Source organism: Rattus rattus, chromosome 10 (assembly GCF_011064425.1).
Source record: "Rattus rattus isolate New Zealand chromosome 10, Rrattus_CSIRO_v1, whole genome shotgun sequence".
Taxonomy (NCBI): Eukaryota; Metazoa; Chordata; class Mammalia; order Rodentia; family Muridae; genus Rattus; species Rattus rattus.
The window spans coordinates 4127830-4198828 of NC_046163.1; the positions used below are offsets into that span (position 1 = coordinate 4127830).

The 70999-nt window shown below is 47.2% G+C and overlaps 2 protein-coding genes across 4 annotated transcripts; both read right to left on the reverse strand.

Annotated features, from left to right (window-relative positions):
• Positions 1 to 2265: 2265 nt before the first annotated feature.
• Positions 2266 to 28686, reverse strand: Rab7b (RAB7B, member RAS oncogene family). 3 transcript variants are annotated; one of them, XM_032915605.1, is made up of 6 exons: positions 28564 to 28686; positions 19948 to 20006; positions 19124 to 19250; positions 18418 to 18633; positions 10368 to 10493; positions 2266 to 4146 (listed from the first exon to the last, which is right to left on the reverse strand). In XM_032915605.1, exons 2-6 carry the CDS (start codon positions 19998 to 20000, stop codon positions 4069 to 4071), a joined length of 600 nt encoding a protein of 199 aa, XP_032771496.1. In that variant the 5' UTR covers positions 20001 to 20006; positions 28564 to 28686; the 3' UTR covers positions 2266 to 4068. The 3 variants fall into 3 exon arrangements, with proteins under 3 accessions (XP_032771496.1, XP_032771498.1, XP_032771497.1); XM_032915606.1 differs by lacking the exon at positions 28564 to 28686 and adding an exon at positions 20292 to 20399 and having other exon boundaries at positions 3588 to 4146; XM_032915607.1 differs by lacking the exons at positions 10368 to 10493; positions 28564 to 28686 and adding an exon at positions 20292 to 20399 and having other exon boundaries at positions 3287 to 4146.
• A 6254-nt stretch (positions 28687 to 34940) lies between these two features.
• Positions 34941 to 57767, reverse strand: Ctse (cathepsin E). The gene is made up of 10 exons (XM_032915527.1): positions 57513 to 57767; positions 45712 to 45905; positions 45036 to 45192; positions 44385 to 44502; positions 43373 to 43491; positions 39696 to 39895; positions 39474 to 39596; positions 37879 to 38020; positions 37682 to 37780; positions 34941 to 35648 (listed from the first exon to the last, which is right to left on the reverse strand). Exons 2-10 carry the CDS (start codon positions 45783 to 45785, stop codon positions 35484 to 35486), a joined length of 1197 nt encoding a protein of 398 aa, XP_032771418.1. The 5' UTR covers positions 45786 to 45905; positions 57513 to 57767; the 3' UTR covers positions 34941 to 35483.
• Positions 57768 to 70999: the final 13232 nt, after the last annotated feature.

A 70999-nucleotide genomic window follows, 5' to 3' on the forward strand; every position in this document is an offset into this window, starting at 1 on the left:
TGGGGAGAGGAGGAGTCAGTTTTCTCCAGGGATGCAGCATCCAGAGAGGTTGCCTAGGCTCCAGTAGATGCGTCTGTACTCAGACATATACAGGCAGCCCTAGATAGACACAAGGGGGTTTAAAGGGAGAACACATTAAGTTACAAGGGAAAAGTAGGGGTGGGACATGGGGAAGGTGTGGGAAGCCAGAGACTTGGATTTCATCAAAACACATTATATGGGCACATGGCATTCTCAAAAGAACAGAAATGGCGAGGAAAGGCGATGAGGTTTTGGTCTTAATAGAATCCATTTATGTAGATACTTAAAAAAAATAGATGTGTAGTAGTCCATTGTCTCCCACTCATATTCATTTATCCCCTACTGTCCAGCAGTCTATAAAGCTGAGGGCTAAGGGGAGGGTTTTGGTTGGTGACTCCCAACATGTCCACCCTAGCGATTGGGAGCCTGAGGCAGAAGAATATCAAGTTCAAGGCTGCGGATCAGTAACTACAACACAAGACAAAACCGTCAGACCCTCACAGATCAACGAGAAGCACCCCTTCCCTCAAAACAAAAATAAAAGCAGGCCCTGCCTTCCAGGAGAGGAAGCAGAGCAAGCAGTAGTAAGTGCTACTCCTTCCGGAGAGCCAATGGCTCCTCCACATTGGGGGGTGTGGGGGGTGGGGAGCGAGGGAGTGGGGGTGGAGTGGGAGGGGTTGCGGGAGCGAGCGCGCGCGGGGGGGGGGGCGTACATTAAAGCCACAGAAGTCCCCTTCTGGCTCTCCTGTCCCAGCAGAGCTGATGCTGGTCACTGTGATGTGAGAGAGCAGGGAGGCTGCAGGCCTCCGCCAGACTTTGGCTACACACAAGGCTGCTTTTGGGTGCCAGAGGCTGGGGTGGGACTGCAAGCAGAGTCTGAGAAGCTGTTTGAGGACGAGGGATAGACGGCCCACCAACTGGGCGCAGTAGGAAGGCTCCGTTGTGTGGGAGCAAACAGCAGGAGAAACGGGCATTTTCCCAAGTCCCTGGAAATAGAGGGCGGACAGGGCCTAGTGTCCAAGCCTGGTTTGTTTGGTGATAAGATTTGGCTTTGATTTTTACCCAGGCCTCAAGGATACATTGCCACAGGAGTCCTGGGCTGAGTTCTCACCCTTGAGCAGCGGCCCAGGGTACTCCCCTTGAACAGGCTGTGGAGAGCAGGATCAACAGATCCTGTTGACACAGGTCTTTTTCTTGAAATGATGGCTATGAGGAGAGCCTAGGATATGCTGCCACCACCCCCAACTTGGGCCTCCAGTGGGAACTGCTATGGTGGGCTGAAGTTCCTGTACCTGCTGGCATGGGCCAGTGTCCGACTCAGGGTCGTGGTCGGGCTGCAATGGCTGACCCGGACCCTTATTGTCAACTCAGTTCACTCAGCCCTGCGGATTGGCCAGCACATCTCCCGGTTATAACAGGATATTTGTGAGTCTCCAGGCCCACGGGTCCCTGCTCCCATTTGGAATATTTAGTCTGTGCAGAGCCTTTCCTTCAAGCTGCAGCATGTCCAGCAGGGCGAGGCCAGAGCTCCGTCTAGCTGAGAGCTCATTGCTTTCTCAGGAGCACCTGGTGAGGAGATGAGTCCTCAGGAGGGCTCGCCTCTAATGTCGGATGCTGTTGTTGCTGTCTTGAAATCTTAATTTTTGAACAATCTCATTTCATTACAGGATCCTGGAAATGATGCAGCTTTTATTACCTGCGACACTGTTGACATGTCAGAATATGCTGATACGTTTTGTTAAATTAAAATGCAAGCACCACAGTCTCTCCTTATCCAAGGAAACACTCCTGGACATCCCCCTCCCCCAGTTGATGCCTGAAGTCACATAGTACTAATCCCCTCCCAGGTGCTATGCTACCTCCTATCCACAAGCCTATGACCAAGTTTTGTGAATAAATTAGGTACAGCACGAGATGGACAGTAATATGATGATAGATGACTATGGGTCTGTACAAGCAATAAAAGGGTATAAATGCATATTTCAAAACTACTGTACTGTTCTCAGCCTTATCCTCTTGTGACAACATGGGCTGATGGCATATCTGGGCAATGAGATAGTGACAAGGGCACTGTGGCATAACTTTAGGTTGCTATTAATAGAGGGTTTGGAATGATGGCGGTTGATACATCTGAGACGGCTACAAAGTAACTGCTGGGTTAGATGTGCCGCATAGAGGGGGAGGAGTGACTGGCCTGGTAGGATGGCTTAGGAGCTCACCACACTACTTCAAGTGACACACACGTTGAAAGTTATAAGTTATTTATTTCTGGGATTTGCTACTTAATATTTTTGGTCCACAGTTGACCCACGGGTAATTGAGACTGGCATCACAGACCAAGGGGGACTATTGTCCCACAAAGGATTAAAAACAGGAAACACTATTTGTTATGTACCTTTAAATATGGTTCTTGTGTTCATTGTGGTGCTGAACTCTCCCCCCTCCCCCATACCACACATCCCTCCACCGACTGACTTCCGGGAGAGCCACACCTGTGTATGACAGGGATAAATCATTCATCTCTGAGGGACACAGGGCTCACTGTTCCTGTGACCACTGCCCATGGGGAGTTGCTTTATCCTTCAGAGCTAGGTGGGAACAGACAGGGACCCCAGGACCCCCGCTTGGTGCCCCCTGACCACCTGTCTCTCAGTGAGATCTTTGGGGTCAGTTGCTTCCTAGAGATGAACACCTCTGATCTGCTCAGAACTCAGAAAAGAAGACTTCGGAGGAGACAGGAATGTCTGGTAGGCATGAGGTATGAACTTGACCATTGTAGATCCTGAAAGTTCATCCCGTCCACCTCTTTTAGAATGGGCCAACCTATCTGTGCTGTGTGAAGCCAGAAGAAAAAAACAAACCAAGTTCTAGCTTTGAAATGTACAGGACACAGACTCCATATCTCTCTACGTACCTTGCTCTGGGATCTGTTACTGATTTTGATTTGTTCCCTGAATCAAGTATCCTGAAGTTTTTACCCAGGACTTTTTATTTATTTATTTATTTTTCTACCCAACTAGCCCAGGTCTGACATTCCTACAGCCTGGGAACAAGTTTCAGCCATTTTCTTGACAGAAACACCAGCTTTTCAAGTATCCCCAGAACTCCCTGGCCTGGAAGTAGAGGACACTTCTGCCCCCTAGTGGCCAGTCATCAAATGCTCAAGGTACGTTCTGGGAACAGGGTATCACTGGCCTTTTTTCTCTAAGGCAGCAGCTTTGAGTCCTCAGGGAAAGAGCTTCCACATGGAAAGTAGCACGCTGTCTATTGCCTCGGGGCCTTGGCCTTGCTGCTCCCTCTCCTGACTCCTGTAGCTTGCACTGTAACTGTCAGCCCAACTGTCACATCACAGGGAAGCCTGCTTGGCCCCTTTGTTTAAAATAGCACCTCATTGCTGTCCTCTGTCCTGATGGTGTCTGCTGTCTGTCCCTCTGTCTCCAGGTGTGCCTCTGGGAGGCCAGGACTCCTGCCTGTTTTGTGTGTTTCCAGACATCAACGCATCGTACATAGAAGGCATCAAAATGCTTGCCGAAGGAGTAAACGTGTGTGGCCACACCAGTGAGTGGGATTTAAATGGAGTTTATGGTCCTCAACTCACATTGGGATATGGGGAACCTGGGGAGCTCTCATTTGGCAGAGGGCACACGGAGGCCTGGTCAGTTATGGAAGCCGTTTGAACACCCAGGAAGCAGGAACAACTGGTTTTATCTTGCTCCCTCAGCTCTCCCTGGAAGAAGCCGTGGGAAGTCTCAGGCCTGTAGGCTTCTGCCTGTCAGGAGCGGTCCGTGTCCTGGCTGCTGAGGGAGTCAGAGGTGCATTTCCATCCAAAGCTCCTCAGTGCTCAAGGGAGAGGCTTGTCTGCAGAGACGCGCAGGATTGTGTTGGAGGAGAGGAGAAAGAAGAGCTTGAGTCATCAAGACTCCCATGATTTCTCTGGAGCCAGGGTTTGCCTTGTGACAGTCTCTCCTGCTGCAGTGGCTCAGCCTCCTTGCTGAGTACCGGCTTGAGGGATTGAGCATCGGGAGTCTGGAAGGAGGGGGTCCAGGATCAGCAGCATTTGCTCCTCGGTTGGCCCGGAGAGAGCTTGATGGAGTCTGCAAGGTGATTCTCGGCGATGCCTTGGTACTGGGGAGGAGACAGGAGTCAGTATTTACAGCCTGAGGTCTAGAGAGCCCTGATAGTCAGTGGGCCGGGTCACTGGACATTCCGTCTTCTCTCTGTGATATTGCTGGGACACTGAGAACCAGACAGGAAATCCTTGCCTTCCTACCTTCTCTCCCTTCCCCTCTCTGCCCTGCCTCTTCCCAGGAGTCCAGAGTATTTCAGAGGAAGGATTTTAGGAGCTTGGGCCTGACTTCCAGCCAGGTCTCATAGCTTCCCACTCCCCAGAAGGGACAACTGAGGTGATACGTGAGCTCGGGCAGAGATGACAGGTAACCTCTCATCCTTGGTAGATGCTTGTCCCACAAACATTTCAATACCCACCATGTTCTCTGTGTTCCAGGCCTTCCCTGCTCTTCTTGCTGGGCGTCTGGGGGAGCCCAGCTGTCACTCTGTCCCCACCAGGTGTAGGGAGACTTGCCCTACCAGTTCAGCATCTCCAAGCCAACTTTCTTCCCCTCCACCAAACGATCCAAGCTCCTATTACTACAAACAGCCAGGGTCGGCCCTCACCATCTAACAAGCCCCTGGGTGCCCACCAGGCTCCCTTCCTAAGAGCCTTTATCCCTTGGCTTCAGGGAAGACCGGGAGTTCTTCAAGATCATGAACTTCCTTTTTTGTTTCTTTTTTTTAAAAGTTAGGATCCCCCCATCATTGGGAATCTCAGCCGCCCTGCCTCTGCCTGGGTATTAGGGTTACAGGTGATAAGGTCATGGGTCCCACAGACAGACAGGTAGCTGCTGCTGCTTCTGAGTTATATTAGGTGTTACGGTGTGAGTCTACCTGTGGGTGTGTGCATAGGAGTAATGGTTCTCAAAGAGGTCAGAGGTCAGAGGTCAGGGGGTGTCAGATCCCCTGGACCTAGCACTGCAGATGCTTGTGACTGGCCTGACATGGGCACTAGGAATCAAACACGGGTCCTCTAGAAGAGCAGAGAGTGCTATAAACCACTGAGCCATCTCTCTACCCGGAAAGGTTTCTTCTTAAAGGTACCAGGTTCTTCCCTGCTGTGGCTACAGTGCGGTGCTCCATCTGCAGCCAGTGCTGTATGTAGTAAGGAGTGTGAGAGCAAGAGTACACCAGCTCTGTGTGTTCACAGCTGGGCGACACTGGTTTGAATACAGACCTCCTGCATGCTAGACAGAACTGTACACGGAAACCTGTCTCAAGTCACCTTTCCATAGATACTCCAGGGACAGGGCCATGCCTCTGGCTTTTATTTTCTCCACAGCACCTAGGTGCAGGTCAGGCTCCTAGCTGGTAATTGTCAGCCAAATGTAACCATGAATGTGACCTCAGAAATTATCAGGTTATTAGGCCTGCCCTGCTGCACTTCAATAATAGTGGTCCCCAAAGACACCCAAGGGGCAATCTTCCTTCCCAAAGCATTTCTCAGGCCCCTCTTATAGGGTCTCAGGGCCAGCAAAGCATCAGCTGCCCTTAGTTACCTCATGTGATGGGCACTGACCATTTCTTGGCAAGTGCATTTGAATTATTAGAATTTTAAATTAGGATGCGTATGTAAATAGGAAGAATCAGCGCTTAGGGTTGTGTGAGGTAGAAGTCTGCCCTCACGGGAGCTCCAGGAATGTCCCCATATCCCAGTTTGATGTCCTTGTTCACTGGTGTCACTTTGTCACCCGGTGAGCCCAACCACTCTGCGGCATTCTGCTCGCCTCCTGAAAACCCCTATGCACGGTTTCTCTCCACAGCAGCCATCTTTAATTAAACGTCTTCTCTGTACAGTGTTATGTAAAATACTCACAAAAAAAAAAAAAACTCATAAGAAAGACATTGTTGATGCTGGTCAGCTAGGGCAGCTTAGAAAGGATACATGAGTTGTGTAAAGTCACACACAGTGAATAGAGGTAGAAGCAGGATTCTGCAGAGCACAACCCTCCCTGCCTCCCCACAGCCCAAGGTTCCCTCCTTCCTGCAATGGCAACTCTCTGTTTACCTCCTCTGAGCTCCAGGGTTGGTGTGAAGGAGCTCACGACCTCTCTAAGAAGGGCCAGGTCTCAGGCAGCATACATGAGTTGTTCTGTGGCCCCTAACACATATACAGCAGAGGACTGCTGGTCTGGCCTCATTGAGAGAAGATGCACCTAACCTCAGTTTGGTGAGGTGGGGGTGTGGGGTGGTGACAGCCTCTTGGAGACAGGGGTGGGGCTGGAGGGGGGAGGAATGGAATGAGGAACAGTCAGAGGGCAGACCTGGAGGGGGATAATGATTGGACTGTAAAAAGATTTAATAAGTAACAACAATAATAATAAGACAAGAAGAAGAAGAAGAAGAAGAAGAAGAAGAAGAAGAAGAAGAAGAGGAGGAGGAGGAGGAGGAGGAGGAGGAGGAGGAGGAGGAGGAGGAGGAGAAGGAGAAGGAGAGGGAGAGGGAGAGGAGAGGAGAAGAAGAAGAAGAAGAAGAAGAAGAAGAAGAAGAAGAAGAAGAAGAAGAAGAAGAAGAAGAAGAAGAAGAAGAAGAAGAAGAAGAAGAAGAAGAAGAAGAAGAAGAAAAAAAGAAGGGCCAGATCGTTGGAGGGAATGTCAAAATATGTTTGCAAACATGTAAAGATGTTTATTAAAATCCATGTGGATCTTACATTCCATCCTATAACATGTTGGTGGGAAATTTCTAATTCTAAGTGCATATACACTGCTGAAAGATGTGCCCTATTGGGCACCAGTGTCCTGGGCACCTGAGTACGATGGACACCCCAGCGCCACCTGCTGGAAGTCCTGGCTCTTCACCTCCTGTGACCCGCCATAGCCTCAGAAGCCTTGCTGGCTTTACCACCCCTATTGTCCCCTGACCTCATCCTCTTCAACACTGCATCTTCTTCTCTCGTAAACTAAACTCATAGCTGACTTCTTGCACGAGCCCCAATGAATTGAAGCCTGGGCCACTGGATCTCTACCCTTCTTTCCTTCTTCCCCACATCTCCAAAGACCTGCCAAATCTACCTGCAAACACTTTCTAAACACGCTGCCTCTGAAACATGGCCACCTTGTTCCCCTTGCCTCCAGCTGCCTCCGAGTCACCCCACCTTCACCACAGTCTCCTGCTTCACTCTGTTGCCCTCCTGTGTCACATTCCTGTGGAGAGAGAATATCTTGTGTGTTGTATGGATGCAACACCTGTCAATTAAAAAGCCGATGGCCTATGGCTTAAGCAGGAAATAGAGGTGGGACATCCGGGAAGCAAAAAGGATTCTGGGATAGAGCCAGGCGGAAGATTCGCTGGGAAGATGCGATGAGATGGACGGGTGGAACCTGAGCACGTGCGGCAGAATGTAGGCTAGAATAAATTGGAAATGTTAAGTTATATCTAGTCAGAGAAGAGCCTAGCTATATGGCCAAGGTATCTGTAAATATATTTTGAGTCTTGAGTCTTATTCTTGGGATCATGGAACAGGGAGGAAGAGCTAGGGCTTGACTTCCACACCCCTGAGCCTGACTGCAATGAGGCCCTATCATGAGCCCTCTCATGGCAGCTCAGGATGTGTTTATGGGATGGGATTGTTTTCATTTTATAGGTAGGGAAACTGAGGCACGGATCAGTCGAATGTTTTGACAGGCATGCATCTGAAGCTACCAGGACAGGACTTTATCGAGATCCATCTGTGTGCAGCCACCGTGCCTGTGACGTCCAGGCCTCAGCTCAGTTTCCTGTACGAGGATCAGGAACTGTGATGAGGTCACCGAGCTCCTTTTATTTGCAGAGAAAGGATTTTAACAGGAACAAGCAGACAGTTGCCACCTGCTAGTGTCCTCAGGTGATTAAAATGGAACAGTAGGAAGGTTGTGCTTTAACTCCTAAATTGGGAGGGACGTATGATAACCACATAAACACACTGGCAGTGGGCTGTGGAAGATTCCATGCCGCCGACTGTTTAGCCATAATTGTACCACACAATCCTGGTAAGTTGTGATAAGCTGTCTTGGCCAATGGTACAGGCACGCTCACCTGCATGTTAGGAGCCAGCGTTCCTGACTGTGTGGCAAAGCCATGCTTGCAGACCTGGCTACTCTCTGCTGTTCCTTCACAGGAAGCAGGGAGGGCCGAAGGCTGACCTGAGGTCCAGGCTGGGCCACGCGAACTGAGAAAGCTCTTAACTTTTCCCCTGTGCGGCTGCTGGAGGCAAAGGCTGCCTGTCTTTACCGACAGGGTCTTGAGGCATTCTCTTCAGGGCAGCACGGGTCATGCAAGTCAGTAGGTCACGCACGGTGAGGGCACCCATTTCCACCTACGGGATGCCTCTAGTCTCCTAAGCACCCTTGTTCTCCATTTAAAATCATTGCTCTGACAATGGTTACCTTTGCTGCCTGGACAGTGTCGGGCACACATGCTGTGCTCTACACAAGCTTTTAAAGCCATCATATTGAAGCACCTAGATCTTCATCTTTCTGATGAGAGGCTGTCAGCAACTCCTATAGGCTGTGGATTCCACTCGACTAAACGAATGCTTGGTCCCAAGAGACTTCTATCCCACCGTGAGGACTGGCCTAGAGATCACTTCTGAAATCTCCACTGAATTAGAATCTCCAGTGTGAGGCACAGGACTGAAGTTCTTAGAGATTCCACAAGGTGTTACTGAAAAGACCTTGTGTAAAAGCACCCTAATGGTTATAGCCTCACATGCACATGCTGTACCCTTCATAACTGTGTCAACGCTAGTATGTCTTTGCTTTTGAAGGTGTATGTATTCTCAGAGCAAGACCAGCAAGCCAGTGAGATCATCGAGACCATGGCAAGACTCACCTGTGATGACACTCGTGTGGAAGCTTGCTGAAAGAATATTAAGGACTCAGCGGATGGTGGAATGATAATTGCTGAGGTCCTAGGAATCGTCGCATTAGCTATCACAGCTAGAGTTCCCCTCATAAAGCAGTTCGAACTGCTGAAGTTGTTAAAGACTGGTGTATGCATTCTTATGAACTTTGGACTCGATAACAAGATAGACAGGGAAACAGTTGATGACAGAGGAGTATTGAGACAAGCTGAAATACTCACTGGAGGTCAATTAGAACTATTAAGGGATCAAGTGACATTGAAAGGGTCAATGACAGCAAGTATGATTGGGAGAAGGTTAAAATGCATTTGTTAGGTCGTCCTAATTCTTCTCAAATGACTTATGATTTGCAGCAAGAAACCGTAGAAGCATTTTCAAAGAAGCTGCCTACTAGAGCAGGGACGAACGTCATAGTATGTCTTGTGGATGGTGTAACTTCATTTCATCCCATGAATCATTTTGCTAAGTTTCTTGCTCTCGTGATTTTTATAATTCTCTTTGTGGTGATAACTTTATTGGCTTTGAAGTGTATTTATTTGCATAGAATGATAGACAACTAGATAGGCAAAGGCCACGTTTACTGTGTAACTCCATCATTCTCCAACAATAATTGTTATCCCTTGCAGATCTGCTTAAAACAAAAAACGCGGGAAGATGGAGTGATGTGTATAGTAAGACCTTTGTGTCTGGCTTTGAGTGAAATGTTTCAGCCAAGCCTTTGCTATGTTTGGGCCAATCAGAAGAGGCTGAGAAGTTGTTATGAGACTATTTGACCCTTGAAAAATGTTCTCTGTCTACAAGGTCTGCACTTGGTGCTACATGAGAGCTTACAGATGCACTAATGTTGATCCTAAGACATCTCTGGCAAACCTGGAGTTCTTACTTTTGATTATGGCCAGCTATGGTCAAAAGGGACCGAGATCCGTGTGGGTTGTCTGCTCACACAGGCAGCAAGGGCAAGACAATGTTGATAGTTGGAACCTTCCCCAGTCCCAATTAACCTTGTACAATGTTTGGATAAAGTAACTGGAGTGAGCTGGCTGGGTGACAGCCTTCTTCAAAAGGCTGTACCCTTTTGCTCCTTTGGAAAAATGAAGGCTTAGCATCTTGGTGAGCGCCTCTCTCTACTGCAGCACCTATGACCAGCATCAATCAATAACAAGGGCTGTGGTAGCTGGCCAGACTGCAAAACCAACTAAGCGCTTACCCCCATGTACTTACACCTCTGGCTTCTGTGGCACCAGAATTGCTAAGCCCATTCAACTACCGAATAATGAAGACAATGAGAACTCCTATCCCCTCCATGCCTTTATCTACGCCCGCATTTTCTCCTTTGGAAGATCCTGAGGATCCCGCCTAGGGCAGTTCTGACGGTTTCCACTCCTGCATCACTCACCCTCAACAGAGCCCGGCTGGCCAGAACCTCAAAGGCCTGCACCACATTGATGTCATTCTTCGCACTCACTTCAAAGTATGGCATGTCCTTCTCTTTACACCATTCACGGGCCACCTCCTGGGGCACCTGAGGGAGAGAAAGGATCACCGTTCTGCATGGCTGTTACCATGGCCACTGTCTTTGTTGCAGCTGTGGCTTCATTGTGGGTTGTTCCCTCCAGAACTCATGTTGAAACTGCTCCACACTGTGATGGCGCTGAGTAAAGGAGGTGAGGCCTCAGAGGGAGATTAGGTCAAGGACGGACATAACACTAGGAAGATAGCTCAGTGGGTACGAGCATTCACTGCCCAAGTATGAGGGCCTGAGTTCAAATCCCCAACACCCGGGTATAGCGGCCCAGTGCTGTGGGCCAGAGAGAGGCGGATCCTGAGAGGTCACTGGCCAGTCAGCCTCACAGACATGGCAACCTTTGGGTGCAATGACAGACTCTGTCTCAAGGGAATAAGGACATTCATGATAGAGAAGGACAGCTGATGGCCACCTTGGCCTCTGCACATCCGTAGGCACATACTCCTTCCTCAACATGCACACATGCACACATGCACACATGCACATATGCCTGAGCCCTACACAGCATATGCATTTTAAGAAGAAAGGATAAAAAGGGGTTGGCGCCCAAGGGAGTAAATCTCTTTTTTGTGGGACTAAGAGTGGTTTGTCAGGAAGTGAGGCCACCCTCAGATTTTGAGCACCCCTCATCCCATTCTCTTCCATTTCCTGTTACCATTGCCCTTGCTTCCTACCATCTCCCCAGCCCCATGATCATACCACATGGCCGCTGCCCCTCTTGATGACTGAGGGCCTTTCCTGTGTCTGTAGCTTCATATTTTATCTTTTCGGATTTTAAAAACGATTTATTTACTTATTATGTATACAGCATGTATGTCTGCATATACATCCCAGTAGGCCAGAAGAAGTCACCAGATCTCATTACAGATGGTTGTGAGCCACCGTGGAGTTGTTGGGAATTGAACTCAGGACCTCTGGAAGAGCAGCCAGTGCTCTTAACCTCTGAGCCATCTCTCCAGCCCTATTTTTTTTTTTTCAGTTCTTAACATGAATCTGTGAGGTGGGTGTTGCCAATGTTATTTTATAGATGAGGGCCTGGGTGGTGGTTCTCAACCTGTAGGTTGTGACCCCTTTGCAGCTGAATGAGCATTTCATAGAGGCCACCTATAATCATTGGAAAATTAGATTTTACATTATGATTCACGACAGTAGCAAAATTATAGTTATGAAGTAGCAATGAAAATAATTTTATGATGGTGGGGTCACTCCAACATGAGGAACTGTATTTAGAGAGTTGCAGCATTAGGAAGGTTGAGAAGCATTGCCCTGGATAATTACCTTTTCCCAGGATACACAGCCAGGGCAGGATCTGGACATGGACTTGGCAGAATTAGATCCTACATAACTCGCTGGCTTCCTAAGACCTGGCTAAAAGCTTCCTCTCAACACTGGCTCCTCCTTCAGTCCCTCTAAAGGAGATGACCCCATCAGACACAGAACAGGCAGGGTGGGAACAGACAGCTTCCTCTCTGCCTCCATGCTGCCTGAGCAGATCCATGCAGGGGGGCTCCAGTCCCCGAATATCGGAAACAGGGTAGAGCCCTGAGCAGTGAGAAGGTTAGCCAGTGGTCAGACTCTGTATTAGGCACTTGATCACATGTCAACTCACCTAAGAGCATCCCTGCCACACACATACTATGAGATGGAAGCTATTGGCTCAACTTTATAGGCAGGAATACTGAGGCTCAGAGAGGTTCAGAAACATGCCCTGGATCACACAGCTCAGGAAAGGGAGAGCATGGATACAGGCCGGGCTTTGCACTCCCCTGGCATCTGAATTGCTGCTGAAGGACTCTATGTAAGAATCTTGTTCTTTGCTGTCACCCCATGAGACTGTAGGTCCCTTCAGCTTGGGCTCGGGACCTTTGACTTCTCAGCCTGTATATGTGAGCCAGCTGAGAGACGGCGTTACTCCCAAGTGCCAACAGCTGGATGCAGTTTGCGGCTACTGGGTATGTTCTGAATTACTCTGAGAGGGTGACCCACACCAGAGTGTGGTTTCTCGTTAGTTATTTTGAGGGGGAGATTACCATGTACTTTATATATGCTGTGGCTGGTACTTTAAAGGTTATTTAAATGTATTTAAGAGAATCAAGCTGTTTCTCTGGGAGAAAGGAGCATTTGCCCCCTTTCCTAGAACACGGGGCAGGTTGGGGAGACCAAAGGCCACCCTTCGTCACAATGTCCCTTTGTCACACTGTCTCCTCATTGCTTGCAGGTTCTGGGAACACCCGTCTGACTGAGATGGGGAGTCCCATTGCCGTCCACTGTCTCTGGTTCTTGCTCTCCTGGTCTCAGCACTGGCAGGAATGCCCACTAGCTCATGTCTTCTTTTCACAGTGCCTCCATTGTCCACCAGCACCACGCTGCCATTGTGAGGCTTGCGACTTAAAGACTGTGCTCAGCTGAGCAAGAATGTCTAGGCCTCAGTGTTGGCCTCTGACGCCTAAGGTTTTCTCCTTCCTTTGGGAAGAGGGACCCCAGTGTTGACGAGGAATGCTTCCTCCTGTAACTGGTAAGCCACGAAGACTCTTCAACCTGAGGGTAAATCCTCGACTGTTTAGAGCAGTGGTTCTGAACCTGTGGGTTATGATCATCTGAAAACACACATTTCGAATGGTCGAAGGAACCTCCAACCATAAATTCATTTTTGTTGCTACCTCATAACTGTAATTTTGCCACCGATCAGTGTCTCAGTTCCTAAGAGCATCAGAAAAACTTGTTTTCCACAGATTGAGAATGGCTAGTTTAGAGGGACACTTGAGATGTCTGTAGTAGTGACACGTAAATAATCACTGGATATTAATACCTTACGCCTGGATGGCATCTTTAAATAGTCATTAGATGCTAACACTGCCAGCATCCTGGGTACTCAAGGCGCTATGAATCTTTCAAAATCTTTGAGGGCAAAGTCTAGACGTGCACTTCCCTATGTCCAGTCCACTCTAGCTCCCACCTCCCCAGACCCTGAGTATCTAACTGCATCTAAGTTATGTAGCACTCATCGGTTACTGTCAGCAGTGGAGTGAGTGTAAAGTTAACCCTTTCTCCAGGCTGCAGTCTGCAGGGGACACTTTTAATGTCAGCCCCAGACTGTGTCAAAGGCTGATTGTTCACTGAGAGAGCGTGGAGGACATGACCTCAGCTGCAGCCGCAGCCACAGCCACAGCCACAGCCACGGACACGGACACGGACACGGACACAGACATGGATACGGCCACGGCCACGGCCACAGACACAGACACAGCCACGGACACGGACACAGCCACGGCCACAGTCCCTTCCCTTGAAGTAGACAGTGACCTCGGCGTCTGCCTGGTGAGACCTGCATTCATCTTATCTGCCACCCTGCTGATTGGTCTCAAAAATGACTGAACAGAATCTTCAGGGCATCGGTTGAGACTGTGCACCAAGCCACTTCTTTCTGGGTCCCCAGCCCCTGTCCCTAGAGAGGGCTGTCTAGGAGAGAAGCCATCAGACAGCACTTTTAGTTTTCTCTGCCAACGGCAGCTGTGAGTTGATGACTTTGAAGATCATCTTATCTTTTATGTTAAGAGTAATAGTTCTTTATAGCATAATAGTTATTTATAACTTAAGCTCAGAGGACTTTAAAAGTAAATCTAAGATGTGGTGCCTGGAGACATAGTGTTACTTTTGGTCACATAACATTTTGGTTCTGCCCGTTTTGACAAAGGCTAGGCTACATTCTAAACATTTGTTTACATTTATTTATTCATTTTACATTGTGTGTGTGCGCACACACACACACACACACACACACACACACATGGACATCAGAGACAAGTTGTAGGAGTTAATGCTCTCTTCCCATCAATGTGTCCCAGGCATGAAATTCCAGGCGTCAGGCTCTGGGCAGGTGTCTTTACTGCTGAACCATCATGCTGACTCCAGTTTGCATAATATTAATTGTGATGCTTTTCCGTCTTACAAATATTGAAAATGATTGCTATATAGATTTAAAATTAGCACGTCTGGGGGCCAGAGAGATGGTTCAGCAGTTCCTCTTGCGGAAGACCTGGGTTTGGTTCCCAGCACCCACAGGGCAGCTCAGTGACTGGACCATAACTCCAGTTCCAGGGCATCCGATGCCTCTTCTGAATACACATGGTGCCCTTACATGCATCTAAGCAAAATATTCCTTATACATAAAATAGAAATGAGTAAAGCTTTCAAAGAATTGGCTTATCTGAAACTACTTAGTGAATCTCCAAGAACAACAGAGACTATTTTAGAAGACGCCATTCTGATCCCAGTTGGTTGTAGGTCAGAACTCACCCCGCGATTGTGGAGCAAAGCATTCACACTCCCGAGAGTGAATCCCTTGCAGCTGAAATGTTACAGCCCCTTTCTCATGAGCTAAGTTTCCCCCACTATCGGTTTCTGCAGGAGGGGATTTTAAACAAAGGTGAGCCAGTAATTTCTTTAAAATCGTTCTGGCTGTAGGCATATGTTGGCATATGTATGCGTGTATTTCTCACAGCAAAATGTACACCACATAAGAGCTAACATTGTAGTCGCATTTACACATACAATTCAGAGCATGATGTACATGCCTGCTCTCGAGTGACCACTTCTGGGGTCCAGAATTTCCTCCTCCCCTAATCTAGCAGTGTATTTTTAAATACGTATATTCCTTTGATTAATAGGAAACACTACTGTCTTTTCCAGGCCTGTCCTTTAGTGGTATTAAGGAGGATACAATTATAACATTTCCCTTATTCTCAAATAGTCTAAGGGAACACATCTTCCAGTTGCCATGGCAGGGAAGAGGTTGGAGTGGACCCAGGGCATGCAGGGAACATGGTGGACCATGGTGACTGGTTCAGCCAGGGTTCTGAAAGGGATTTTGCCCGCCCCTCGGCTCTGTGTCCATGACTGCAGGCTTCCTAGATACCATCATTTGACTAGTCTTCATTTTCCTCATCCCAAACAGGGGTTGATAAACTCTTTGCTAGCTCAGCACCAGAGTGAAGAGAGCTGGGTGCAGGAACTTCCCCGCTCAGTTCTTGGCTTTACAATATCCATGTTGTGTTAAGTCTCTCTTTCCACTTCTTCCTCCTTACTTCCCTGAACTCATTTCATTATTGTTCAGTACATCTGGTTCCTACTAGGCCACCTCCCTCCAAACTTCCTTTATCCAAACCATCTCTTATCCGCCCCATTTGATGGCCATGGCTTTTCCCTGGGTCTCCATCTCCAGTTTACCATCTCCACTGTGGTCATTCCCCCAGATGATGGAGGGGTTTGGCTTGCCTGGTACCTTGTTGCTTCTTCCAGTCCTTTATTCTTGTCTAAAGCAAAACTCAACCCCTGGGGCTTGGCTCAACCCTATCCTATGAGCCATGACCTACTCTACACCCAGCCAGGCATCCGTCATTTGTTGAACACTTGCAGTCCGCTTCCCTTCTCCATCAGCACACGACTGCCACTACTCAGACTAGCCAGAACTTTTTTTTCTGCTATCAACCTCTCTGCTTTTCCATCTTCTTCTCCACAGAAGCAAATCCAAACACAAAACTGGTCTTCCTCTTTTCCACCACAGTTTTCCTCTCTTTCCAAATTCTGCACACCCATCCTACCCTGCTCTCTAATAACTGATGCTCTAATAACTGCCCTGCCCCGTTTCCTCCAGGTTTCCTCAGAGCCCTCCTACCCTTTGATTCTCCAACTTGGAAAGGCTTCAGTCCCAGGTCCTTGCATGTACTAGCATGTACTCCAGCAGGGCTGTTGAAACACATTCCACAGATGCTACCTAAGCTCCCAGCTTCCTCCTTCAGCTAAGCCCTCTGTGTTATGTCACCTCTTGTCATTGTCCTCCACAAGCTCATCCTCTGGTGTTTGGATTCAATTGCCTGAGTAATCAGAATCCGACCCTAAGTTGTACTCATTTGGAATCTTTAACAGCTAGAGAGATTCTAAGTAGCCAACCTTTACCAGGATTCTTAAGCCTCCTTTTTGACTTTGTCACCACTGGACAGTGGCACCTCTTACTTCACTGAGAAAGCTCTGGCCTCCTTCTCTTGAACACCCTCAACTTGACATATAGGTATATGAAAGGAATGTTAAAATGGATGTTGGATCTCAGTATTGTAATCTGATAGACTTCAGGTGTGCAGTGGGGTGGCCATAAAACCATGCGTATTTCCAAGGGCTCATGATGAAGAGTTGCTTAGATAACACCAATGCCCACAGCATGAACACAAAAGGCTCAGAAGGAAGTATTGGGTAAGACTCCTTGGAGAAATCTGTGCTGTAACTATTTCTGCCTCCCATAGGAGTCAGTCGGAAGAGGGCCGTGAGGTTGGTTGCTAACAGATGACCTCTAGAGCTTGGTAGACATGAAAGGCTGGGGTCTGCATATACCTCAGGGTCCCATGGTGAAAGATCATGAGGTGGAGAGAGAACTGGCTCCTTAGAACATGATCAGAAGGCCTGAGTATGTTCCATAGAGGAACAGCAAGGTTGGAGCTCCTAAGAGGACTGATTGGAGCTAAGGAAGAAAGCAGGGGAGTGCACAGTGTATACTGTAGAGCACACTGAAATGTTACCCACTTAGAGAGTCTGAGAGACCCAAAGGAATGGCTCCCAAAAGAGGAACCTTACCACATGTGCCAGGCCCAAGAACATAAAGAAAGCTGCACCAAGGGAGACCCACAAAACAAGAACTGTCCTGCTCCCTGACCACTTCTCCTTCTTCCTGCTTCCTATTTCACTCCAGACAGGACTATACCCCAAAGCTCCTATCTGACCTAAACAGATGGGGAGTGTGGACTTGTAAAGCTAATAACGAAGCTGGCCCAGTGAGGAAAGAAACAGAGACTTGGATTACTGTCTGAGACAGGATGTCTGACTAACATTGAGTCTCCGACTTGAACTGGCCACACGGAGCTGAAGACTTGTTCTCAGCCTACACTTCTCCCCTGAGGTTTTGTTCTTAGGTATCCCCAAATTGCAGGTTCCCTAGCTGCTTGAGGTTGTCCTCCAAGCTTCTCAGATTCTGGACACCCAGACTAAACATGTCTTCTCTGAACAGGGATCTTGCTTCTCTGCAAGTGGGGACACCTGAAAGCACCCTTTCTGTCTCCCTCCCTCCTCCTGTCTGCCCCATACTTCATGGTACTAAGTTTTGGGTCAACCTCCTGAGGTTTTCTGTTTGAAGGATTGTGAAAACAGAGTTCAGGTACGATGACTCCCATCATGGTTTTCCATGAGGAATGATGAGAGAATGTGGTTCTAACAGCTCCTTTAGGTACTCTTTGGGCTTTGATCAGCACAAAATACCTTTGTGCCATGCATTACAAGTCAAGACAATCACTACTCCTTTTCTGTTTGCAAGTAAAGGTTAAAGAACTTTCCACTCAACAGCCCTGTGATGGCTATGACCTATACAGGTGGATCACTGTAGTCATGGGGTAGACCAGTTGTCAAAGGCTTCATTGGCTATCATAGGTATGTATAACTTAGTGAAAAATGATTAGTTGCCTAGCAAACATATCCAAGAATTGATACCTTTAGATCCCTGTGTAACTCCAGGCAGAAATACTGTTCAAAGATGAAATCAAATTCCACCAAGATCTGACTCTTGGCTCCTCTGAGGTCTTAACTCTCTGGCTCCCAATGGAGTCATAATGCTTCTATAGCCTAGAACCCACTTCTGGACTTAGATGGCCTTTCCCTGTGATCTCCAAATCTCCAAAATTTATAACTGTCATTGCTTTTGCCACATTGTACCATAATTGTCACTATTAGACTGTAGATTTCTTGAGGCAAGAACTCTGTCAGCATCGTACATGAGACCCAACACAGCATGGGATATTGGGATATGCAGCTGTTTCGTACAGTTTGTTGAGTGAGTGAGTGAGTGAGTGAGTGAGTGAGTGAATGAATGAATGAACAGTACCTTCCTATCTTCCAGATCGATTTTGTTGCCCAGCACCACCATGGGATATGACTGCTCCATAGGGACGATCTTTGCCAGGACATCATCCCTCCAGATATCCAGGGCTTCAAAGGACTCTGGATCAGTAACATCAAATGCCAGGATACAGCGATCGGAACCTTTGTAGAATGTTGATACCATTGAGCGGAACCGCTCTTGACCACCTGTGTCCCAGATCTGGAGAGGAAGAGCAGCGCCCCATGGGGCTCTGGTGAGTGGCTGAAGGGAAGCCCAACAAGGTTGTATCATGCCAAAGACCTCATTTCTGGATGGGGAAAATCCTAGTGTAAGTGTCCTTCCACACCCAGGCACTGCACTCTTACCCCTTCCCCCTCCCCCAACTCTACCATAGCCCTTAGCTCTCACTTTTCCTATAGTTTATCAGGGTAGAGGTTATTAGTCCAGCTCCCAACAGTAACTATGTTTTTGGCTTTGTAGGTCACCTGATCTTGTTATACTGTTCACTTCTGTTATAGTAGATAAACAAGTAGGTGTGCCTATGCCCCAGTGAAGAGACTAGGGTTAGCTCAGGTTAGCCCATGTACTTTGCTTATCTCTTTCCAGATCCTCTGAGCTTCTAGTATATGTTGCTATGTACATGAGACCCAACACAGCATGGGATTTTTTCAGGCATGTGTGTAGTAAAGAGACAGAGGGCACTGCTCACCTGAAGCTTCAAAGTTGTGTCATCCAGTATGATAATTTTGGAGAGGATGCTGGCCCCCAGTGTGGTCTGGTATTCCTCAAAAAATGTCTTATGTACATATTGATGAAGGAGAGAGGTCTTTCCCACACTGAGGAAAAAAATTTCACATGTGTAAACTCATACCTATAAATACACACACACACACACACACACACACACACACATACACACACACACCTATCCCATTCTTTCCCATTCTCAGGACATTACAACCCCCTGAACTGAAGTCGTGTCCTCTCTCTCTCTCTCTCTCTCTCTCTCTCTCTCTCTCTCTCTCTCTGTGAGCTTAAGAAAGAAAGGGCTTTGATACATGAGTGACTCAGGGTAGGAATAGACACAGAAGAATAACAGTTCATACCTTAGGTTGGGCTCAGGCTGCTCAGAGAATTGCCCAGATTCTGAATTTCTAGTATTGATAGTCTAGAGACCACCCTTTGGGAGAGCAAAGGATATGAAATAGTTTCTAAAATAGAAACCAACCAAAATGAGCAGTTTGGGATAAGGTTAGGCATCCTACAACAGTGTGTAGGTTTTTGTAGGGTGTAGCAAGACGTAGAAGGATCCAGAGATGAGAAGGGGCTACATAGCCAGTTAATTCAGAGCTGGACCCAAACCAAGAACTTGTTGCTGGCTACTCTCAGCTAAGCTCCTTTCCTAGGAGTAATAAGATGCAATTCTGTGGTCACTCTGACTCAGACAGGGTCCCTTGGAGGTGAGAGCACAGTCTTAACACTCGCAGGTGAGGCTCTTCTCCAGCAAACACCCAGCAGCCAGGCTTGGCTTACCCAAGTGCACCAACAATGATAAGTTTCAAGTCCACTTTCTTTCGGGGATTCATGAGGGGCTTCAGGGCCTGTGGGGAAACAGAAGTCATGTTCACACTGGCCAGTGCTTGTAGCCATTGTCACAGAAGCTAAGCCTCCCATACTCGGTCACTGCAGCCTTCCCTCAAGTGTCTTCCACTACTACACCCTAGCAATAACATTCAGCATCCCGTGAGCTCTGTCTTCCTCTGCTTTACCAGGATCTTGCTAAGGACTCTGGTCCTGAAGCACACATGACTCAGCACCCTGTACACCCCTCCCTCTACTTTCCCTTGCCAAGGTTCCAAGCCGGACAGCTCACTCACCCTTCAGTTCTTCCAGTCCTGCTCCGGGAGGTAGCCCAGAGTACCAAAGGACAGGACAGATCTGAACAGAGACCTCACACAACACAGCCTAGAACCAGGAATGGAGGCCAGCGTGGGGAGAGGGGATGGGCTGGGCAGGACAAGGGATTCATTGTCACCACTGCCTGGAGGCTTTGGATGGACAAGAACCCCTCCCCCAGCCAAAGCGTGCAGCACTTGCCAACCATAGGCTCTTTGCTGCAGCTGGAAGGGGATGGAATTGGTACACATTACTGGAAAGCTACTTGGCAGTCTGTGTGGCGAGCCTCAAAATAGCTCTGACCTCTACTTCTAGCAATTTTTCTACAGAAATCACCAGAAACTTGAGCAAACACTTCTTTTTCCCTTTCCACCATTTTATTGAGTCTTTGTGAATTTTACACCATGCACCCCAATTCCATTCATCTCCCCCGTCCCTTTGTATCCACCCTCTGTCCTTGCAACCTACCCTGCAAAAGAAAAGGAAAATGGGATGGAATAAAAAAGAAAATGGGGTCGAGGAAGATGCGGTATGTTACCGTGTGTCCCTCAGTATACCCATTTGTCCACACATTTTTACTTGCAAATATTCATTGCAATGAGTCATTGGTCTATTCCGAGGCCTCTGGTTTCTGCTGTGCTGTCTATATTTGATCCTCCCAGGGACTCCTCTCGGATATCCTGTTGTTGCCCTGTCTCATGGAGATCCTGCAGCTTTGGATCTGCAGGACTGGCCCTCTCACATGCTCCAGCAGATCATAGATGGGGCAGATTTTGGGGTTGGCCAAACTCAAAGCCCTTGATCTGGGCCTAAGAGGTAGCTAAGTTGTCAGCCTACCAACTCTCCTGTGCCAGAACCACTAGGGCAAGCTTTCCAGTACTGTATCAACTAGTTCACCCAATACCATAGTCAGCGTGGGGCAGGGTCAGCATTCCTATGCTCATGCTCTTGGTGTAGCTCACCTGCACACCTTTGACCAGAGTCAGCGCTACAGTACTGCCCAAGTAAGGTGCAAGGCCTGCTCTCCTGAGTACTGAAGCCAGGCATGGACCCAGCTCTTCCACTCTCATGACTTTGAGGTTGGTAACCAGCTCCCCTGATGTCAGGATCAGCTCTGCTGTGCTGCCTAGGTGAGGAGCGAGGCCAGCTCAGCATGGTGCCTCAGGCAGTAGTCTAGATCGGAGACATCTGCATGGCATGGGACATCAACACAGAGCTTGGCTACCATAGGACAATGGACTGAGACATGGCACTTGCCAGTAGCCTGGCCCCAGATGTCCCATGGCCTCAGGTAGCAGTGCAGGTGACTCAGATTAGCATGCCCCTCCCCACAACAGCATGGCCCAACGACGGTCTCTGGTGACAGCCCAGACCATCGACGCCCCTTGGACTTTGATGGTAACTTGGGCCACAGACATCAACACAGACTCCAGCTGCAGCAGGGCCATGGGCCCAGACATGCCCCTTGGTGGCAGCCAGAGCCAGGACCTCACCATGGTTTCCTCATACCTGCACTGTTGTAGAGAGCAAAGACTTTTACTTTTAAGACTGTCATTCCAGTATTGCTTATTAATACCCAGCAGTGATGAGGCACTTAGGCGAGGACACACGATGATGAATCTCTTACTAGTCAATGGGGCAGAGTATTTGGGCATTTTATTATATGTGGGGGAAATGTTCATGCTCTATGATCTCAGTGAAAATTTGTTGCTAAATTACATGTGCAAGATCATCTAAGCATTAACTAATATCACAATTGCATTATTATTTTTCAACGTTGGGGGCTTTGTGAATGCTGGCCGGGCATCATATGCACAGATCCCATGAAATAAAAAATGTATACATTGTAAATAGCTAAATCCAATTAATTAATGTATGTACTGCTGAACATAAACAAATGCACCCATTTCCTGTGAATAGAATATGAGAAAGCCCTGGACTTGGCACTGAGATCATCTAAGATGAAAAGCAAAGGACTTTCCCTAGGAAACACCAGGGAAAAAGGAACAGGGACTGAGTAACACTAGAAAATGATGCTGACAACATGGTGGGCCTGAAGAAGTGAGGCATGTGGTGTGATGATATTTCCTAGGAGAGAATGAAATAAAATTCTGGGGAGAGAGAATGCAAAGGGTGATTGATTTGCTTCAGGAGAGGAAGCAAGATTGAGGTCGACTATGACCATTACATTCCGTCCGTCCGTCCATCCATCCATCCATCCATCCATCCATCCATCCATCCATCCATCCATCCATCCATCCATTATTCTAGGTACTTAGCAAAAATTCTACATCTCCTAGGGATCTGGAGGCCAGGAACTAAGTATACTAACCTGGGCTGATATACTGCAACAATGTTGCTGCTCACAAAGGCAAGCAATCAAGAAGTGGCTGAGAAGTCTCTGAAAGGGGCGTCAGTTATCTCTTTGGAAGCCTCCCCAACCCCAGGAAACACTGTTTCCAAACACTTTGGTACAGTGTGTCAATTTAACTTAAAAGACCCCCCCCCACAACGTCTCAGAAGGCCTTAGAGTTTCCAAATGGAGGCAGAAGATGAGACAGCAGCAGTTGAGCGCCTGCCTGGGTTGCACCACACTATGTGCAGCACACTATTCTCACCATAGCTCTGAGGTGAGTACAAACAGGGCTCAGAGAACAGTTACCCCACTGGGCGATCGCTCAGTCCTACTGCAGTGCTGGCCTCACTTGAACAAGGCCTCCGCCCTTACCGACACAAGGTGTGTGTGTGTGTGTGTGTGTGTGTGTGTGTGTGTGTGTGTGTGTGTGTGTGTGTATGTGTGTGTGTGTGTGTTGGGGGTCGGGAGAGCCACTCATAACTCACGCAACACCACGCTATAGTAAACGGATGAGCTAGGATGGAGGCCACTGAAAGCTCTTCTGTGTCCTGGTGCCTTCTGATCACCAGAGTTTGGAGCTCTGGTGTCTGTGTACATGAACACATGTGTACATGGGATCAGACTTGATGTGTTCAACAAAGCCTTAGGTGGATTGGGAAAAGGCAACCAGAGGGATGAAGAGGTTCTATTAGAGCGAGGGACCTGGGGTTGCTGTGTGTGAGGACTTGCACTTAGTGGACACATCTAATGTGGAGGTGGAGGAAATGGACCATGCCGACATTTATTGGTCAGACACTCTGCTGAGAGTTTTGAAGACATGCAAATTAATAGCACATGCATGCGTTAATTGAATTAGTGTGCTGTTGTGCTTGATGCATTGTTTTGATATATTTACTGGCACAAATTGAGGTTTCTTATGAGCGTTAAGGTTTTAGAATGTTAGTTATTTTAGTGCATGCAAAATATTTATGGGGTTGGCACTATTATTATCTCTGTTTTACTAAGAACTAGAGGTTTCCAGGAGCTAATTTAGGGATCCCTAACAACACACAGCCTGTAGCGGGAGAGTATGGGTTGGAGCTGAGATTTAGATCCAGGCCTAGCTCTACAGACTGCATTGATGGCTGATACTGATCTCCAGTTTGACAGGATCCGGCATCACCTGGGAGACAAACCTCTGTGCACATCTGGGAGTGAGTTTCTGACTGAGGTAACTGAGGCAGGAAAGTACACCCTAGGCATGGACACACCATTCCATGGCCTAGGATCCCAGGCTGAATTGCAAACTGAGCACCAATGCTCCTCTCTGCTTCCTGGCTGCAAACGCAGCGCAAGCAGCGGCCCCGTGCTCCTGCTACCATGCTTTTCCCAGTCACGATGGTTTGCTTTCTCAAAAGGGGAGTCTAAATAAGCCCCCATTTCCTTAAATGTGTTAGTCAGGCATGTTGTCATAACCATGAGACATGTAACAAGTGCAAATGAGGTACTAATACACTAAGCAGTTTTTTAAAAAAGATTTACTTATTTTTTGGTCTGAGTACAGTGTTGCTGTCTTCAGACACACCAGAAGAGGGCATCAGCTCTCATTACAGATGGTTTGTGAGCCACCATGTGGTTGCTGGGAATTGAACTCAGGACCTCAGGAAGAGCAGTCAGTGCTCTTAACCACTGAGCCATCTCTCCAACCTAGCAGTTTGTTTTATATTAGAAAGGTGATTGAAGGCTGGAGCCTGCTAGGCAAACACTCTGTCACAGAGCCACACTTTCACACCTTTTTGAGGTGGAGTCTCATGTCGTTGCCCAGGCTGGCTTCAAGCCAGCAATTCCATGCCTCAGATGCCCAAGTATCTAGGACCATAAAATTGTGCCACTGTGCTGAGAGACTATGCCTGTTAAGTAAAGATGAATGAAACTAACATAGCTTGACCCTTTGAGGCCCCCTCAGAGCACATATTTGCTCTCCCTGAATCTCCACCAATAGCACACTTTCTTTTTGAAAATTAAATTAGTTAAAACTTTCATATATGTGTACTATGTTTATACCATTTCCCCTACCCTCGTATCTCCCCTCCAACCCTTCCCATGTTCCGACCTTGCCACACCCCCTCTCAAATTCATAGCCTCTTTTAATGCCAGACGTTCTACACACATGCCAATCAATCCACAGATATTCTGAAACACAAGGCCATTTTAAAAAGGGCCGGGTGAGGACGTACAAACACACGCTGATCATTTAAGTTAGACCCCGCCCCCGAATCTAAGCATTTGACAGGGTGTGATTGATCCCAAGCATCGGTGAGTCGAGTGCGTCTCTGAGCCTAATCCTACATATGTGTATCCTAGAGACACCCAGACAGAAACACAGACAGAAACACAGACAGAAACATGCCATCTAGGAAGAGAGGAGGAAAGGCAGAAGAGAGGCTGAGAGTTTCCATTGCACCTTAAGGGTATATATTTCAAAAATTAATTCTGCAATCTTAGTTTCTGTAGTTTAAAAATATCAAAGAATAGACCTACCTCTCCCCTCTTTTTCCCCCCAGTGTTACCCTGACTTAACCTCTCTTTGCAAAGCATATGTGACCTCATGGCTGTCCCAGAGTCATCTGAGTGTGATTTCCTATTTGGATGAATCACCGTGACTTTGGGGAGAGAGAGGCTGCCTCATGCCAGACAATGACTGTGACCAGTGGGGTCAGAACCCTCTCTCTTCCCTAATCTACCCATCTGTGACCTTGAGCTGTGAGTATTACTATTTTTGAAGTCTCTGTTCCCTCCTGGATAAAATGGACATCACCTAGGGCTGTGGCTTCCTCTGCACAGGGCACATATGTGTCATATTTATGATAGCATAATAAGATCTCGACGTTGGGAAAGATCCAGATAACAGATCTCGGGGATCTGATTTGCAGTGCCTGCCCTTTTTGATGATGTAAGCACGTGCTTGCCCTTTTTGATGATGTAAGCACGTGCTTGCCCTTTTTTTTTTTTTTTTTTTTTTTTTTCAGAGCTGGGGACCGAACCCAGAGCCTTGCGCTTCCTAGGCAAGCGCTCTACCACTGAGCTAAATCCCCAACGTGCTTGCCCTTTTTGATGATGTAAGCACATCCACTAGGGCTGCTGTTAAGCTACCAATGTCGAGGGTGCATAGTGCTTGCAGGACCTCGGTATCACTCGATCCAAGCTCTGGACTTGTGGGAAGCAGCCAGACATGCCCTCAGTGCTTGCTCCTCTCACCTGGGGTCAGGTTTCTCCTAGGGGCCACACCCTCCCCCAAATGCTCAATTCCTCTGCAACACCAGATGCTAGGGGAGGGAGTGTTAGGGGTGAGGCTGAGGTCTTTCCCTTGGATTTTACTTGCCTCTACTGATCCTAATAACTTCTCTACCCCTTCCACTGTCCTGATGCCCTTTCCAGATGTGCCTTGGAAATGTGCAGTCACCAAAGACTTCCATACCCTGAACCCAAAAAGGACAAACATTTGATGAATCTGACACCTAAACATAGCCTTGATCTCCCATTCGGGGAGTGACCTGAGCTGGCCCAGTGTCCGGTTCAGAGGAGTTGGTTTGGGAGCAGACAGCAGCTGGGCTCTCTTGACTACTACTCCTGGGCTTCAGATAGTAGCTGAGGTTCCCTCCCATGTCCTCCACCCCTGGCTGGGTGTAGCTACAACGTCCTTTTTGGCCTCTTTTCACTGGCTGACTCAGAGCTTCAAAGAGGGAAGCAAGGCATCTTTCTATCCACAAGGCTGAGTCATCTTCACTGTTACTTAACAGTGAGTAGCAGGCTCGGGAATGCTGGACCTGCCCAGCCAGCCCAGCCCACACAGAGCAGGACTCCAGGCAGGACCACCTCTTCTCTAGCTCCACCCCCACAGCGCTTCCAAGCCAGAGCTGGGACCCACCCGTTGCTTCTCTACAAAGCAAGGAGGACTGTGTTGCTGCAGAGCTCCTGGACCTGTGGCTAGTCTACAAGAACCCTTGAGGATCTCAGCTTTTACCTTCCCACGTCCCTATCCCACTGGCTCCAGCCAAGACCCAGCATAGTCTCTTGCCTTACTTGTCCTGGATGAGGTCCTACGCAAGTTGCCAGGGAGACCCGTGAACAGGGGCAGCTGAGAATTCTGCAGCAGTCCCAGTTTCTCTGTCCGGTCTTTCCTCTGCTTCTAGTCTTGCTCCACAGTTTCTCGTCTCCCTTTTTCACCCCGTACTTTATTCATTTTAACAGTGAACTCACAGGCTGAGCATAAGGCTTTCTGTTTGATGTGTTCTCAGGGCACAGGAGGCTTTGTTGCCTGCCAGGATCACGTGACAGTCTGCATCACCCAGCCATCCTTGCAGGTCTAAACCTGCTTCCTCCACAAAGCACACCCACAGCGCTGCTCTCAGAGCTCCCGGTTCTCATTCTTTAAGCAGTTTGGGGAGATGTTTTTCCTGCTTCCCCAAGTAGACTACCCGTACCCTAGACAGCACCTCTTATCTCTCTGTATATCTGTCCCCAAAGCATGGCGACTGATGCTGCAGGTACAGAAGCTTTTCTGAAGAGTGACATATCCATCCATGTGTCCTCTCTATGCATGTATCCATTCATTCGCCCATCCAGGTATCTGGACACCCATGTAGTGCACACCTGCTATGCAGAAGCACAGCATGTCTAAGGATACTCACAAACTACTATCTGCATAAGATCTTTGTAGTGGGGGACTGATCGATAAGCCCAAAACAATTCTTTTTAACAATAAGCAATGCTTAGCAATTATAGAACGCTTGCATTTTACAAAATGCCTTTATAACCCCAGCGATTCTGCAGTTGAAACTACTTGGTAGGCCAGCGAGATGGCTCAGCAAGGAAAGGTACTTGCCAGAACCCATGTAAGGATAGAAGGAGAAAATCAACTCAACGGAGCTATCCTCCGATCTCCACAAATATGCCGTGGTAAGTATGCATGCCTTTCATTCACAGAAAACATAACACAACACACACACACACAGACACACACCCAGATACACACACACAAACACACACACACAAACACAGACACACAGACACAGGCACAGTCACACACACACAGACACACACACACACAGACACACACATACACAGACACAGACACACACAAACACACAGACACACACATACACAGACACAGACACACACAGACACACACACAAACACACACCACAAAGAAACACACACACACAAAGAGAAAAACACACAAACATACAAACACACACAGAAAAACACACACACACACACACACAGACACACACACACAAAACACATACACACACACACACACACACACACACACACACACACACACACACACACACACACACACACACTGAGCAACAACAAACTAGGTTAGTATCCTAGTTCATCTCCAACTGCTCTTCACTGGGAGAAATTCTCATGGATTAGAACAAGAGGGCTATTTTCCCGCTTTGGGAGCTCATCTTTCTCTGATAGCTCCCAAATCTTCATCCCGGAAGGCACCATGTGCCAAGGAGCTGCCAGATGCCATACATAGGACCTAGCCCTCTTGGAAGACTCTGGTTTCTTTCAGGCCCTGCAGGTCTAGAGGCATAATGACAGCCAGCCTCCTTTGAGCTGCCTGTCCTGTCTGGTTTTGCTGCCCTTGCAGGTTCCCAAGCTGGGCCCCAGCTCCCTGTGATTGACAGGGAAGTCTTTTCTCTACCACACCCAGGAACTTTCTGCAGTGCAGGGGTCTTTGTGCTGGGTTAAAACCCTGCACCTGCTAGATTCTTAGCCTCGTTTCTGCACCCTATTTCGACCTCTCTTCACCACACACGAACAGTTCCGGCGCAGATGGGCACATGCAAGGACAGATAGGCTGCCTGGCCCCTCACAGCCACTGGCTGTACGGCACTCACCTCACACAGGTGGGAGTTCTGGGTCTGGGCCTCTCTTCCCTGAGTGGCAGTTTCAATCTGGCCAGTATTGAGAACGTAAACGGTTTTGGTGAGAGGCCACTTCCCTCTGAGTTTTCCTCCTCTGTTTCTGTGCACAGACTTGGGAAAGTTGCAAAAGAGGCTGGGCCAGGGTGACCTCAGCTGTGTGGGTGGAGGGGGCGGAGTGCACTGGGAAAGCGAGGTTTCAGAGCTGTTTGGATTCAAGGCTCCAGGAATATTCAATTCTTAAGGACTCTGATCCCAGAAGGGGAATGGCAGGTTTGAGGTGGGGAACTTTTGGACACAGGGCCTGAGAGGTGTCACGTCTAATTTATGGGCTTGAAGGGACATCTGCCTCTGTCCCTGGGGGTCCCAGGAAAGGAGCCCTTTGTTGTTTCCCAGACAGCTGTGGAGCAGATCTGGTCCAGCCACCAGTAAACCGGCGAAGCTGGAAGACGTTCTAGTTTAGGCCTTGCCCTCACCCTCCTTCTCACACAGAGAATACACACTTATACTTACATCCTACATCCTGCCACACTCTACGTGCACAACACACTTATACTTTGTATGCACACTCCTACATCCCTTGTGCCACACTCCTTATACACACACTAAACATGCCCTATTCCCTCAGCACACCCATTCTGTACCACCCAAACCCTCTACTCCACTCACATAGAATATGCATGCCACACAGCATATGCATATACCACACCATATCACACCACATACATACACCACATCCTAACACACACACACACACACACACACACACACACACACACACACACACACTCCACTCCACTCACATAGAATATACACAGCACACATGCACACTACAAAACCTACGCACACCACACCCTACCACATACACACACCATACCGTATCAGGCTTGTAAGAGGGAAGGCATATCTTGGCACCCCGCAATCTCACCCTGGGCCTCTCTGGTTAGGTTGTTGCTCCAACCTGAAACACCTAAAAGACTATGGTAATTTAAGATGCTGTTAGCACACAGTTAGTTTGGGCATCTCATTTCACTGTTGCGGAACACGCTTTGGGTGTAATTGGCAGATGTAAGGCAGATGGACTAAGTTTAGACACGACTCCCCAGACCTCAGGGGGGGCCCTTGAGGTGTATCTAGTGCACTCCACATTCCTCACAAGTTAGGACTTTGTCTCCTTGTAGACATATTCCTTTGTTTGATTATTGTCCTGTCAGAAAGTTCTTCCTGGCTCTAGCAGCTCCCTCTGATGGGACTTTCTAGCCACCAAGTATCTAAACCAGCCATAGAGCCCTGAATTTGGAAAGCAGAGAGGGTAGCCTTGGATCCCACACTTGGCCAGTTGTGCTGCTGGCATCGGCCCTACCAAAGGGTTTTGGGTGGAACAGAAATCGAAGCTTATTTCCTTCTACCAACTAGCAAACACTTTTGGAAGAAGGCACTTAATGATTTCCACACTGAATTCTACATAGAAAAGCTGAAGAATTCTAGAACCTATTTACCCAATTGAGGTATTTTTGTTGCTCAGGAAGCCAAGGCAGTGTGCTGATAATTCCTGACTTATAGAAGCTACTTGGTTCCTGGACTATTGCCCTTTAAAAGCTCCCTCCAACCTATGCCCCCCTGAATGCTCCCAATCTCATAAGCTAAGCAGAGCTGACCTGGTTTGGGAAAAGCTTCTCCCATATTATTTGACTTTTTCCCCCTGAGATGGTCTGTTAAATGAACTTGCCTGTGTAGTTGTGTGTCTGTGTGTTGTGTGACCGTTACTGGAGAGATGTTAGCAAATGTCTACTCCGCTAGGGAGCAAAGTGAGGAGATCAGCCAAGTCCAACATGGTAACCCGATGAGTCTTATTGGGGTTACTTACAGGTATATAAGTGAGGGGATACTTACCACAGGAGCAGAAATGACTCAAAGACACCTGCATCATCCAAGCCTACTCCAGGATGGGAGACAGCTCACAAAAGTTGGGAGCCTGGAGCACACTGCACAACATGTTGGAGAGAGACTCTTTCAGGAAGCTTGGCTGGTCTCTGCCCCTTCTAAGCAGTCTAGGGTGGGGTGGGGTGTCATGTATACCTGGTCAGTTTCAGGAACTTTCTGAAACCTTTGAGTTATTTACTGCCTGAGCTTAAAAAGAGCATACTTGCAGAATGAACTGTCTCGCCCCCTTAGTGTCCCTCCAAGGTGGAAGGTTTTATCTCAGAGGAAATGACCTCTCAACTGTGAGGTGATGGCTGGGCATATACTATAGACATGTGACAGCACGTGGACTTGTAGAAGATTGTCACAAGGCCCGCTGATGATGAGGACCCTTGGGGTATGGGAAGTGCCCCGTCTGCAGCTGGTTTTTATAGCATCTGAACAGGGCACTGAAACTTGCTCTTTTAGGTAGTGTTTGCAGAACTGTTTCCAGTGTTTCTTGGGGAAACTAAGACACCAGCTATCAGACTCCAGCCCCTTCCTCCATCCACGTGAGTCAGAAGTCAGCAGCTTCCCTTTCCTTCTTCCATCATGCCGCGCTGGATGAACAGCCACAGAATGGCCTGACCCACCTACTGCATTCATTCGGTTGTCTGAGTAGTCAGACTCTTGGGGGTTTGTGAGGCAAACGAATCCTAGTGTTGACTAAGTAAAGACATAATGGGATTCAGAGGAAGAAGATGGTGTTCCTAGGGATGGGGTTCAAAGGGGAAGAAGAAGGAATTTGAACTGGAGTTCAAAGGTCTGGGGGGGCTGCATGTGTGTTGGGTGAGTGGAGGAAACATACAGGTTCGGTTAACCAGAAATGACCCAGGAGTAGGCAGGGATGTTATTCTCAACACCTCCGATCGCAGAAGAGAGCTGACACCGGAGAAGCACTCAGTTCAGGCAGACGATGCCTTGGCTGTGCATGCTCTGCTTTGTAAAGTTCCAACCAGGTTTTGTTTAGTGGTAGTGGTGTGCTTCTATGTAACTCAGGCTGGTCTTGAACCACCTGCTTCCCTACCTTCCGAATCTTGGGATTGCAGGTGTGGGACATCACTTCCCCTGTGGCCCATCAAGATGAGGCCACTCTGGGGAGCAACCCAGTCCTCTGGTGGAAAGGGTGGAAGGATTTCTGAGAACAGAGTGTGCAAGGGAGGGCATGGGGAGGGCTCAATAGGTTCGTGCGTGGAGGGGAGGGGTTTAAACTGATGTAAGGTCCCAGTGATCATGAAAACCATCCCAGCTCGAATGTCTTTTTGGTCTTCAGAGAGGAACCACAAGGAAGTGGGAACTAGGGAAGGTGAGTTTTTAGTGACTTCAGAAACATTTCTCAGTCAGGCACTGGTGTGATGTGTGTACCGGGGCAGTGGTGGGATCAGAACATCAGTTAGGATGTTCTTGAAAACACCCTGGAGAAAACGGACAAAAGGCCAGGTGGTAGCAACACTTTTGTGACAGAGCTAGTGGGACCGGTGTGAAGACAGAGTCGCCATTTTTGATTTGCTACAGTGGTGTGGCTCATGCATCGTGTCTATCCTCGGACTTCCTCTCTTCTCAGTCTGCTGGACATGCAGCCCAAGGTCAGCATACTCCAGAGAACTCTTGCCTAGAAATAACCCCAAGGAGAGGACCTGACAGGGATGCTGTTCCCAAACTGACCCCCCCAACTTGGTTCCTGGGGTACTTTATAAAGCCTTTAGTCTCAAAGGCCTCTATGTTTTACTTGATGTGTGAGGGCCTACAAGCCAGCTAACTGTTTCTACATGCTGAGTGGACACTGTCTTAGTTACTTTTCTATTGTTGTGACAAAGCACTGTGACTAAGGAACTTAATGGAAGAGAGAGTTTACTGGGAGCTTAGAGTTTCAGAGTGTTAGACTCCATGACCGTCATGGTGGGGAGCATGGCCAGTAGGCAGGTGTGGTGGAGGAGTAGTAACTGAGAGCAGAGAGAGAGAGAGAGAGAGAGAGAGAGAGAGAGAGAGAGAGAGAGAGAGAGAGAGCACACTAACTAGGGCTAGGAAGAGAGCATGGGCACTTGAAACCTCAAAATCAGGGGTTGGGGATGTAGCTCAGTGGTAGAGCGCTTGCCTAGCAAGAACAAGGCCCTGGGTTCGGTCCCCAGCTCTGAAAAAAAAAAAAAAGAAAGAAAGAAACCTCAAAATCCACCCCTGCTGACACACCTCTTCCAACAAAGCCACACCTCTCAATCCTTCCCAAACAGTTGCACCAACTGGGGACCAAGTACTCAAATATTTGAGCCTCTGGGAGTCATTCTCCTTCAAACTAGCCAGGCATGTAGTCCTCACGTGACCTCATGAAGCACTTCCTAATACCATGCCCATCTCACCAGCAAACAGGCGTGGTGCTGATAGTGGGAATCTAGTCTCAGCTTGTCCAGCTCACAACTCACATTATTAACCTGTCTACTCCCATGCTTGTGTAGTCTGTTTAGAACAGCAAGCTGTCCTGTGTAAACCACAAAGGCAATGAGTTGATAGAGCAGATGAACAAAATCTAAGAGGACAAAACAAAAAGGGATGTCATGCCTGTAACAAAGAGTGGAATCCAAGTGTGCACTCAGGTTAACTATCTACCTCAGCCTTGGGTGTGTCCTCCATTTCTCCTGCCTGTAAGTGACAGAGTGGTCAGTACTAGAGACCTCGCAGGCCTTAGAGACTCACATAGTAGCTGGCATAAACCAAATATTTATTGTTTTAGATTGAACAAAATCTCAAAGAATGAAATGAACTCTCGAGAAGATGGGGTATATGGACAGCAGAGAGGTGTTGGAAGACAGAACTATTTGTAGTGTGAAGAACTTCCCAGGATTTCCTCCATTTTTTTTGTTTGTTTGTTTAGACAGCATCTTGTCTTGATGTGCAGTGCATGCTGGCCTTGAACTCATTAACTTCCTGCCTTAGCTTCCATATTTCAAAAGGAAATCAGCAACTTAGAGAATATGTAGACCATGATTGCTTGTGTGTAGAAATAAAAACATCGCATGCCAATAACTATGTAATTGTGTGTGTGTGTGTGTGTGTGTGTGTGTGTGTGTGTGTGTGTGTGTGTCTGTGCAGCCACAGAAAAACAATATGAAATTAGAGGACAACTTGAAGGAGAAGGAGCAGTTCTCTCCTTCTACCGTGTGGGTTCCAGGAATTGAATTCAGGTCCTCAGGTTTGGGAACGAGTGTCTTTAGTCATTGAGTCATCCTACTGGCCCTCTTTTTAGTTAAAAAAAAAAAACAAAAAACAGATCTTATCAACAACTTTGAGTTAATTCCATAATAATTCTATATTTTATAAGAACAAGAGTGTAGATTCTATCTTAAAAGAATCAAAGAGGAAAGGGAGGAAGAGGAAAGCAAGTGCTACCTGAGGAGTGAAGCTGGGCTCTAGCCCAGTTTCTCCATGGGAACCCCCAGGACAGACTGTGGGCAGCTCCCTCATCCCTCTCCACGCCTGGTAGTCTACCAAGTATTTTCATCTATAGTGAAAGGTATAGGCATGCCACAGAGAACTCTTTGGGACAATGGCTGAGGCTGCCTAGCAGGGTGGAAGTGTATGAGATGGGATGGAAAAATTCACAGGAAATAACTTAAAGGGTCATTGAAAACCGAGCATCAAAAGCGACTGTAGTGTCAGAGCAGAGGTTTACATCATCCCTTTCCATGGTACCTGCTCATTACTTCTGACGCCTGGTGAAGGAAGTGGGAGGGAAGCCCTCAGGTAGCCATCCTTTTGCATATGAGGTATATTTCAAATGGAACCGAAGGAGGATGAAGGCAGGTTATTCTTATGGGAAAAAAAAAACCCCTCCAGAACTGGGAAACCCTCACTATCAATAGGGGTTCAGTGTGACCACAGTGGCTGCTGACAGAGACTTTTATATTAGATGGTGAAGGCTGACAGTCTTAAACTCACCCATCCAGCTTAACATGACCCGGGGAGAGATACCCAGCAGTATCTGTCTCATAATGGGATACAACAGAAGTAACCAATGCCATCGAGATTCTCTAGTTCTCATGAATCAAGGCCCCCAGATCTAACCAGCGTTTCCTAGGAAGGATGGATGCTGACCTCCATGTCAAGTGGTACCTCCCAATTTCTACTCTCCACTCAAACTCTTTCTTGTTCTTTTTATGAGATCAAGTCTTGCCGTATGGTCCTGGTTAGCCTGGAGTTTGCTGTGAAGCCTTGAACCTACAGTGGTCCTTCTGCCTCAACTTCCTGAGCGCTGAGATTGCAGGCCTTGATTATGGGCTGAGATTATGGGTTGAACAAGTACCACCATGCCTCGTTCCAATTAGCAAGACTGTGAATATGAGGAATAACAAATTTCTGAATATGGGACATTCTATAGGAGAAATGAGACTTGAGAGACATTTCAAATCAATTCAGTTTATGATTTTTTTGTCCAGTTATGGATCTGGTTTGAATCCTGATACAGATAAACCAACTGTAAAAACAAGTACACATTTATGAGAGAGTGAGACATATTTAAATTCTGATTTTTAAGACTATTAGACATTAGATAGAATGGCATGGTACTTAGAATTTGCTTCCAAATCTAGAGGCATAAAACCAGAGGGATGGAAAATAGAGGGGCTGGGCCACACATGGATGGGTTGTGACGTGAGGCATAACTGCGTGGGTATTTATCATGCCATTATGCCTACTGTGTCTATGTTTAGAGATTTTCATAATAGGAAGTCAACAATAAGCAATGAAGACTATAGACAGAACTTTCATCATGGTGATGGTAGAGGTGGTGCGTGTGCATGTACAGCGACTGGGAGGCTGGGTGGGCTCTCATGCTTTGTTTGGTCTGATTACTCTGTTTGGAGTGGCTACATCCCATGGGAAATGACAGTTTTGATAGTTACAAAGGTTAAGTCAGACATCCACATGAAGGCATACAGCCCTCTTTAGGGGACCGCGGGGGCCAATCCCACTTGGTTATTTCCACGATCAAAGACTGAGTAAAACTTTCGGATGAAGACATCCCCCAGGATCCAGAGGGGTCCAGCCGGAGGTTGAATGTCAAGTCCTTGAAAGCCACTGCAGCAGAACTGCATTCCATCCACCAAGTCCTAGGGGCCAAAAGAAGCACTTAGTCGCAGACAGGGAATGATGGATTTGTCCCGGGGGCTTGACTGAATGGTGGCGCTGACTGCAACGGTCTTGGATGGTTGGTGAGTGCCACCGTTGTGGTTGGTGGCTCTTTCTCTCATTTCCTGTCCATATTCCAACTTGCTCAGTGCAGGGTGTGTTTGCTCCCTTCATTCTACCATTCTGAGAACTGTATTTTTTACAACCACACTCTACCATCAGTTTAGAACTGGAAACGTGGAAACAGAACCTTACTGCAGGAGGCTTGGCATTAACGGTGCGTTGGTTTAAACTCAATCTGGTTTAGTTTCAAGCAGAACTCAATTTGATATCTGCTCTGTCAATGGCTAGCTATTACCTCTTCCTTCTTCTGGGGAAGAAGCATTTGAGTGGGTTCTCTGAGACGCAAGGCAAGCACACATCCATTGTTCTATGAAGGGGCTCTAAACTCCCCCATTTTTTTGAGACATTATGTAACCTCCGTTGTCTAGAACTCTCTCCTGCCTCCGCTGTGCTGGGATTGTAGACATGCACCCTCACTCCTGTCTCCCCATTGTATCTCTCGGTTTAGCAAAGATTTGAGTTCTATGAAGCAGCTGTGGTCTTCCCAATAACCACCTGACACTCAAAGTTGCTGAGTGGGAAAAATCACAGCCTTGTGAGAGGGCTGGGATAAAATCCAAAGGTATCCAGCATCCTTTACGTGCTGAGATGCCCTGATTGAAATCTGGCAGGTGGGGAAGGTTACAAACGGAGCCTGTTATTGGATAGAAGTAGGAGAGTATAGGAACTAGACATCCCTCAGAATCCAGAGGAGGCCCAGCTGGAAGATGATAGCAAGTCGTGGAAAGTCACTGCCATATAAATGCATTCTATCTACTATGACTTAGTGATTTTAGTCCCAGGGTCCAAAGAAACCCTTAGTCTCATGGCAAGGGGACTGAGACTGGAGAGCAGGGCTCAGTTTCAACATGTGGTGTGTTCTCAGGATGGTGTCTACAGAGGCTGTTCCAAAGTATCTCAAGAGCTTATGTGGTTCACCATGAAGCTATGCCTTAGAGCAAATGCTTGTTTGTTTGGATGTCTGTTTGTATCTGGTGACTTTGGGAAGGATAAGGTGAAAGTCTCCCTCTTCCTTGGGATCTTGACACTGACACAGTTCCTGATGTTATGGGGGCTCTGCTTAAAGATCAACACATTAAAGTGTGATGTCAAAGGAGCACAACATCAAAACCTAGGCCCCAGGGGAGTGAAGTGACCCAAAGTTCCCAAAATGTCCAGACTTCTGTCTCTGCCTCAACTTGGGAATTATTGCAATAAAAGACAAGTTTCACCCTGAGGAGAAAAGTTAATTTGAATGGTGGCCCCTCCCCCAAGCAGCTCATTATCTTTTTAGAGTCCCTCTTTAAAAACGTCTATGTGTATGTGTGCAATGTGTATCTGTGCCCATGCAGGAGTGTGTCCCGCAGAGGTCAGAAGAGGACATTTGATTTCCTGGAGCTGGAGTTACATGTGGTTCGTGAGCCACACACGCGGCTCACAAACTCAACTGTGGTTCCCCTGGAAGAGCAGCCAAGCGCTCTTAACTGCTGAGCTCTCTCTCCAACTCCCCCAGCCCCACCCCCGCAGTCAGATCTGAATCATTTATTTAACTCTGAGGATCTTAGCATCCTCCTATGTGTAACAGGATAATAACATCTCCAGCTGCACACCGGTAATGGGGAGGATTAATGTGTTTGTTGATAAATTCCTCATGGCAGTATCAGAAATCCCCTCAAGTGTCTTGTACCCGAGTAGCTGCTGCTTCGTGGCAGAACTGGAAACGAAGTCCAGGAGTTTCTACCACAGGCAGCTTCATCTCTGTCAGAGAGAACGCCACGTTTGCATCCTCTGGATTAGCTGGGAGGGGGCTTGGAGGAGTGGTAGCCATCTCCATGTAGCTGACTTTGAAGGGGGAAGTGGCAGGTGCGTGGCGAGGGTACTGTGACTCACAGAATAATGAAACAGCCCTTACCGGCAGGATGTAGGCAGTTGGGCTGAGGGTGTATGAAACCCCGTTGATGAGGAAGGTGACGTTTGGCATCATGTTGAGAGTGGCACAATCCACCGCGTACTAAAACAGAGAAGGATCAACTCAGACCCAGCTCTCTCCCCAGACAAGGACAGGCTCTGCTGCTCCTCTGCCATCCCCCGCCCTAGATGGACACTCACTTCTCCATCCATGGCTGTGGCCCCAATGGCCTCTTGAAGCTGTTTGATCTTCTTGGGGGGGCCAGTGATGAGGGAGGTCCCTGTGTCCACTATAGCCTGGCAGCCCTCAGAGCAGAACATCACAGTGTCTCCCACCTGGATTCTGAGGACAAAGAACCCATGGTCCCACGGTTAGCACAATCCTTGGCCATTCTTGCTTCCTATGGGACCTTCATATTAGGACACCGTAATGCTATCCTCTTTGGAGTGGTAGCATATTTCAACTAGCATATCTGTTTGTTTGTTTGAGATAGGGTCTCTCTGCATACCCTTGGTGGTCCTGGAACTCACTATGTAGACTGGCCTTGAATTCAAAGAGATCCACCTGCCTTTATCTCCCAGGTGCTGGGATTAAAGGCGTGCACCACCAGGCCTAGCCAACTTGCTTCTTTTTAAGACAGTTTCATCCAGTCTAGACTAATCTCAAATCCATAACAATCCTCATGGGTGCTGGAATTAAAGGCATGAGCCATTATTCCTGACCTAACTTGCTTTTTGACTGAGATTTATGGTAGGAAAACATTTACTTCTTGACTAGACATAAGTACATACATGTGTGCGTGTGCGCACATGTGCATGTGTATGTATGTGTTCGTGCATGCATGTGTGCATGCATGTGTATGCATTCATGCATGCATGTGTGTGTGCGTTCATACATGCGTGCATGCATACATGTGTGTGTGTGTGCGCGCGCGCGTGCACGTGTGTGTATACACATTTACTCTGTTTTCATTCAGAAATGCAGATGTCTGCTGGGCATGGCCTAGGACACCTGTAACCTCCGCATGCAGGAGGCTGACAGGCTCCTGAGCATTCTAGGTCAGCTGGGGCTACATGGAAAGATCCTGCCTCATAAAACCAAGCAAACGAACCGAGATTCCTTAAAGCGATGTCATGAGCATAAATAGTAAATTTCCAGTCTGAAAAGCATCAAGGAGCCACTGAGAGCTGGAGCTGTTTCACTTTTTATCCAGAACATCTTAGGAACAGAAACTAGCTTGTTCTCCCTAAGCTCCCACCGTACCTAGCTCGGGGCTGACCATATATCTATCAGGTGCACAATTCTACTTCCCCATCTGCCCCACACCCTCGCATGCACGTCAAGGCTCAGTTTCAGAGCCAATTCCTCCACAAACTCGAGAGCAGTCTCCAGACAGAGAAATCTTGCTCTGTTTGGCTGGCCACACTGGTGGCTTTCAGAACACCGACCACATCCACTTTGTGTGGTGGATATTTGAGACCACACCTCATCTTCCACACAGGCTTTGAGTCCAAATCACCCGTGCCTTTTCTGTGTCACTCAGCCCTTGCCTTGTGCAATTACTTAAGGCTGTGTGAACACAGGGTAGCTGGTTGTGAGTAAGAGGGAGGCCGGCTAAATGTACACAGAAGGAAGTCTCTCCTTGTGTCCTCCCCGTGTGTTTCCCCATCTCCAGTCCAGATGTGAGGTTCCCAGCATCTGCAGCTCTAGTGTCCTGCAGCATCACCCAGTTAATCCAATTTGAGTTGTGACTGTTCTTCCATTCAACCGTAGCTACTACATCGACGATACTCACCCATCCAGGGCAATCTGCCAGTAGCCTTGCTTGGTGACTGGGATCCAGTTGAGGGTCCCAGAGAAATGAGAGGGGTCATAGCCTCCGAAAGTCAGCTCACTGCCTGAGCCACCTTGTGGGTCACTACACAGACAGAAAGGCAAGTTGTCAAGAAAGGGCCACTGGAAACACAGTGCACTCATTCACTGATCAGACCTCGGGGACTGACTTGACTGGCCTCACCTGCTCAAGTAGACAGAAAACATAGGCAGAGCCACAAGGTTCTGGGCCATCATGTTATCAAACACCGGGGTCACTCCTCCAACAGCCAATGAGGGGTATCCCAGGCCCAGAATCCCATCAAACTCCGCATTCACAAAGGTCTGACCAGGCTCCTTGACACTTTCTCCAAATTGCTGGCCTTCCACAGTCAGCCCTTCCACCTGGAGAGAGAATTGCACAAAGGTTAATCGAATGAGGGTCTCAGATTGCTGGGGGTCTCCATTCTGGAGGAAGCCAATTCTTCCTTTCTCAGTTTCTTTGGGAAATAGGCAACAGGTTTTGACTGTAATCCCACTCATGGAATTTCTTCATGTGACTTTAAAAATGGAAATATAATGTAACGCAGAAAGCACCAGTGTCTATTTTTAATAACAATCCACATTTCCATGTAACCCTCCTGAAATAAGACAGGACATTCCAAAGCCCCAGCAGTCCTTTCATATACCCTGCCGGTCTTTGTATCTCACCTCAAGAGTGACTCATCTCTCAAGCCACATTGGTTTTGTCTATGTCAGTGGTTCTCAACCTTCCTAATGCCAGGACCACCCTTTAATACAATTTCTCATGTTGTGGTGACCCCCAGCCATGACAGCATTTTCATTGCTACTTTGTAACTAATTTTGCTACTGTTATGAATTGTAATGTAAATACATATTATATATAGGTTATATTTTCATTGTTACAACTTGACCCAAAAGGGTTGCTACCCACAGGCTGAGAAACACTGCCTTATACTGTGGGTGGATAGCTGGTTTGTTTCTCATGTTTGATTATCAATAATGGTGCTTTGGTCCTTCCTCTGGTGAACACATGTATATATTTCCATAGAATCTACTGTAGCCCGAGCTTACTATGCAATGGAGGAAGTCTTAAACTTCTGATCCTCTTGCCTCTGCCTCCTGGGTGCTGGGATTATACATGTGTGTCACCTTGTCCAGTTTCTGTGGCTCTGGGAATCCAATGCTGGGCTTTGTGCATGTTAGGCAAATACTCTGCTCACTGTGCTGGTTGACGGATTGATGGAGACAGGTTTCACTGTCTCAATCTTGGATGTCCTAAAACTCTATGTTGACCAGACTGGCCTGACACTCACCAAGATCCTCCTGCCTCTGCCTCTTGAGTGCAGGGATTAAAGGCCTGTGCCTCTGTGTCTGGCAAATCCCAGTGCTTATAAGAGTCTTTTCACACTTTATTATTAAAGTTGTTCTAGTTTCATTAGATGAGTTATGAAGGAACTCTATCAATTCTCTGAAAGATGGGTCTAGGGTTTTCTGTGTGGGAAGGGTTTTTTTTTTTTTTTTTTTTTTTCCGGAGCTGGGGACCAAACCCAGGGCCTTGCGCTTGCTAGGCAAGCACTCTACCACTGAGCTAAATCCCCAACCCCGTTTTGTTTTGTTTTAATAGCAGACTCACCACTTAAAATAGATACTAGATTATTAATGGTTTCTATTTTATTTTATCAGTTTTGATATTCATCAGTTTAAAATGATTGCAAGCATATCAATATAAAGCAGTTTTTGGAATCTTGTTTTGAGGTTGACAAGGTCGTTGTGTTTCTTCTGGATTAGTCATGCCAGCGGGTTACCAATTTGGTCGCTCTTTGCAAACAGTTAATTTGTGCCATCGTTGATTTTGTTTATAGCGTGGATTTCCTATTATACTGATGTCCTGTCCTTCTCTACATTATTTCTTTCCCTCCCTTCCCTTTGGGTTTGGTTTGTGCCTGTTTATTAGTGGCTTGTCTCTTAGTGTTTGCCACTCAGAACAGTGGCTTTGATCCCTGGTTTTTCTGATATTTCCATTCCAGGCTGCATTAACTACATTAATCTGTGTACTTACATGTTATATATGTATTAGGTATTTGGCTTTTTACAGTTGCAGATGCCAGTTGGGAGTGCACTTAGGATGCGGTTTCTAGCCTAGGGTTGCAGCCTGATGTCTACAGATGAGGCAGCAGAGGGAAGATACGTGCCAGGTGGGAAAGATACCGACTGCAACCTGAGGAGATGGCCTGGCACCTCTCTGTCCTCTCACTGCCCAAGCCTGTATACTCAGCGAAGGCATGTGTTACAGCAGAAGGTGATCCTGCCACAGAGGCAGATGGACACCTGGCCCCAGAGCCAGAAGTCCCGAAAGAGAGGCCGTTGTAGCTGTAGTTGCTATGGGCTTGGCTGCTCCCTGCTCCACTCAAGGGAGCTAGCAGAGAGGCAACAAGCTGCATGCCATAGCCCACCTCCTGTGGATCTCAGCCCCTTCCCTGCTTTCCAGACTCACTACAAGTGTCAGTTTGAAATGCAGCCTTCCAAGTGGTTATTTATACTGTAACATATACATATAATATATTTACATATGCATGTTTAATTTCAACAGAAAGCTCTGTTTTATATAATTTTACATAAAAAGCATTTCTCTGATAAGAAGATGTTACTGAAGTTTTTTCTTTTTTAATTTCGAGACAGGATCTCACTGTGTAGCCCTCAGCTGGCCTGAAACTCTCTATGTAGGCCAGGCTGGCCTTGAACTCAGGGATTCATCTGCAGCTGTCTTTCAAGCCACCATATCTGGCTTTACTTAAATTTTAAAAAAGAATTGGTTTCAGTGGTTTATTTTTCTTGTATGGATATTGGTGTTTTGCCTGCATGTGTGTCTGGGTGAGAGTGTTGGGTCCCCTGGATTTGGAGTTACAGACATTTGTGAGCTGTCAGTGGGTACTGAGGACTGAACTGAGATCTTCTGGAGGAGCAGTCTGTGCTCTTAACCACGGAGCCGTCTATGTAGCCCACTTAAATGTATTTTAAGGAGACCTATTATGCTAAAGAGACTAATTAAGGCCATTAATATGTCCTCCTTGCTCTATATTATTTGATGACCAGCTCACTGGAGTACTCAGACCCCACACATTTCATAAGGACGCAGAAAGACTTGCACCAGGTTTAATGGGAGGAGGGGGACAGAGAGGAAAAGAGGTTTTCTGTTAGCGGCCCTTTTCCAGTTAGTAATGTATCCCATGTTCAAAGTTTGAAGGGATGCTGATGGAGACTGAGCTCTACTGGCCTTCCGAGCATGCTAGAAGTAAAATAACGCATATCCCGCTGGGCCAGTCTCTATTTCTCCCTATTCACTTGCATAAAGTATCCAGGCAGGACCAGGACTCCCCTGGATCTCTGATTCCTACAAATCAGGGACCTTCAGGACCTCTGGTCACAAGAAGTTCAAGGAGCTTGCCTAGACCTTGGGGTATTGACACCTGGCCTCTTCCCTGTGTTGGATTCCTGCCTCCTGCCTTCCCACTTCACTAATGGAGCCCCAGCCTGTCTCCTGGCTTGCACTTCTTTTTTGCTTTCAAAATGGCAGCCTGCTCTTATCCCCTCAGTGCCCAGGGTTTGCTGATCCAGCCCTAACACCTGGCGTTATGCCCTGACCGACCCTTGTTTCATGAAGGAAGTCCCACACTGCTCTCTAGGGTTCAGCATAGACTGGCCACTGTGCCATCTCAGGTAGGATTTATCCTTTGCCCTAGAAATAGCCTTGTCTACCTCTTCCCAAGGCAAAGCTGAAATGGTGCCCCTGAGGCCTCTGGTTCACATCCTGCTACCCCTGTGCTTAGTTCTGGGGCAAGATGTGGGCACTGTACTCACAGAGACTTGGTCAGCTCCAATGATTCCTGTCAGGCTCCCAGTACCATACTGGATGGAGAAGTGATTCCCTACCTCCATGTAGGTGCTGGACTGTGATGGGTGGAACACCGGGTGTGCCCCTGGAAAGAAAGAATGCTGCTCCAGTCTTCCACCTCTGTCCCAGAGAGATGGAGTGACTCCCCTTGGCTCCCCAACGAGGTGGAAGACCGGACTTCCTGGAGAGGTATATCATGGCCTTTTACTCCTGAGCTGCTGTGTTCCCTAGCCACAGGTGTGTCCCAACCAGGGACCAAATATTTGTCCCTGGGCAAACTTGGTTATTCATGGTGACTTCATAGACACAAGATAAGCACCGTCCACCAGGCGCCAGCGGCAGCCTCAGCCATCAGTGTGGGCCGGGGCCACACTGAGTTTCAATTACTACTCTAGAAAATCACTCCTACTCCTCGCCTGACCTTAACAATGTCTAGTGTCAGACTTTCAAAGAGCTTCTGTCCTTGAGATGTGTCCCACACAGAACAAGCTTTCTCTGTTTAGGGCTTCTGTTTCTAACCTCTATGTAGCCCCTACATTATCTCTGGCCGAATGGACACACCCACGCCACTGTGTCCCCCAGCCACACCTCCAAGGGAGCCAGCCAGTGCATCAGGGCCTCTCTGAAGCAGGTGCACAGTTTTCCTTAGAATTCAATCTACCTATCTGTTCAGGTACAGACCCAAGGAACTTTCCCCCATGTTCCTTTGGGTGCTCCAAAGGAAGTGAGTCACCAAGTCAAAGACTTCTCTTCCTAATGGCTAATTTTCTCTCCATCAGTTCTGATGAGCACAAAGGTTGTTATCTTGATTGGTAGTTGCCGTTCATGTCTGTCCCTGGCCCAGGGACACCAAACAGAGATAGGAAGGGGGAGCCGGTACGGCAGGGAGGACAAGTGGAGGGAACCTGAGTCTCTCCGCGACACAAGGAACGATCTTAGCCTCCATGAAGTGGCTCTCGCCATTGCCAGCCCACTTACTGCATGCTGGGCTGGTGCAGTACACAGAAGGGACCCAGAGGTTGGATGAGCCCGTGTCAAAGATGACGGTGAAGTTCTGCGATGGGGAGCCGATGGAGATGGTGCCAAAGTATTCCATCTGTAGGGAGGGGAGATAAAGAGTGTGGGCGGAACGGAGGAGAAGGGCACTAGAACATGGAGTACCGCAGGCTCCAATCTACAGAGCCTAGAAGAGGCAAGGCTGGGGACAAAGGAAGGAAGGAACAGAGCAAGGACCACCAGGAAGGAAACAAGATAGCCTGGGAAACTTGGTTCCATTCTTCTCTTGTTATCCTGATTCTCATAATGCCACCTGGGACCTGGGGATGTGACAAATCAAGCATGCCTTTGCCCATTCGTAAAATGCCCAGCTGGGCACACAGTAAGGGCCTTTGCTTTTGGAACACATGTTACGCTTATCTCTTTCCTCTTGAAGAAAGTCCTGCACACTGGGTCATGTTGAAGCCTGATTTACAGAGTAGACATAGACTGGGGGATTGTCTATCTGAACCCTCCACGCAAAGAAATCCATACCCGATCATGATGTCACCAATGCAGCACTGGTCCCCGCTGAAGGCCCTAGCCTTCCTCCCTACACCCAGGGTCCCCAGGCTTCAACCCAAGAAATCTTACATCCAGGTAGTTGATGAGGGGCTCATTGATACCCTTATCCACATTACAGGACTCGCTGAATTCAATCATGTCCAAGTTATGAGACCTCCAGAAGTCTGAGAGCTGGCCTTGGGCCCGTAGTTTCTTCCGGAGGGACTGATGTCTTCTGAGGGGCACCCTGGAGAAAAATCAGGATATAAAGGGGCATCTCTGCTCCCCCTGCCTCTGTACCTGTGCGTTAGTTCAGAGCCTGACTACAGCAAGGCCCAGGAGGGGACTTTCGAGACCAGGTGTGGCCTGAAGTTGCAAATGGCTCTGTCCTGCAGACTCAGAATTTGAGTAGGAAAGGCTCTCCCTCCTGGGCACTGGTCCTTTGAGATTTTCTAGGGAATGAGAGGTAGGACACAGTCTGTAGTTTGATCTGACCTCATATAGGGCTGAATTAAAAGGATGGAAGGACCGTGTTGATTACAGTGCTCAGGCTCCGTCAGGAATGTATTTAAAAGCTTGGAGTTAAAAGCCCCAGCTATGGAAACACACCTTTGAACAACAGAGGCCTGGGGAATCTTCTCTAGGGATTCCCATGAAATCCCAGTTTCTTCCTTTCGTTTCCTCATTAGCTTTCCTCCCCCGGGCAGCCCTGAGCTGGGGTTCGGGGATGCCTCATTTGAACTCAGTGCTGGAGACAGGGCCTTACCTGTGCAGCACCCCTTGGGTCTGTGCCAGGTCCAGAAGCAGCAGCAGCAGCAGCAGCACGAGGAGAGGTTTCATTGTGGTTCGAATGGCAACTTCTCTCTCACTCTGCTTCGATCTCCCTTCCACCTTTCTTTCTTCTTGTGCACAGGGCAGGAGCACCAGCTCTTCCTGGTGCCCAGACCTGCCCTGCCCAGTCTGAGGACCCAATGATAAGGTCTGGAGTCAATAGCCATGCCCAGAGTAAACACTATGTGTAATAGGACGTCCCTTGTCTGCCCCTGTGTCCCTTTCTTGTGCTTGGGGAGCTAAGGGCAAACGTGTGTGTGTGTGTGTGTGTGTGTGTGTGTGTGTGTGTGTGTGTGTGCATGTGTGTGTACTCTCTGAAAATGAGGGGTATTGCAGTTACTGGCTCTCCCTAGGTCTTCGGATATGCAACATTGGTTTTAAGAAACCCCAAGTTTATTGTCTAAGGGAGCAAAAGTCCCACCCTGTTGAACCACCTCTATGAAGGTTCGAGTTGAAGATTCCAGAAGGGCAGAAGCAAAATGACATATGTTTAGCAGGATTATAGCTCAAAGCCTTAGCCAGGCTTTTGTCCCCACATTGCTTATCCTCCCTTCATTCCTCCAGAGGCTCCCAAAGCAAATTTGTCCTACTCAGAGCAAGTCAGTGCTCCCCAAAGGTCCTGAAATGGGACAGTCTGGCTACTGATTGGTGGGGCAAGCTTTCTTGATTCCAGACGTATTGAGTCTGGCTCTGGGGTTCGTACAGAAGGGAGTGAAGAAGGGGTTGGGGATTTGGCTCAGTGGTAGAGCCGCTTGCCTAGGAAGCGCAAGGTCCTGGGTTAGGTCCCCAGCCCCGGAAAAAAAAAAAAAAAAAAAAAAAAAAAAAAAAAAAAAAGAAGGGAGTGAAGAGGCATAAAGGAGGACCAGGTCTGGAGCGAGCCTGTGCTGGTATAGCAGGGTCACCAGAACAACGTGCCACAAGTCAGTGGCTTAAGCACTATTTATTTTCTCATGATCCTGGAGATTGGGAAGTCAAGTTTTCTTACCATCAACCCCATCCTGTGGGTGTCCCTTCCTCAACACTCCTGACTTAAGAGAGGTAGGGGGTGACAGAGGGAAAAGTTTAACTAGACTCCAGTCAACGGCCTCTGAGCTGGGTCTGAAAGGCCAGTACCCCCAGGGAGCGCTGCTTATAAAATAATGAGGTGCCTGGGTTCCGGTTACCTCTGCCCATGCCAGCTAGTGTTATGGTAAACTGCCAGCACCTTGCATTTTTATCTCTGATGCCTAGGAGAAGGCAAAATTCAGTCTGAAGCCAGGCCAAACCCTTCGTGAGATCCAAAATACTGTAGAGACACCCAAAAGCGGAGGAAAACACAAAGCCAGCTTTCCCTTGTCCTCAAAGTCACCATACCTCTCTAGCGTTTACGTTTCCTGGGAGCCCATCCTCTGACTGCCCACAGGGTGAGGGGTCTGCCTGCTCCCGAAGAGCAGCATGCTGCAGCGGGGCTGGGAGTTCCGGTCACTCGTCCAGAACCAAGCTCTGTCGTGATTGCCCACAGTTGCCTGATCAGACATCTCAGCAACAACGTCTGGGTTTTTAGGAAGGTTAAGTGCACAAAACAAGGAGTGTGGACGTACTGAAATCACTTTAACACATCCCAGGGGCACTGTCACTGAGGAAACCTTGTGCTGGAAGATTTCTTCTAGGTCCTCAAGACCAACCCACTTGCACAGCGGATGGGAACACGATCGGAGAGAGATTAAGTGATCACCAATAGCACAGGTCATTAGGGCTGAGTTAGGGTGACCCAGGTCCCTTAATTGCTAGTCCAGGACTCTTTCGGCATACATCACCGAGCTATTGATGCCAGCATACCTGAGCCTTCTCTTTCTCTATCTCGGACCTCTCCCCATCTGTTTATCAAATGTATAGGTTAGGTTGAATCATGTTTAAATGAGTTCTGGGGGGCTGGAGAGATGGCTCAGCGGTTAAGAGCACCGACTGCTCTTCCAGAGGTCCTGAGTTCAATTCCCAGCAACTACATGGTGGCTCACAACCATCTGTAATGGGATCCGATGCCCTCTTCTGGTGTGTCTGAAGACAGCTACAGTGTACTTGTTTATGATAAATAAATAAATCTTTTAAATGAGTTCTGGGTAACTATGAGTTACTTGACCCTGAGGAAGTTTGCCTGTCTGCTAATAGGGTCTGCTGAGTTTGGGAAAGTCTGAGAAAGATTGAGAGCAGAACTGTGGGGACTTTCGTCAGAACTGATCGGCTCTGTCCTTTCTAGAAACAGGAACAGCCCCTCACCTGGCTCAGTGGATCCTCCCAGTCTGAAATGGAAAACTACTGTGGACCATTGTTATGGAGAGTGTGAGCCCTGGACCTATGGGTGGTTACGTGTGTGTGACCTCTGGGAAAATCAGAGAGAACATTAGACGTTGGCATGGGGCAGAGGACACTATGTAGGCAGCCATCCGGTCTCTCAGCATGGGCAAAGGAACCCGAGAAGAGGGTTCTCCAGGAAAGGCTCGCTGCATGCAGAGGTTTGACAGTTCCCAGAACGTGGGGAAGTTGTTGGTGGTGACAATACCTAATTAGCTTCTCGTTTTTAAGGTTTCAGATGGCAGAGGACAAAGTAATGACGGGACAGCTGCGCAGTGCTACGTGGGAGTCAGCTGGTCTAAGGATAAAGGCAGACTCTGGTGTGGGATGCCAGCCAGCTCCTGATCCCAGGGAGCTATACCAGGAGATTCTGTCTGTCTCTGGCAATGGCATCAACTCAAAATGACCCTGACAAGGAGTTTAGAAAATGTCTCAACCTCTTTCTGCTCAGAGCCGAGGGATAAAGGAAAGTCCACTGTGTCACAAGTGGCAAGGCAGAGGGAGACTGGCCAAGGATCCACTTGGTTTTGCCTTAACTGGCTGCCTGGCCATAAAGTCATTTCTCTCAGAACCTCATGTCCTCATGTCTAAACTGAAGAGGTTGCATTGAATGACGAGAACGAGAAACAGTGGGGAGGGCATAGCTGTGCCTCAGATGCTATGTTAAAGGACTAAAGCATTTCTTCAGGCCTCATGCCAGTCCTTCGAGGACATTTAAAGCCATTTCACATATGAGGAGGCGAGGACACAGGGTGGTTCCTATGCAGGGCTGTAACTCAGACCCAAACCTAGGTCTGCCCAACTTTAAAGCTGATGCTCCTAACTGTGGCACTGTACCAAAGGAGTCATAGTAGGGATTCTCAACCTGTGCGTCTAGCAAGACCCCTTTAGGAGCCATTTACTAGGGATCCTGCATATCAATATTTATATTACAATCCATAGCACATTATGATTCCTAACAGTAGAAAATTACAATTACAAAGCAACAATAAAAAGAATTTTGTGGTCAGAGGTCACCGCAACATGAGGAACTTTTAAGGAGTCACAGCATTAGGGAAGTTGAGAACCACTGTTCTAGGGGGTCTTACGTTCTAGAACCTCCTTCTGAAAGAGGGAGATAGGGAAGCTAAAGAAAGAGGGGGAGATTCATCTCTGCCAGGACAGACGATTTGTAGGCTTGGAAGAATAAAAGGTGTATAGGAGCCTGGTGTGAACAAATGTTCGAATTTATATTTTTTTTAAAAAATAGTGCTGTTCTTTGAGATGTGGTTTCACCATTACCCAAGGTACTCACTGTGTACCTCTTTGTTATATGTCTTTAAAAGCTATTTTCTGCCTTGCCTTCGATCAGCCACTCAGGAAGATTCACTACGTATCTCTTGTAGGTGCAAAAATGACACCTGCACACCTCTGACTGAATTACGAAAAAATAAAATGTCTGTTCCTTCATCTGTTTAATGCAGAAACAGAGAACTTGGCACTCGACACGCCTTTGTTTTCTTTCTTTTTTCTTTCAAGACTCCCATTTTCATGCAACTGGAAATTAGAAGACTCTGGCCTCCCCAGAACTCAGTCAGTTTGAGTTATTTCTACAACCGCCACCAATTGTATTCCGGGAAATCGGTTTTTACACCAGAAATTGAGCGGCGTCGCCAGCAGAGGGCGCAGGCACCGTGGAGGTTTCCTGCCCAGATGCTGCCTCCACTCTCCAGCACGCACATGCGTGCCCTGCTTCTTGCATAGTGACTTACGCGCTTGAATGCAGACAAAGCAGGGTTTGAGTCCTACCAAATGGTTCGTGATACCGTCGATATATATATTTTTTTTTGAGTTTCAGATTCTTCAGCTATAAAAGAGGAAGCGTGTGCAGGACATGGTGGGGCACAGCATGGGACAAGCAGAGACTCGAGGCTCTGTGCAGAGGAGGCTAGTCTGGTCTACAGAGCAAGTTCCAGGCCAGCCAGAGTTACATAGCGAGACCCTGTCTCAAACAGGGAGGGAGGGCCATCTATAGGAGGAAATCACATCCAAAAGAGCTATTAAAATGATGTCTGTTCCAAGATGCCGAGACATGCATCTGATTAGATTCAACAAACTCCCTTGTGGAAAAGCCTCCACGTCTTAGCAGATGTGCACAATGCTCGAAGGCTTTATGTAATGGAAGCTGTCAATCAAAATTATCTATGGCACACTCCTTAGTAACCGGACTCCTCCTCCTTCACCCCATAAACGAAGGCTCTAACAGTAACCTGGAGTACTCACTTGCTCACCTAGATAGCTCACTGGTATTTTCTTTAAAACTCATCCATCCATTCATTCATTCATTCATTCATTCATCCGTGTGTGTGTGTGTGTGTGTGCGTGTGTGTGTGTGTGTGTGTGTGTGTGTGTGTGTGTGTGTGTGCATATATGCCTTAGCATGCTTGTAGAGGTCTGACAACTTGAGGGAGTTTCTCCTTTCATTATCTGGGTACCAATAATCAAACACAAGTCATCGATCAGACTTGGCAGCACTTCCCTTTAAGTGCTGAGCCACCTTGCCAGCCCCTGTAATTCCAGGACTTGAGGGTGGGTATCCTTGATAGGACATCTGGGCTACCAGGTGTGCCTGTGCGATGCTAAGATCAATATATTTCCAAGGCATTGTTTCCACATGAAGAAACTGAGGTTCAGAAAACTCCAATAGCCACACCACTGTTAGAGGTAGAGGGCCCAAACACAAACACATGGCTCCATTTTTCTTTTTTTTTTTTTTTTTTTTTTTTTTTTTTTTTTTTTTTTTTTGAGTCTGCACTGCCCTCCCCTTTGGTACACCCTGCTGTGCCTGCATCTGGAATGGGAAGGAGATCCTCAAAGTGTCTCAGACTTTGAGATAGTGCAGGAAGCAGCCAGTTGGGGTCTGAGAGCACTGGCTCACCTTCTAGACCTGCATCGTCCCTAGCTTACTAAGACTGAGACAATTGACTTCCCACCTCTAAAAGACCAAGAAAACCTTTACAATGCTGGGCGGGCAGTCACATTTGGTTATCTTGGGAGCTTGGTCCCTAATTCTTTACCACTAGAATTAGAGGAAGTTTTTCCTCAATAAGAATTTGTTAAACTGTAGCAAAAACAATGTGGTAGGGCCTGTGAGGGAGCTAAGAAGGTGAAAGTTATTGCTGCCTGGCCTGAGGACCCGAGTTCAGTTCCCAGGTCCCAGGAGGGAACTGATTCCCTCAAATTACCCTCTGACTTCCACATAAGCACTGCGGCATGGGTGTGTACTGCACACCCCCCCCACATACACATGCACGCACGCACACAATACATACATGTTATAAACAGCAACAACCTGGTGTTGCAAGCTGATAGTCCCTACTTGAGGGGCCGAGACAGGAATATAGAAAGATCAGTGAGCTAATTAGACCATGTATCCAAATGAAAAGTGGGAAAGGGGGTTAGGCCTACAGCTCAGTGGTTGAGTGCTTACCAAGCATGCCCAAGGTCCTAGGTTCAATCCTCAGCACCCAGAAAGAAAACCAGAAACCCAAGCCTGAAAACTGCTGTTTCTTCATGTCCCCAGTTTTCTAGAATGTACTTGGCACTACGTTCTAGACAGCATGGTCTGTGTTACATGGTGGGCAGAAAACCTCAAGCTCATTTTCAAGGATTAGGGGATATTTCTGATAGCTGTTCACCCGAGAGGTGGCTTCCAGATGGATTCTTGCTGGGGTGATCTGTTTTTTTGACAACTTGACAAGTCGAACTACTCGAGAGCCCAGATATCTGCTGGGAAGCCTGGCACAGGGTCTGCTTACTGAACCTGCCAGGGAGCTGCTTCATTAAAGAGGCAACCATGTTGGGTGGTCCTCGGGGCCCTCTTCATGGCTCTGATAGCCTGTTCCCTCTTCAGAGTGCACCAAGTCCAGTGGGGGATTTCTAGGGCGCAGCTGACTCAAAGATGAGCCCTTACCATTACTCCTGACTGCCAGCCATATTCATATTTAAGTATCTGCTGGTGGCTATAAGAAGGCCCATACAGATACATTTTCCAAATGCATTACAATTTCTTGTTCCAGCTCTCTGGAGGGTAAATTTAAATACTCCAAAGTCATTATTTCTTCTCAATGAGTTTTATTTCAAATAAAGATGATTTTGCTCAATTAGGCCAAGCTACAGATTCAGTCACCACTAATCTTTTGGGTTTGAAGGTTTCTTCTTGTTGTTGTTTGTTTGTTTGTTTGTTTGTTTAATGTATCTGGTCTACATGTGAGTTCTGGGACAGCCAGGGCTATGTTGAGAACCCATGTTTCAAAAATCAGTAAATGAACAAACAAAAATAAATTAAATAACGAACATTAAAGCGGGCCAGGGAACACATCTTTTCTGTTTCTTCCTTTGACCTTTGACCTTCTGAGGTGGGGTGGGAAAAGGGACAGAATCACTGTTTACAGAGCTCTGAAAACCTGTCTCTTTTTTTTTTTTTCCGGAACTGGGGTCCGAACCCAGGACCTTGCGCTTGCTAGGCAAATGCTCTACCACTGAGCTAAATCCCCAACCCCTGAAAACTGGTCTCTTAGTGTTTCTATTAGTAGCCGGTGCCTTCCTGCTGTTGCTGCTTCTCCAAAGGTGGTCTAGAGCCTTGACTAGCACTCTACAGCTGAAAATAAGAGGGAATTGTTTTATGAGGACAAAGCAGCTGAGAGCTCAGAAGACACAGGCTCAGTCCTCAGCACCTACATCGGCCAACTGCCTGTAACTCCAGTCCCAGGGGATCAGTACCCCCTTCTGACCTTCACAGGCACCGGGCACACATGTGGAGCACATACATACACATATATATATATATGCATACATATATGTAACTCTCTCTCTAAAATAAATAAATCTCAATTTAAAAAAATATAACCTCAAAGGTAACAGTTTGGGTCAATATAACAAAATCAAAGGTGTTTCAATTTTGCTCGTGCTTATTTTGGGTAGCTTCCAACTTCCCAGACACCGTGAGCCATAGGAACACATTCCTGGGTAAATAAGGACAAAAATGTCTGTAATCTGGATGTCAAGACAGTCCCGGGAACACCACCCTTTTTGGAAATTGCCAAGAGAAGTTTATGTGAATCTCCATCTCAAACTAGAGTCTTTCAAAGCAGGGTGCATACAGTAAGCACTTAATAAATGCTGGTGTGCCAAGTCGGCCTTTGCTGACTTGTACTTCCCCAGGGGCTTCTTGGTGGCTCCCGAAGCTGCCAGCTGCCTTCCTGACAGCACGGGAGAAAGGTCCCGCCCCCTCCCACTGTCCTGTAGTCAGAAGAATGAACACATATAGAGGTCCTCTCCTACAGGCAACGCGGCGCCTGACTGAGACCCTCGAGGAGCAGGATGACAAGGATGCCCTGGCTGTCGTATCTGCGATGAAGACAGTGGGAGCTCAAAGTGTAGGTCAGGGAGTAGACCGTTGCAGGAGCAGGCTCACAGTTTCCCTGCCATGGGAAGTGCAGGAGACTTGGGTGGGCAGTGGAGCATAGAACCTGGCCCAGCCTTCTCTAGGTGATCCACTGGTCTCTTCATAAGAGTTGACACCAGTAGAAAATGATAAAGGAAAATGGAGAAGGTAGGTCAGAGGAGCACTGGGAGGATTTAGGATTTCAAAGGGAGCTTTTAGTGGCAGATCGACTCCTGAGGAGCCACCAAAGATGTCTCCCCGTGATCTGGAAAAAACAGTGCATTTTAATTTAGATTTCAAAGGGAGGGAAAGGCAAGAGATGGTCTGAGGAGCCTCATTGTATCAGAGTAGATTTTTTTTCTTTTTCTGGATGAAAGTGGGATTGTATAAATAGAATTCTGGGAAAGTAGAGATGGTCTAACCCGTGCTCATCACGTATCAGAGTAGATTTTTTTTTTGTTTTGCAAAGCCACTTTAGCAATCTACAAGACAGCAGACGTTACTAGAAAAGGTCAGAGCTGTAAGATAAGTGAATTTTGTAGCCACAAAGGGGAGGTGTTCTCAGGGCGGAAAGGAATTTAATGGCTGTATTTTATTGTCAGAAGAATCCTTTACGAGGCACAGCTTCAGCTCTCTGAGAGTTCTCAGCTCAAACCGGTGGCCCTGTCCTCCTCAGTTTGTGTCTGTTCCAGAGCAGATCCCCGTCATCCTTAGCCTCTGAGAGGCCCAGCAACCCTGGGGGCGTGGCAGGAACTTCCTCTATGGCTTCCTGCCTTCTTACTCTTCCTGTTTCTCTTCTGTTTCTCTTTTAGTTCAAGATATATTCATTACAGAGATTCCCTGCCCCTCCACCCCCGCCAAAAAAGATGTTCTGGGTGAGATGGTGGGTGCTTATAACCCTAGCGCTCTGGACGCTATCGCGGGAGAACAGGAAGCTCGGGGTTAGCCTGAGTTCCCTAGTGGGGCTCTGTCTTACTCAAAGCAAAAGTACAATAGAAAAATAAAGAAGACCGTGCAAATCACCACCCACAGCCAGTCATTCCTTTTTATCCCCTCCCCCCTCCACGTCGCCACACGGAAGGTGTCTCTGTGGGAGGAGAGAAGGAACACTTGGGGACACGCCCGAATGAAGGCTCAGTGGCGCACATTTGCATCCTGCCTCGTGATGGTGCAGCGAGAACATAGTAAATGCGGGTCGGTTCCAGGAGAAGCATAGACGAGACGCTCAAACTCCGAAATCACAGAAAATGTCTATCTCTGGATATAGCCATTTGTTGTGAGCCAACTTTAGCCATCAAATCATTGCCACGGGAAAGGAAAATGTCCCAAGGCAGTTTCGATGTTTGCTTTTTCCAACATCTTATTTCTATGGAAACCCCTGCTGTCAACACAGATAGGCAGCTTTTGGATTTCAGATGTCAGACGTGCATTTCCCACTGCTGACTGATACTACCCCGGTCAGTACATGCTGGCAGCAACAATAGCGGTAGAGCCGTACCCAGCATGCTGTTCTGCAGGCAGCTGAGGCACTGTGTGGGACAATTAGATTCAAGAAGTGACAACAGTCCTTAGTTCTGTGTGGGTGCATGCGCACATGAGTGCGCCCGTGCATGTATATGTGTGCACATGCTGGTATGTTTGTGCGTACAGACTGGAGGTTGGCATTGGTTTTCTTTCTCCACAGCCTCCCCTTCATTCACTCATTTAATTACTTATTTGGGTGTGTGTGGTGTTTGTGCACCTCCGTGCAAGCACACGTTTGAAGACTATGTGTCCTGCTCCTTTGCTCTCCACCAGATTCCATTGAGAAACAATCTCTTATTGACGTTCTCAACCGAACTTAACTCATTTTGAGACAGGGCCTCTGCAAGTTGCTCAAATGGACTCTCAACTCATTCTATAACCTGGGTCTGCCTTGGACTTCACATCCTCCTACCTCAGGTTCCTTCACGGCTGGAACTACAGGCTTTTGCCAGCAAGCCTGGCTCCAGACTTTCTGAGATACTCTTCGGGTCGACAGATATTGTCTTGTCCACCAAGAGATTTATGTCTGTGTGTATAACGGCAGCGTGCCAATTTTCCTTATCGTGTAGAATGTGGTTATTAGGGAATAGGTATTTCAAAGTCACATCTGACATTTGAAACCGTCGATGTTTTATTTTATTTTCTTCTTGTTTACTGGGGGAAAAAGAGATGCTAAATTCTCTTTATCTTTGCATTCTTTCTAGTTCTCAGCTGATTAATTTTACATTGTTGTTGTCGAGGAGACGGCAAGAGTGTAGGATTCTTTGAAGACTCATAATATAAGAAACAGTTTCTATGTGACTTGTTACCATACTGTCTGGAAAAATTATTTGCTTATTCTATTTCCCAAGACCTTTAACCTGTATTATTCATAGAGCAAAAACTTCTTCCTTGAGGGAACTTCTCACCAAGGGCACGCACATGACGGGTATTTCCACAGAGTGACTGAGGACAATCTAGCTTTTGTTGAAAGTCTCAGTGACTGTCGAGAATGAAACCCAGAGGTGAATTCACTTTCTGCTCCTGTTTCTAGGACACACCCACGTCAGCAGTTTCCAGATGCCATATTTACTTTGCACAGTCTTTCTCAGTCCCTTTATTTAATCAATAATTCAAGTAGTTTTACTTCACATTTTTCTCCAGACAGATTTTTCATTTTCTATTTTGAGTTTAACATTTTTTCCTTTTAAATGCCTTGAAAGAAACAACATGTTAACCTAATGTATATAGTATATAAAATATATAAATATAATGTAAAATATAATATATTATTTACCACACAATTAATATAAATATATTATATGTAAAGAAATAGAACACATTATATTATATACAAATTATATAATATATGTGCATATAATATATAATACATGTATATAATTATAATAGTTTATATTATAATTTATTTATTTTTAATTTAAAAAATGATTTTGTTTTTATGTGCATTGGTGTCTTGCCTGCATGTGTGTCTGTGTACTATGCATGTGCCTGGTATTCAGGGAGGCTACCAGAGGGTCTGGGGTCCCCTGGAGCTTGAGATACAGGTAATTTGAGCTGCCATGTGGATGGTGGGAATTAAACTCAGGTTCTCTACAAGAGCGGCCAATGTTTACCATAGAACCATCCCTCCAGTGCCCTCTGGAGTTTATAATAGAAATGGGTAATAAGCTATGAAATTTTTGCCAGTATGTTTTTTTTTTTTTTTTTTTTTTTTTTTTTTTTTTTTTAGATAGTGCCTCACTGTGTGTTCTGATTAGCCTGGAACTCACTATGTAGACCAGGCTGGTCTTGAACTCACAGAGATCCATCTGCCTCTGCCTCCCAAGTGCTGGACTCAAAGCTGTGTAACTCCACACCTGGACCAGCAGCTATTTTTGTCCTGAAGAAATTTCCTTTAGCAATGCGTTATTAACCGCTGTGACACAGTTAACAGTTCACACACAGTGCACTCTAACTTAGAAATAACATGCAGATGTGGACCACACGACCACTAGTGACAGGGAGACGTGACATAATAAAATCACACACAGTTAAACCGGGAACTGGAAGGCGCCGCTCGGACAACACGACTTCTATTACAAAACCTCAAATTCCATCAGTGCACAAATAATAGTAGGGGATTTTAAAAACCATTTAAATGAAGAGTGGAGGGCATGGTGGTCTAGGCCTGCAATCCCAGAACTAGGTGACAGACCTGAAGGGAGTTCAAGGCTAGCTTGACCTACACAGTGAGACCGTGTTTCAGAAATGCAACAAACTTCGAAATCTGATGCAAAGCCCCTCTGCTGTAGCAAACTCACTCTGCTTCAATTGCAAAACAAGCGAATGGCAGCCTTCTTAGAAAACGTCCGTTTTTACCTGTCAGAAAATTATCACAACACACGGAGTTTTTGTTAACTAAACCATCGAATTGTCAATTACCAGAAAAGTTTGTAGTAAGATTGTAAACCGCTTACCTTTGAAGCTACCAGATAAACCAAAATGTCAAGAATTTCGTTCTCCTGCAGTAAGTGGATGGTCAGGCTCAGAGACCGAGCTCTGTGTGGAAACCCGTTTTGTTGTTTGCTAACTATGGCCTTAAGCAACTCTTATCTCTTGGCCACCTCAGCTGCAAATGGAGATAGCCACGCCTGATCCTTCTAACCGCTTCTGGAGTCACACAGGGCATCTGCAGTTCTGAGGAACAAACGACCTGTGTGGTGGCCATACAGGTTTTTGGCACTTACAGGAAGTGTGCCTGCTCTCTGATACAAACAGGAAACAGACTTTAAAGTCAACTAAAGGAAACTAGGTTTGGTGGTACATGTCTCCAGTTCCCCCATGCGAGAGGTGGATGCAGACATATCAGGAATTTGGGGCCAGCCTCAGCTACATACTGACTTGAGGCTAGCCTTGGGTACGTGAGACCTTGTCTCCATAAACAATAAATAATCAAATAAAGGATGGGCAGAGTCAGTAGAGGACATTATTTACATAAATACAAGATTGTTTTATTTTTTGAGTCAGCTGTGACCAGGTGCCAGTTTCACATGGTCACCATGGACTTATACAAGGATGTCAGCCTGGCTGTTTGCAAATGAGCTACCATGTGAACTGAACATGTCAAAGCCATGTTTAAGGCAGCTTCAGTCAATAAATGGGCTCCGTGATAAACCTCAAGAAACACAGATGTATTTGGAGAAGTGAAATTTTCGGGTAACTACCAGAAAGATGTTCAAGCCCCAGAAACATTGAGGTGTTTCGTCTCACAGAGCTGAGAAGCCTAACTGAACACCTCTGCCCTGCTCCGAATCCTGTAGCAGCAGCTCTGCAGCCAACCTGAGGAAGGAAAGGTGACAGAGTCACAGGTGACAGTGCCCCCCTTCACTCACTCATCCAGCATTTATGAAGGACCCACTACACTCCAGGCACTGACTAGGTACTGAAGAGATTAGTCAGGCTGGACAAGATCCCAGGCCACCCTTGAAATCTGCTTTGGGACTTGTCCTGGTCACCCTAGCTCTTCCCAGGCTCTGTCCCTTTTTTTCTCATCCTAGGTGACAGTGATTTCAGATGCTCACTGAAGGAGAAAGGACTGTGTCTTGTTAGCATGGCTGTGTGCCTGGAACCCTCTTACCTGGAACAGGCCAAGGGCGACCACATCAGCACAAAGGCCTCCTCATGTTGTCCCGGTTGGAAACAACAGCTCCACTCTTTGGAAGACAGAAGGAGGAGGATCGTGAGTTCAAGGCCAGCCTGGGCTTTGTATCGAACCCTGTTTGAGAAGAGAAGAGATGGTGGCTCATTTCTCCTCTCCGATCCAATAGTCCCTCCTTTACAATGCTTGGTTTCTTACCCAGGAACAGAGAGGAGCGTATTTTACATATCAAAGCAGACCTGGCCTCCCGGTCTGTTCTCCCAGCATCCCTCAAACCCTCCCTGGCACACCCTACCCCAACCTTAAACTTTTCAGCCCAGAGGCTGGGCTGCCCTTCCCCTACAGGCTCTTTGCTATATAATCCAGACATTTTGTTTTCTTTCTCTTTTCCTCACTTCTCTCTGCACATGGCTTTCTCTCTCTTTTCCCTCTCCCCTCTCTCTCCCTTCCCGTGTTGAATTCCCTGGCCTCCTTCCTTAGGACCAGTGAACTAGCTCACCCAAAAGCAGCTTCCCAAAAAACCTCTCTCTCTCTCTCTCTCGTCTTTCTCTCTCTCTCTCTCTCTCTCTCTCTCTCTCTCTCTCTCTCTCTCTCTCTGTATGTGGTATGTGTGTGTGTGAGGTGTGTGTGAGTGTGAGTATATGTATGTGTGTGTGTGTGTGTGTGTGTGTGAATGTGTGTGTGTGTGTGTGTGTGTATGTGTGTGTGTGTGTGGTGTGAGTATATGTATGTGTGTGTGTGTGCAGTGTGTGTGTGTGTGTTGTGTGTGTGTGTGGAGTGTGTGTGTGTGGTGTGTGTGTGTGTGGTGTGTATGTGTGTGTGTGTGTGTGAGTGTATGTATGTGGTGTGTGTGTGTGTGTCTATGTGTGTGTCTGTGGGTGCGTGTGAATGCGTGTGTATATGTGTGTGTGAGTGTGAGTATATGTATGTGAGTGTGTGTGCAAGTGTGTGTGTGAATGTGTGTGAGTGTGTATGTGTGTGTGTGTGTGTGAGTGTGTATGTGTATGTGTGTGTGAGTGTGAGTATATGTGTGTGAGTGTGTATGTGTGTGTGAGTGTGTATGTGTATGTGTGTGTGAGTGTGTGTGTGTATAATATTATATAAAATAGCATATGTTAATCTGGCTGAATTGGCTTATTTTACAGACACAGAAATAACTTCTCACACAGCACATCCTTTCAACATTAACTTTTAATCTTTTGCCCTATCTACTAAGGCCAATAGAGATGTCCCCCCACCCGGCCGCCCCAGCAGACTGGGGAAGGAGTGGCTATAGGACAGCTATTGGTATCATGGCCACTTTCTCTTAGTCACACAGTCCGTTTCACGCTGCTAGAGACACAGTGTGCACTAAAACAAATTTTGTTGAATTGGATATTTTCTTTGATTTTAGAATTAATTTGTTAATCTACTTGGTTGGTTGCACGCAGCCCTCAAAGGTGCAGTCCCTCCTCCACTCGGTTCTCATGGTCTAGTTTTGAGCATTTTTTTTTTTTTTGGTTTGCTTGCTTTTTATCCCTGCTGTAGACATTTAATCCAGCTTTCAAATGCTGTTCGCCCTTTAGTGTGTTACTTGGATGGAATTTTGGTTTTGTCTAATAGAATTCTCTTCATTTCTTTTTTTTTTTTTTTTATTTCTGTGACCATTACTTTGGCCCATGGTTCCAGAGGTGTCAGTTCCTCATGGCAGGGAGGGGCATGGTAGAGCAGATGGCTCACATCATGGCGGCCAGGAAGCAGAGAGAGAGAATGTCTGCCTTCCTAGACTTCCTCCTCTGACTCCAGGCAGGCTCCCAGCTTATGAGAGGAGAGGACATTCCCCTTCATGGGGAGAAATTCCTCCCCACTCAGTCTTCTCCGGAAATGCTCTCACAGACATACTCTGAGGTACGATTTACCAGGCCCCTAGGTGCTCTCAGGCTAATCAAGTTGACAATCAAGATTAATAGTCACAGGGGTCAAACATTCCCATCGGTCTTTTCAGCAGCTAGGCAGGAAGAATTTCTGGAGCCCCGTCCCTCAGTCCAAGGAGACAGTCGTGAACAGCATGGGCCAGCAAATGACTTAGGTTCCTCCAACTCAGGCCCTTATTACCCCTCCGTACTGCATCCTCCCTCCCCATGGCAGAGCCTGTGTGTACCACTGTTGCACTGCCAGGCAAGCACCCTGTCAGAGTGCTCGCTTCCAGGAGATGACGACCCTGGACACAAAGTGCTGTCAGAGGAGCCTCCCCTATTTCCTTTTGTTTCTGCCTGGTATTCTTCAAAGGACCTCACAGTCGGCAAAACGAAGAGATGATGCCATGAATCCTTAAGTCAGCAGTTCACCAACTTTGTCTCTGGAGCCCTGTACACTCTTTAAAGTCATCAGGAAACCTAAAGAACTGTGGTTTTGTAGGTTGTATCTACTTATATTGAGTGTATTCAAAATAAAGACAGGGATTTAAGTATTTGCTCTATTTTATGAATAGCATTAAAAACATTACATCATAACATGCTGAGTTTGCTACATCGCTTTGTGTTCCCGGGGGATCGCACGCATGTACCTGCCCAGGAGCTATCTTTGAGTCCTCGAGTGAAAGACACACACACACACACACATACACACACACACACACACACACACACACACACACACACACACACACACACACACACACACACACACACACACACACACACACACACACACAACACACACACACACACACACACAAACACACACAAACACACACACACACACACACACAAACAACACACACACACACACAAACAAACACACACACACAACAAAACACACACACACACACACACAAACACACACACACACACACAAACACACACACACACACACACACACACACACACACACACTAGCTTATTTTTAAAATGCCTCGGCTACCTCAAAGGCTAGGCACTCCTAAACATTCCCCTGCTACCCCAAACCCAATCAGGGAAGTGGACAGTGGCCACTAACCGGAAGTCTCACATGGTTGGTTGGCTTTATTTCCTGCTGTTCCTGAGTCCCATACTTCTTCCCTGAGTCATGGCAATTCTCTCTTGTCTCTCTCTGCATCCTTACCCTTGCAACTCTAAGGGTCCCACCCCATGCCTGGCCATTAGCCATTGGCATCTTTATCGATCAATCAAAAACTGGAGACAAGGACCTTTAGCATTTGGATAAGCAGATTCCCAATTGAATCAAAGCATTAGAAAAGTTCCAACAGCATGCTCTATGAAAAATAATTATATTTCCCAAAAGATGAAGCTTTTGGTAAGATGTCTTCTTTGCTGTTCTTGGAAATGTTACTATTGATTCCCAACTTTGTAGAAAAGCACTGGGTTTTCAGGTCTGCTCCTGCATTCAGTATCCTGTGAACCCCCCAGTGGAGCCTTTGAAAACTCGACTGTGTGTTTGGAAGAACTCTGAGAAGGTAGCAGGTATCATGGTACTCATATGGGAGTGCTTTGAATTTGTACATCCTCTGAAAGGACCCCTGGAGCTCTGGTGGGGTGCTCCCGAGGTACACCTTGAGACCTTTGATTTCACCTGGCTTCAGTGCCCCCAAGACGCTGTGATCTCTGGAGCTTGGACCCACAGGCTGTATTACCTTATGATCTAATATGCCTGCAGCTGTCTTTGCTGAAGAGCCTTCTCCCTGGGGATGTTAGTCCAGTTTTGGTCATGGTGACAAAATTCCTGAAGAAAACCACTTAGAGGAAGGAGGGATTATTTTGTCTCAGAAGATTAAATCAGTGGTTGGTTAGTTCCATTACTTTTAGGCCACAACAAGGTAGAAACATCATGAAGAAAACTACTTACCTCAAAGTGTTTAGGAAGGAGAGAGAGAGAGAGAGAGAGAGAGAGAGAGTGAGAGAGAGAGAGAGAGAGAGAGAGAGAGAGAGAGAGAGAGAAGATGTCTGGAGCAAGATATACCCCTTAAAGTCATGCTCCCAATGACCTACTTCCTCTAACTAAGCCTATTCAGCTATGAACTCATGGGAGGATTACACCATTGATAAGGTCAGGGCTCCCATGATCCAATTATCTTATTATAACACCACTATCCGGGGGGCCACTTCTTCAGAGTGTGAGCCTTGAGGGGAGCATTTCATATCTATACCAGGGCAGATGGGTGCTATCTATGCGAAGAGTGGGATCATACAGCCCTATTTTCTGGGGGGAAGAAACATGAAAGGCCTAAGTGCAAGGGGAAGCAAGCTTTAAAAAATTAAATTTAAAAAAAAATTAAAAAACGGACTTAAATCCTTGCTTCAGTTCTTTTCTCAGGCTATGAGTTTCGATGAGTTTCAGTGCAGTCAAAGGTCGCATGATTACGTCTGACTCTGAGAATCTAGAAGCAGACAATAGCTAAAATGGGGGTGGTTAGGTGTCTTCATCCAGCTTTTTCACAGTAATGAATAATTTTCTCCTTCTCTTGATCATGGGCATGCTCACCTGCTGCCTGTGGCTAGCTGCCCCACAGCCTTCAGAGGCCCTGACCCTGTCAAGCTCCTTCACGGTGCCTCTCACCTGTATTCTCATTGTGGTCTTGTCACATCCTGTCCCTTCTGGCTGCCCTTAGTGAGGATGGTAGTACTTGGGAGTGAATGGGCAGAACATCTCATGGTGGAACTCAAGTCAGTCAGATAGAGACACAAACACACTGTGGCTATGACCATGAGTACTTTAAATCCCTGGAAACTGGTTTGTTTACTGTAAATGGGGGTGGTTCTTTTCCTATCCCATGTTTATTTGTGAGGACTAAATGAGGCAATGAGTATGAATGGCATCTATTAAGTCTCTCATAAATAAACGTCTCCTATTCTTGCTCCCCTGAGGCAAGAGCTGAGGGGTGTGTGTGTGTGTGTGTGTGTGTGTGTGTGTGTGTGTGTGTGTCTGTGTGTGTGTGTGAAAGTTGGGGGGAATCCTATTACTCAGAGCCCAACTATTTTGCCTGGCCAAGAACTGATAGCACATGGGGATTCGTTCACAAGCCACCCAGGTCTGTGATCTGTGGATGGCTCACTACCCTGTACATCTGCCCAACAGATTTACTGGATAAGATGGCTGGTGTCTGGAGAGGTGTGTGGGGTGCAGGAGCAAGGGAAGTGTCTTTTACTGAGGGACATACAGAGCCTCCGAGAGAGGGGCAGGTGTCTGTAGTGAGAGGTGGGCTCATGTCATCAGTCACGAGCGGGCTCAGCTCCCACGAGGCACCCCTTGCAGTTGGTTAACTCCTGCATTCCTTCATTCAAAACATGTATTAACTGTCTTTATTTTCTTGGCTGTTAGAATGTAGCAGTAAACCTAAAAAGCATTACCATCATAGAGAATACCCTGAAGGCCAAATGTTGGCACACCTCAGATAAAGAAAGCTGGTGTGTGTGTGTGTGTGTGTGTGTGTGTGTGTGTGTGTAGATGGCTCAGTGGTTAAGAGCACTGACTGCTCTTCCAGAGGTCCAGAGTTCAAATCCCAGCAACCACATGGTGGCTCACAACCATCTGTAATGAGATCTGATGCCCTCTTCTGGTGTGTCTGAACAGCTACAGTGTACTTATACATAATAAATAAATAAATCTTAAAAGAAAAAAAAAGAAAGCTTTGCGGGAGTTGTTGGGTATTTTGTATGGGGTGGCCATAGAGGACCTCACTGACTCTTGACTTAAAGGGACTGAATGTGGGACCCACGGATAATGAGCGGTGTGATTCGGGTAGGAGGAGCTGAAAGTACAAAGGCCTTGAGCTAGGTGGACTTGGCATGGTCTAAGAAAAGCAAGGGGTTTCCTTGCAGTCTGTGGAAGACATCACGCATGGGTTTTGATCATTGAGGGTAACTTTGGAGACTTTCGAATAGACCCCTGACTTAGCATTTTACATAACTGTTGTGGGTGCTGGGTTGAACGTAGATTTTAGGGTTAAGAATAGAGTGGAGCTGATCGCCACGAGCTGAAAAGTGTAGCAGTTAAACCCAAGGAGTAGAAGGGTTTCCATGCCCCACTAGAGGCAGGCAGAAGGCAGGATAGACCAAGCAGAAGACAGAGGTGGAGGTGTGTGTTGAAGTCAGTCACTGAGCTACAGGGGCCCCTAGACAGTAGTGTATCGCAGAACCCCCAACTCCCACTAACCTCAGGGTTTGGGGGGAGTTTTAAATCTTTGGGAGTCAAAGACTTAAAAGACTGAAGTGTTCTCTACCATTGAGTTTTGTTCTGGCAACCCACTTCTCCAAAGAGCCAATGACAGGCGCAGGTGGCAAGAAGCAAATTTACACTCTTCCCCAGGACCAGCACACAGGAGTACCTGTCCCCAGCCCTGTTCTGCCTGGCCCTGGGTACTGGCCATGCCAGCTCCCTCAACTGGCCACGGGGCTAGGTAGGAATAATGAGAGTCTGCAACAAAGGTGTGGGAAGCAGAGACCCAGCTGTCAGCATTGGGACCCTTGGTGGCCCGCTCTATTTCAGCCAAGGGAGAGCGGGGGAAAGAGACACTTAAGATTCTATTCCTCCACACAGCAAGCCTAGGGAGATCACTGGCTGGATGTCTTCCCATTGGTCCTTCCAGAGATTTCTGAAGATTCCCATCGACTCAGTACCTGAGTCTGGGAGTCATTAGCTTAAGGCAGTGTTTCCCAAAGTACAGGCCTCAGACATGTGCAGGTGAGGATGTCCCAATCATGGGCAACATAGGCCGTGGATGGCATAGACCATGGGCAGCATAGGCTATGAACCATTCAGGCCATGGGCAGCACAGGCCAAGGGACAACAGGCGCCTCAGCTGTATCACTCTGCATGCCCCTGCTGTGCTCACCCATCTGACTTAACACATTCCCTCATCTGTAGGAACTTTCTCCAGAGACAACGCCCGGTCTCCCTTCTCTCTAACTGACACCACCATATCTGTTTCAGTAGTAAGGCAGCCAGCTTTTCTCCTGTCTCTAAAGTTCTCTGTGCTGTGTCTAGTCATGAGAGTTATTAATGGGTGGAGAGAAAACACATTAGATCTCCCGTCAAATAATGCTGGGAAGTTAACAAATAGGTGAAAATGATGCAGAAAAATTCTTATTTAAAACCAATGCCCTGGAGGGGTTGGGGATTTAGCTCAGTGGTAGAGCGCTTGCCTAGCAATCGCAAGGCCGTGGGTTCAGTCCCCAGCTCCGAAAAAAAGAAAAAAGAAACAAAACAAAACAAAACAAAAAACAAAACAAAACAAAACAAACAAAAAAAAAAAAAACAAAACAAAAAACCAATGCCCTGGAAGGAGAAGGGGGAGAAGTACAGAGGGTCAAGAAGTTGAACAGAGCTGTGTAGCAATGGGGGATGGGAAACTGGAGTTACAACCAGCAAGTTCCAGATGCCAGGAAAGCAAGAGGTCCCAGGACCCTAGGGTGATGACATTAGCCGAAACACCCCACAAAGGGGAGGGGAACCTGTCGAGACCATATCCAGAGGTTAGACACGCCCCCCTGTTGAGGACCACCCACCCATTTCCAAAATTTTAACCCAGAACTGTTCCTGTCTAAAGAAAATACAGGGACAAAGAGTGGAGCAGAGACTTGAAGGAAAGGCCATCCTGAGACTGCACCACCTAGGGATAGGCCATCCCATATACATTCACCAAACCCAGACGCTATTGCTGATGCCAAGAAGTGCTTGCTGACAGGAACCTGATATAGATGTCTCCTGAGAGGCCCCGCCAGAGTCTTACAGATACAGATGTGGATGCTTGCAGCTAACCATCGGACTGAGCATGGGGACCCCAGTGGAGGAGTTGGGGGAAGGACTGAAGGAGCTGAAGGAGCTGAAGGGACCTTATCTGGCATCAATGGGAAGGGAAGTTCTTGATCCTGTGACGGCTTGATGCCCCAGTGTAGAGGAATGCTAGGGTGGTGAGGTGGGAATGGGTGGGTGGGGGAGCCCCCTCGTAGAAGCAGGGTAAGGGAAGATGGGAAAAGAGGTCTATAGAGGGGAAATTGGGAAAGGGGATGACATTTGAAATGTAAATAAATAAAATATCCAATTAAAAAAATAAAAGACAGCCACTTCTTTCTCTAAGGTTCCCCCTGTCTGATATCACCTCTTCTGAAACCTTGAGTTTCCTTTAAGCCCACCTTTTAGTTTCTTGTTTCCTGCAATCTGATTGGTTGAGAGCCTACTTGCTGCAAGCTGGTTTGCTGAACAGAAATGATCGACAGCTGTTTTATTCAATTGATCAAGTCTCTGCTTCAGTTTTTTTTCGCCCCAACCCCTTTTCCTGAAATTCTCTTTGTTGACTTCATTTCTTCTGGAGCCCAGAGAGGTCATCCTTAATTCTGACACCAGTTTTACAGTCAAACATACTCTGTATATGCTGTTTTCTGCATACAGATGGAAATATGTATGTTTCAAAAGTTATCAACTAAAAAATAAAAATAAAAAAATGAAACCACTGCCCAGTTGGGCATGGTGCTGCTTGTTTTTAATCTCTGCACACAGAGGCTGAGCCTGGACAATATAACTACTGCAACAACAAAACCGGGTTGAAGACAGCTGCCGGGCCATGGGGGGGGGGGAGCTCACAGTGCTGGATGACTCCACCCACAGGTTAGGGAGGGAGGGAAGAACGGTCCCAGCTTCCGCAGCCTTCCACAGGCAGCTGAATGCATGAGCAGAGAGGAAGACGGGTCATGTGATCTAGCCAGGACATCCAATCAGCCCTGCAGAGTTATTGTGAGGCCACTGCCACTCTTGAACACCTTGTCTGGATGGTAAATTGTGAGATTACCTCTTTACGAGGCTTTGAAAAATGTAAAAAGAGGTCTGAGGTCAGGAAAGGAGGAGGCCTGAAGTGGTTTGGTAGAATAAGATAATTGTGTTGGCGATGAGGCCAAGGAGCCTGGGGAGACAGGAGGGGCGAGTTTTGTGTAAAAGCATAGTTTTCTATGCCTGCCCCTTGCTCTGAAAAATGACATGGAGACCTTTATATTTATTAAAAGTGACAGGCACTATAGCTGGGCAGATTCTGAACTATTCTAACAGGACAGTGCTGGCTTGGCCTACTTCCCAGCCACGTGGCCTGTCACCTGCCATTTTAGTCGCACCTTGGTCTTCTTCATTCGTGGCGTGATGGTGGCTTTCCTGTGCCTACCTGACACCCATTCCCACCCCACCCTACCCTACACACCCCACCCCTGTCCAAAAGTCCAACCTTTTCCTTTCCTGCCCAGCTATTGGCTGTTCAGCCCTTTACTGACCAATCAGAAGACTGATGGAGAACAATGTTTTACAATACTGAATCAGGAAGTGCTTCCTAATAATGAGAATACCAAAGTATGAAACACATCCAGATCTCTGGGTACAGAAATCAGCATTTGAATGCACAGTGCACAAAAACCTCCTCCAATAGTTTTGGTGGGAAATAGTTAAACTTTTTTTTTTTTTTGAGACGTTATCCTTTTCCTTTGTGCGTGTGAGGTACCCAAGTGTGGTTGCGTGCACGCCACAGCACATGTGGTTGCTCCTGTGTACCAGGCTAGCCGAGCTCCGGTCTTTTATTCCCGCCTTCCATGGGAACTCTAGGAGGATGAATGTGTGCCACTGCCTGGCTTTATGTTGGTTTGGGGACTTTAAGCTCAGGCCTTTCATACTTGAATGACTAACAACGTCTGACTGAGTCGTCTCCTCAGCCTGGAACGGGGTCTTTGTGCGCAGCCCATGCTGACCTCGAACTCACAGCGTTCCTGCCTCAGCCTCCCCGTACTGAGATCACAGGTGTGTATCACCAGGCCTGGCTCAAAACTGTGGAGATATGAAAGACACCCACCACCACAGACTGTGGAAAAGCCAGCAAACACCCTTGGGGCTGTTTTGGAGAAGGGAAATGACGTGAAGGGACTGACATCCTCAGCTTGCTCAGCACCGTGCTCCCGTGAACAAGGTAGAGAACAAGGGGATAACTGAACCCATAGTCAGAAGTCAGTCACCGTGGGAACATGGCCCCTCTGGAAACTGGCAGGAGTCTCAGAGAGTGCACTATTGGGGGGCAAGAGGGGAAGGCGCCTGGGCTTGCAAAGAACCTGCAGTTTAGAGAACTAAACCAGTTGCTTTCAAATCTTTCTGAACACCTTGACCTCAGCAAAAATCTGTGTTGTGAAATAAAAACAGGTTTTCCTTATTGCAAGATGCCCCTTTGTTAGCATACCTTGTTTATATCTGATAAGTTATTTCTTTGCTGGTGAAATGAGCCAATTCAAACTAGATTAGATTAGATTAAATGTAGGTTTGGAAGCTGCTCTGGGCTGAGTTCACTGCTCCAAGGACCAAGGCCAGGGAAGAGGAGGGAGGGAGGGGAAAGAGAAAGATGCATGGAGAGAAAGAGAGAGAGAGAGAGAGAGAGAGAGAGAGAGAGAGAGAGAGAGAGAGAGAGAGAAGAGAGAGAGAGAGAGAGAGAGAGAGAAGAGAGAGAGAGAGAGAGAGAGAGAGAGAGAGAGAGAGAGAGAGAGAGAGAGAGAGAGAGAGGAGAGAGAGCACCTCCAGGGGAAGAGCAGCCCAGTCCCTGGGCTGGAAAGTCTGGGGTTGTGGGCAGGGTGTACCAGGTGGTGACTGAGGGATGCTGGGAGAACCTGGAGACCAGGTCTGCTGTGGTATGAAAACTATGCATTTTGTGTCCCAGGATATGAAGCCAAACAATACCTGTACAGTGTTCCTCAATTTCCTTCTAATTTCCCCCACACCATACCCTATGAGCATCTCTTAGGATCAGAAGTGGGGTTTGTACCCATAGGAAGAGGTAGCTCCAGGAGGTAACTACACTGAAGGGCCCCAAATACCAGAGGAAATCTATCTCAAAAGGGTACGGAGTGGTCATTGGTTTGCCTGTGGGTGGGCAAGATGGCTATACCCAACTCTTTTGTTTTTGCTTTATTTATTTACTTATTTATTTACATATGTATTTACTCTCTATCTATCTATCTATCTATCTATCTATCCATCCATCCATCCATCCATCCATCCATCCATCCATCCATCTATCTATCTATCTATCTATCTATCTATCTATCTATCTATCCATTGAGACAGGATCTTTCTATGTAGCTCTGGCTGTCCTAGAACTTGGAACTTGCTATGTAGGCCAGGTTGACCTTGAACCCCCAGAGATTCACATCCCTCTGCCTCCTTCAATCCCTCTTCTGGTTAAAGGGCTACCATACCTGCCTTCAGGATATCTTTTGACCTGTCTTGATTTGGGTACCATTGTGTCAGATACAGCAAATCTCAGCCAGGGTTGTTTTTCCCACCCTCGTCTCTCATCCCAGCTGACACAGTGCCTGGAGCCTCTTGGGTGGGGCCTTGCTACTGGCATTGAATGAGTGGTGAGCAGAATACTTCAGAGCATTGCTCATCAGAGCATAGGGATGGGGAGTTGGGGGAGGTGGGTGTCTACAGTCCTGCTGCTGAGACCTGTTGTTCAAGACCTAGGCTCTTGAAAAAACTTTCCTCTGTAGGCGACTAGAGGTCCTCAAACAGCAAGCCAGGGTTCTGGGTCAGCAGTTCTTAACCTTCCTGATGCCGAGACCCTTTAACACAGTTTTGCATATTGTGGTGACCCACGACTCATACAATTATTTCATCGCTACTTCATAACTATAATTTTGCTACCGTCATGAATCATAATGTGAATATTGGACATGCAGGATATCTCTAGACAGCGCCAAGCGGGTTGAGACCCACAGGTTGAGAACCATGCTCTGGATGATGCTAACAACGGGTGATGCTTAATAATGAGTGGACGTCTGGCTAAGTAGATGAGCGACCAGGTATCCTGGTGTGCCTGGGAGTGTCCCAGTTATAGCACTCAAGTTCCAGGTCTCAGGACAGCACCGAGGCCAGAGTTGCTGTTACCTTTGTAAGCTAGGAACTCTCCAATACAGAATTAATCTCTGATTTTAGGGCAAGCAATTGCCCTTTTCAGGATGGGAGAATTCTGATCCTAGAGGGTAAGGGAGTGACAAGCTTCTCCATATTACAATATCGTCTTCTGTCATCTGGTCTACAGGGTCTACTGCCCCACCTGTCAAGGGACGGTCCTGAGTCTCCTTCACTTCCCCAGCAACCATGACTGTCCTCTCAAAGGAGACAGTCAGTACTTTTTGCTGAATGCGTGACTAAGTGCTGCTTTCCTAGAAGGTTTTTGGAAAACTCTGTTCAGTAGCCCGAATGGCACGCACAGGTGCTATTTCTCTTGGGAAAGCAAGACTATGGACCCAGAGGATAAATTACTGATATTTTAGCAAGGAGTTAGAATGTAAGATGATTTGCAAAACCCTAAGA

What these genes read in the sequence shown, in the direction of transcription:
- Rab7b (XM_032915605.1), bottom strand. Translation starts at nt 20,000, where the DNA reads ATGAATCCCCGAAAGAAAGTGGACTTGAAACTTATCATTGTTGGTGCA. An exon ending in ATCATTGTTGGTGCACTTGG is followed by an intron (nt 19,251 to 19,947) that starts GTAAGCCAAGCC and finishes TTTTTTCCTCAG; the next exon opens with TGTGGGAAAGACCTCTCTCC. An exon ending in CCAGCCGGGCTCTGTTGAGG is followed by an intron (nt 4,147 to 10,367) that starts GTGAGTGATGCA and finishes TCTCCTCCCCAG; the next exon opens with TACCAAGGCATCGCCGAGAA.
- Ctse (XM_032915527.1), bottom strand. Translation starts at nt 45,785, where the DNA reads ATGAAACCTCTCCTCGTGCTGCTGCTGCTGCTGCTGCTTCTGGACCTG. An exon ending in ACCCAAGGGGTGCTGCACAG is followed by an intron (nt 45,193 to 45,711) that starts GTAAGGCCCTGT and finishes ATTTTTCTCCAG; the next exon opens with GGTGCCCCTCAGAAGACATC. An exon ending in TGGCAGATTGCCCTGGATGG is followed by an intron (nt 38,021 to 39,473) that starts GTGAGTATCGTC and finishes CTTTGTCCTCAG; the next exon opens with AATCCAGGTGGGAGACACTG.